The sequence below is a fragment of the Syngnathus floridae genome, chromosome 11 (assembly GCF_059516105.1).
Source record: "Syngnathus floridae isolate MCC-2025c chromosome 11, RoL_Sflo_1.0, whole genome shotgun sequence".
Classification (NCBI taxonomy): domain Eukaryota; kingdom Metazoa; phylum Chordata; class Actinopteri; order Syngnathiformes; family Syngnathidae; genus Syngnathus; species Syngnathus floridae.
The window spans coordinates 2,408,165-2,477,566 of NC_142423.1; the positions used below are offsets into that span (position 1 = coordinate 2,408,165).

The window sequence follows — 69,402 nt, forward strand, 5'->3', positions numbered from 1 at the left end:
TTAGAATATTAGATTGCTGGTTTGAGATGTACTTTTATTATTATTATTATTGTTATTATTATTATTATTATTATTATTATTATTATTATTATTATTATTATTATTATTATTATTATAAACATTTATGTTATAACTTGTCTAGTGTTTTATTCCTTGTTTTTATATTCGCCAATCAAAACATAAGTCAGACATTTGGTTAACTGCTTTATATGACAATATACATATGTGTTTTACGTTGTTATATGAGTTGGTGTCCCCAAAATTAACAAATGTACGCATAACGGGTTTTGGCATAGCGGCAATGCTGTCTGTCACTCATTCATGAAGCTTCACGAACGACCAATCAGCAGCGAGTGATAATTGGAGGAGGGACTTTACGAGTCAGTGACGTACTTTCCCGGTCACGAACGAGTCAGTGACGCAACTTCCCGTTCGCGACCGGGTGAGAGACTGTTGGCAACGGATCAAAGTCAAAGTCAAAGTCAAAAGTCAAAGTCAAAGTCAGCTTTATTGTCAATTTCTCCACATGCCAAAGACACACAAAGAAACCGAAATTTCGTTCCCCCCTATCCCACGGTGACATGACATGGCCCACAACAGACAAACAAGTAAACAAATATAACAGCGTGCTGAATAAATAATGAATAAATAACACAACAAATAAATAAATAAGAGGAGCAAAAAAAGGAGCAAGTGAGCTTACAGCAGACATTCCAGAAAATAGCGCAACAGTGCCGCACGCTACGCAGAAGGGGGTAGCGAGTTCAGGGTCCTAACAGCCTGGAGAAAGAAGCTGTTGGCGAGTCTGGTGGTGCGGGAGCGCAGGCTCCTGTACCTCTTCCCAGAGGGCAGAAGGTCAAACAAAGAGTGAGCCGGGTGACTCACATCTCTCGCAATCGAGGTTGCCTTGCGGGCGAGATGGGAGGTGTAAATGTCCTTCAGGGAGGGGAGCGAAGCACCAATAATCTTACCAGCCGTATTCACTATGCGCTGCAGGGCCTTCAAGTTCTGTTCAGTGCAGTTACCACCCCAGACAGCGATGCAACTGGTGAGGACGCTCTCAATGTTGCCACGGTAGAATGTAGACAGGACTGCCTGAGGAGCACATGCACGCCTGAGCTTCCGCAGGAAGTACAGGCGGCGCTGAGCTTCCTTTGCCAGTGACGAGGTGTTTGCGGACCAGGAGAGGTCCTCACTGATGTGCACCCCCAGGAACTTGGTGCAGCTCACCCTCTCCACCACAGCACCGTCGATGATCAGCGGCAGGTGTTTTGTGTGACCCTTCCGGAAGTCAACAACGATTTCCTTGGTCTTGTTGACGTTCAGCAGGAGGTTGTTAATTACCCGAGCCAATTATTATTATATATAATTTGTGTGTGTGTGTGTGTGGGGGGGGGGGTTGTGTAGTTGTATTGTTTGATGTGTATGGGTTGTTTCCACGGGATGTTGTAATATAGGGGGGGGAACGATTCGTTTGAACGAAGCTTTTGAGTGAATTGATTCTAAAGATTCAGTTCATCTAAAAGAACTGGAATGCACATCACGAGTGTTGGCTTGTGAGTGAACAATTCGTTCAAAAGAACAGATTATTTCAGTGAACGAGAGTGAACGAATCACTTCCTAAAGTGATTCGTTCTTTTTTCAGTTCATATGGCTTCAACCAGTAGGTGTCCGTAATGCGCATTGAAGCTGGTGCCACCTCGCTGTAAAACAAAACGAAGAAGAAAATGACGTAACTTCCCGTTCACGAACGAGTAGTGAATTGCATTTCCCGTTCACCAACGAACGGATCTGTGAGTGAACGAGTCAGTGAATGAGTGAGTGATTTACAATCCCAGTTCATCGCGAGAACGGATCAGTGAGGGAACGAATCCTGACTTTCCCGATCGCGAACGAGTCAATGAGTGAACTGCCTTCCCGTGCATCAACGGATCAGGGAATATGTTGCATCTCCTGGCGTGAAGAATGTACTTTACTTTACTTAAGTAAAGTAGATTTACTTATAGTAGTTTTCAGTGACGTGTAGTGAGGTTCATGACTGAGGCACTGGCGTCACCCACCACGCCACTCCCCCGGTAAAATTTGTCCGACACTAAAGGGAAATGTGCTTTTGGGAGTTTGCAAACATATTTTAAGGTTGTGTTAAACTTATAATCATATTAATATCTAGTATTGGATTGATCGTGTGGATTGGTGGGGGCCGAGGAATGTGCAGGCAAACTGCATGAACTTGTTTTCTTCGAAGGGTTGTGGAATAGGCCCGGATAGGGAGTACCGGAGGAGACCATCTCAAGGTCGGTGAGGAACGAGAACAACAGCACGTCTATGAGACTGGCCTTCGAGGGGAAAACCCAACCGTCTGACCTCAGCGACACCTGGACTGGGGAGGAGATGGCCATCGACCAATCATCTCACAATATTTTGCATGCTTTAATATTCATATTGCGTTTCTTTAAAACTGGGCAACCCGGAAGAATGTGTCGTCTTTGGTGGTCACAAAAACGCACGAGTTTTAGTGTGAGGGACCCGGGACCCAGGCGCTTTGTCAGGAATAAATAATTGGTAAATTTGGTCTAATTGATCTACTGGTCTTCTCTTTGACAGAACGAACTCGCAAAATTGTTAGGTGCGCCAGTGTGTGGATTAGGACATAGCAATTTATGTGTTAAGTGTTGATCGCAATTTGGAGTCAGATCAATAACTAGAATCCGTAACCTAACAATTTCTTGGTGACCCCGACGTGATGTCAAGAGAAGGGTAATTGACAACTCGTGGTCTTCATCCAGGACACCGGACAGTGTCAGGGACATTGTCTCTCGGTCGGCGAACCGTTGGGAATAAGCGCACAATGTTGAGCTGGTACGACGTCTCCTCAACCCTGAGCTCATCACCGATAAGGTAAGCAGAATACCTGTTACTATAAGTCGAAATTCTGCAAATTGAAAGAGGAAATTTAAGAGGAGACTGTCGTTCAGATCAAATAAGGTGTGCATGAAGTGAAGATACATACGGTGAATAAGTTTGGAACTTACGTGTGTAACGTGTACGGTAAAGTCAGGGACTTACGCGTACTACGGATAGGTCAGGGACCTAGTGCTTCGTCGTGGCGGACAAGGGTGCGGTGACGATCGTATTCAGATAGCTGGGGTTAATAAAGAGATCCCCGAGGGGAAGTGAGGCCTCCTCAAAAAATATCCGGTGGTAACAGTTCCTTCTGTGAGAGATCAGACCACTAAAATATCCAAAATGAACAACCAAATTGGGGGGAGTTTGTGTGATGAGGGGAGTGTGTGTGCTGAGAGGAATGAGTGGAGTGAGATTGAAAGAATGTATGCTGATGTGGAAGCGCAAATTGTGAGTGGCATTGACCGAAAGAGAGTGGCGAAGGAGCGAATGAGACACCGAAAAGTCTTCGCGAAATTGGAAGGTGACAAATTGTTTAGGGGCTTCCCAACAGCTTGGGACATGGAACGCCTGGCACGGCAGTTGCAGCAAAAAGAGACTGGTGTGCTGAAAAGAAAGCTCGCCTTAGAGGACGAGAAAAAGGGCGCCGGCTGGCGTAAGCGGAAGGTGCTCGAGAAGCACATTAGGGAGAATGAGGAAGAGCGACGCTCCTTGCACAATTTTGCGACAGCTGCAACAGCCATTTTTGCCACTCAGAAGAAACTGCCCGTAGAAAGTGTTGTTAATGTGAGAAAAGCAGAGGAGGTAGAGAAAGCGGTGAAAATAGACGAGGAAAGAAATGAATACAAGGGCATTTATCCATCTTTGCATGATGTGACACACCCGAGTGCCCCCATCCTCGGAGTGAGCTATGTTGGACCGCCGCCGTACGGCGACCCCGGAGTAATGGCTCCGGTGGTGACGCTGGGTGGCAGGATGGTAGTGGATGTCGAGGGCGAAGGCGAAAGGGCGGATCAGAGTATTGTACAGTTGATTGAACAAGCAGTAAATAAAGAGAGGCGACGTGCCCGGGAGGGGGACACATCCCGCGTGGACACCTCCACCCCCGGTCCTAGCCCTCAACCGTCCAATGTGACGAAAGGAGAAAGCTGGCATAGACTTACGGCCGAGAATGAGGCGCTAAAAAAGAAAATTGATCAAGCCGATGAGCAGCGTAGACAGGAAACGCAGATGTTAAAATGGGCAATGGAGAAAGGGAGACGAGAAGACGCGAAGAGCGCGCGAAGACAGCAAGAGCGTCCACAGTGGGAAAGCAGCGAGGGTGAGGAAGAAGATGATGTTATGATGCAACAGAGAAAAATGTTGGAGTGCGCGAATCAGGACAGTAGAAAGAAGTGCAGACAGGGAGAGAGAGAGACACGGAGAAAATATAATTTGAGGAGTGGTCAGGGACAGATGACACAGGCCGAGGTGCAGAAAAATGAACTGATGTGTCCGCTGGTGACCACATCGGGCGGTCAACACTACGAGCCCATGGTGCTCCGTGATGTGACCGCGATGATGGAAAAGATGCCCCCACTTCACAGAGGAGGCAAGGTGTGGCTGAACAAATTTTTGGCTCTGATGAGTGGGCAGAGCTGTACACTCGGTGACATGCGCCAGATGTTGGCAGGAGCATGCTCTCTAGTGCAACTGCAGGCAATTGAGGAAGCAGCAGGCACAGCGAGACTGGGGAGGGAGGTGCCTGTCACGCCCGTGCCACAGCGCGCTCGGCCTGCACTTCACTCGGCCACACCCCTTTCGTTATCGTAATGTCTGTCACCTGCTTCCTCTTGTTACCCTGTGTATTTAAGCCCTGCCCGTGTGTTTCTCCCTGTCTGTGTCTACTGTTGTGTCCATTCCTGTTCGTGCCCAGTGTTCCTGTTCGTGTCATCTGGTTTTCCCTCGGTCTGTCTGAAGGCTCATGGTCAGAATTTTAACCCTGTCCAAGGGGACTTCATGTCGGTCAGTCTGTCTGTTTTGCTGGCCGTGAGTCTTCCTCCCGTCTGTGTCGTCGGTTCCCCACCTGCCTCCCTTCCAACTCCTTTTCCCTGCAATAAATCCTGGTTCAAGCTGCATTTGGTCGCCCTGGCTCAACTCCTTCCTGACAGAAGACACCGACCATCACAGCGACCAGCGCTTGGACCAACCGTTGCCGGCTCCCGCAACTGCTGCATGGTCGCCAAGGAGATGAGTTCAAGCGATGCAAGATGCACGGTTGCCCCCCCCAAAACAGATCCGACGGCGCGGATGTTGCGGCCGCCACTTGTTCCGGCGGCGCGGATCCAGCGGCTGTCACCCAGTCGGCTTCAACGGCGCATGACGCACGGCCGCCCCCCGATCCAGTCCCGACGGCGCGGATGCTGCGGCCGCCACCAGTTCCGGCGGCGTGGATCCAGCGGCTGTCACCCAGTCGGCCTTCGGCGGTGTGTGACGTGCGGCCACCTCCCCATTTCCTCCCGGCCCATGTTGGACAGTCTTGGATTTTTTCTTTTTTGGGACGTCGGGAGCCATCCCTTGTGGGGGGGGGTACTGTCACGCCCGTGCCACAGCGCGCTCGGCCTGCACTTCACTCGGCCACACCCCTTTCGTTATCGTAATGTCTGTCACCTGCTTCCTCTTGTTACCCTGTGTATTTAAGCCCTGCCCGTGTGTTTCTCCCTGTCGGTGTCTACTGTTGTGTCCATTCCTGTTCGTGCCCAGTGTTCCTGTTCGTGTCATCTGGTTTTCCCTCGGTCTGTCTGAAGGCTCACGGTCAGAATTTTAACCTTGTCCAAGGGGACTTCATGTCGGTCAGTCTGTCTGTTTTGCTGGCCGTGAGTCTTCCTCCCGTCTGTGTCGTCGGTTCCCCACCTGCCTCCCTTCCAGCTCCTTTTCCCTGCAATAAAACCTGGTTCAAGCTGCATTTGGTCGCCCTGGCTCAACTCCTTCCTGACAGTGCCCTTGCCACAAGTAGCAGCGCCCCTGTTTGAAAACATCAAATTGACTTTCCCACAACCCACCGATCTGGCCCCCACTATGTTTCCTTATGATGTGAAAATGTCACCTGCACAACATTATGTAACATGTGTGGAGAGTTGGATTGAAACCACAGGTCGACATCCGGCTCTCACGCACGAGGCAGAGGTGCTCTTCCGAACGGCGCTGCTGGATGGACTTCCGCCAGATGTGAAGAAGCAGCTAATGTCAGATCCTGACACTCTGGTTTGTGCCGAAGAACGATTTAAACGTCATCTTTTGCATCACTGCAGAATGTTCACTGAGTCACAAGCTAAAGTTGAAAACGAGACAGACGCATTATCTAAACAGTTGTTGAAATTACAGTTGGCAAAAATGCATGGTGAAGCTAAACAGTCTAAATCACAGAAAAAGGAAATGCAAATGTCACAGGCTCCTCAGGTGGTGGGGCGCGGAAGGGGCCAGTTCCGGGGCGGATACAGAGGCCGGGGAGGGAGTGCACCTGCTTACCCGGGGAGGGCAACATACAAGCCCCATTCAACAAACGCATGTTTCATCTGCGGCGAAACCGATCACTGGGCAAAAGCATGTCCACAGTATCGACCGCGCGGAGCCACCCGCCCAGTCGGAGGCCCGCCATACCAACCCGGGGCGCCGATGCAACAGGCAGGAACAGCTCCATCCGGTGGACGGCCCTGGCAACAGCCACAAACGCACGGAGGTCAGTATTACCAACATGATGATCTCTGGTGTGGACAATTTGAATAGGGCTGCCCGGGGAGCCAGGAAAGCAGTGGCCCGGCGGAGCCAATGCTTCATGTGACAGTGGAAGGAAAACCTGTGAAGATGCTGGTGGACACGGGAGCAACTTATTCATCAATAAACACTGCCCTTCCTGTATCCTCACTGTCAAAGAAAACAACGACTTTAGTCGGCTTCTCGGGACAACCACGTACTCTGCCTTTCACCAAACCACTTGAAACTGTGATCACCCGGACAGGGTGTAGACTGTGGCACAAATACATCCATTCCACAGACACTCCGATCAATTTGATGGGAAGGGACTTGCTGTCAGCCGTTCAAGCCAGAATTCTGTGTGGGCCAGAGGGAGTGATTATTCAATTTCCAGATGGCGTCAGCATCCAGTGCTCACAGCAGCTACAACAACATGGTCAGTGGCTGATGGCGCCCCTACCGGCAGAAGCAGAAACTGCAACCATCTACTGGGCCAGGCTGGAGCCAGAGACCCCTGCTGGTGGCGGCGTGTTCTCGACCTACCTACTGTGGAAGCCCTGGATCTGCTCACTGGCGCCATACCACCCACCTGTTGATCCTTTGCATTGCACTCTATATCATGACCGAAAAAGTGATGATGTATATCGGGATTTGTTTGAAGAAATTGAAGGGCACATGTGGGATTTAACTTCATCATCCATTTTGATTGGTAAAGAGGGAGTCGCAGCGGCAACTGAATTGACATATGAACAAATGCAGTGGTTCAAAATGACAGAGAAAGGGGTGCCACACATTTCGCTGGCTCTTGCCCCAGGACACGAGGCCAGACAATTGGGCTGCTCCCAAAGTTTGTGTTTTCGCCCCAGCCCAGTTTTTTTAGTTTTTCCTTGCCCTCCTGGAAGTTTAAGATAAGGGGATGTTCGAAAATAATTCTTAATTTTTTGTACATGTTAAGCCCTTTGAGACTTTCCTGTGATGTAGGGCTGTATAAATAAACTTGACTTGGCTTGACTACTAATGGGCGGATCAAACCTGTGATATCGAAACACTGATACTCTTTTTCGAATAGGCCTCTTTGGCACAGGTGATTCGCTCGGTACCTTGAGCTATGACGAAATAAAAAAAAGCATTGCAAAGAGAAAATAAGCTGCTGAAAGCAAAGAAAGAGCGAATGGGGAAAAAAAGAAGGAAATACAGTAAAGGTAAAAAAAAGAGTGGAACGTAAAGAAAGAAGGTAAAGGAAGAAGAAAATTAGGTCAGGCGGACACTTCTATTGGCGATGTGGACTTTTGTTGCCGATCGGACGCAATTGCTAGCGGACACTCGACTGGTTAAGTTGACATTGACTACAAGCGTCGCCGGCCGGTAGAGACGCTGAGCAGTTTGTAGCCTTCGAAGGTTCGGTTTGCCTCTACTGGGGCTTCTTGCGGGTCATGTGGGTCCTGTGGCTCGCGTCCCGGCGGCCGCTACAGTCTGCCGCCAGAACCGTCGGAACCGACCTCCTGTGCCACAAGGTTAGCCTAGCTGAGCTTCGCTTTTCCACGTAACACGCGGCTGGAACTTTTATCGCCACGATTCCCTTGATTTTCCATCAAAGCAATCCGGGTCAGGTCGTTGCCACAATTGGCGTCAACGCGGGTGTAATTGAAATAATCAGAGATGTTGAAGTGAGGCAGTGGCACTATGTAGCTCAATATAAAAGATGTAGACGTTCATGCGCGTCGAATTTCAAAGGTCAGTCCGCTCATATCCAAGACGACTCATCTAACACAAATATCGTTTTCCTAGGACAAAGGTTCACAAAGTGACGACCCCTGAAACGCTGTGAAAATGCGGCATCCCTGACCCGTTTTGTTGTTGCTAGAAATCAATTTCAAGCTCTCGTAAATGACTTCATCTTTATTCTCTTGTCAGCAAACAGTTTTCATTTAAAAGCGTACTAAACTTTGATCTCGGCAACAATGTGCCCCCCGCCCCGCCTCGCCTCAATTACTGTAGTTAAGTCATTCTGGCCACTATTCGAAACAATAGGTAACCAAAAATCATGATTCGAAAACTACTTTGAATATTTAATACGAAAGCAATATAATGCACAAACGTTAAGTCATATTTTATGAATGTAGTAATAAACAGCAATAAAGGGGAAGAAATCTAATTTGTGCCGTGATTGGGGCAAAAGCAGGTAGTGTTGCAGATGAACAAAACACTTCGTAGCTTGTGAGCTGTTCCAAGGAGAAGTCGGGTCCTTGTTTCTGCGCTCCAGACGAAATTTGACGAGTCGCAATGAAGCAGCGCAACGCAACCATTGGAATGCCGCTTCTTCGCCGGCGACTGAAAAGAACATCGCAATGCCATCACGGCTCACCGGTTCCTGAGTGCTTAGGTACCGTGATGTCATCCTCGGTTGGTGGCAAAAAGATGGATGAGAAAGGGGTGCATTTGGCTGCTTCACTCCAATGCGAGAGCATTCAAATCACGGATTTACCTGATTGGTGGGGGTCGCCAGGCATGCTATTGTCCTTTGACTTGACTTCACGTCGATGACGTCAGCAATGTCAAACGCGAGCTGCTGTCGTGCCAGGTTGGAGTCGCGTCACAAGTCTCCTCCTTTATGTATGTGCATGTTACTCCGGTTTGCCGACAGGCAGCGTCCATCAGCAGGCCTCGTGTGGTCCCCTTGATGACGACGCGACGGCGCCCGCTGTACCTGAGCGCACAGGTATCGTCATCACAAGCATGCATGAGTTGAATGGCGGCAGGAAAGTTGGGACGCCACTTCAGATGGCAAACAGAGGTGCTCGCTAGGTGGTGACTGCATTTCATCCGCTTCTGGAAGCACAATAGTGTGACGGGTTCCTGCCGTGTGCTGCCCGACTGGCTCGCGTGCTTCAATTTGTTGCGATTGGCAGCCAATGCTTGTGTGTCTGCTCTGTGTGTGTGTTCAAATGAGATTCAGTCAAAAGTGAACAATGCAGTTGTCATAGGGCAATCATCAGAAACAGTGAGTGCGAGCATGCTGGCCAGGTCCCAGTCCCAAAATGGATGGCTGGGCAAAAAATAAATCCAGTAACGATATCAATGTGGAAAAAAAGTTGCCTTGTGTGTGCGCGTGTCAGACGTGCAGCGTGAAGGAGACGCTGGCACCCAGTCGGGAGGAAGTGGGCGGCTTCACCAAGCTGATTGAGGCCATGGGCTTCACAGGACCCCTCAAGTACAACAAATGGGTGAGTGAGTGTGTGTGTGGGGGTACCCGCTGTGGTTGACCAAGGCGAGATGTCGTCATGTCCTTTGTGTTGTGTGCAGAAAATCAAGATCGCGGCCTTGCGCATGTACACGTGCTGCGTGGAGAGGGTCAACTACGACGATTTCTTGGACAGTGCGTACAAAGCGCCGCTGCGCTCATTGACGTGAGCCGCACTAAGGCTGACGCTTTTGTCTCAGGGTGCTTGCTGCCCGACACACTCAACTCCTGGTTCCTGGTGGCGCAGCTGCATGTGTGGTGAGGCAGGCCGCTTGTGTCACAAACAGTCGACATGTCAACGCAGCCATCTATACGCTTGTGCACGCGTGTCACAAGCTAGCGATGTACAGCGACGTCTTGAAGTGCTCACTTTGACGGAGAGGCCACATCCTTGCTACCTGGCAGGATGTGTCTGGTGCGGATGCGTCAGGAGGGCCGGGCGGGCAAGTACATGTGTCGCTACGTGGTCCACTCCATGTGGGAGGACGTGGAGCAGCGCAGCAAGATCATGGGGGTGAGTGAGCGACGATAGCTGTTGAAGGCCACAGTCGTCCACGCTGCCTCGAATGTTTTGCAACGGTCTTGTGCGTCACAGCCCCATACCTCAGTTGGCCACTGCAATTTGTTTTCGTCGGCACAAGTGCAAAGTCGATGGGAAGGCATCAAGGACATCCCATAATATTAGAACAAGGCACAAGAATGCTGCGATATGGCGTTCAACTTTTTTCTTTTCAAGTCAAGTCAAGTCAAGTTTATTTGTATAGCCCTAAATCACAAACAGTCTCAAAGGGCTTCGCATAGCCAAAATTGACAATTATTCTCAAAGCATCCCCTGATCTTAAGCTCCCAAAAGGGCAAGGAAAAACAAAAAAAAAACCCTGCCATGGGGAAAATGAGAAACCTTGAGAAGGGACCACAGATGGAAGGATCCCCCTTTCAGGATCACCAGGTTGTAATGGATGCAGCGAGGGCACAAGTAATACATAATATGAAAATCAATGAAAAAAATGGATGATGTCGGAGGTGCCCTCGATTGTCCTGGCAGTGTCTTCAAGGAGGTTGAGCTGCAGTTTCTTCATCTTGAATTGGTCCCCGAGAATCCAGCTAGCCGCTATCAGCTTTTGAGCCACCTAAACCCCTCCCCAGCCGGGGAGGGGGTGGGCAGAGAGAACAAAACAAACAAATCGGCCACTACAAGTTAGTTAAAGGCCATCTCATAGAAATGTGTCTTTAAACGCGTCTTAAATGTTTCTACTGAGGTAGTAGTTCTAATATCCATTGGTAGGGCATTCCAAAGCTCTGGAGCCCGAATAGAGAATGCTCTAAACCCTGCAGACATTTTCTTGGCCCTCGGTGTAACTAAAAGACTAGCGTTTTGCGAACGAAGGTTACGAGACGGAACATAAGGAACGACTAGGTCGACGAGATATGAAGGCGCTAAGCCATGCAGTGATTTATAGGTTAGTAGAAGAACCTTGAAGTCACATCTTAAATGGACCGGGAGCCAATGTAATTTGGCTAATATTGGGGTAATGTGATAAAATTTTCTTGACCGTGAGAGCAGCCTCGCAGCGGCATTTTGCACTAACTGTAGACTTTTGATACTGGACTTAGGAAGACCAGAGAATAATACATTACAGTAGTCCAGGCGCGACGTGACGAACGCATGTATAAGAGTTTCCGCATCCCCGGTCGAGAGGATAGGACGAATCTTAGCAATATTACGAAGGTGAAAAAACGCAATCCTGGTTATATTCTTAATGTGTTTTTGAAAGGAGAGCGTTTGCTCAAATATTACCCCGAGATTAGTTACTGTATCACTCTGAGTGATAGTACGGTTATCTATAGTTATAGTGGTTTCCTTAAATAAGTGTTGATAACGAGTAGGACCAATTATCAACATCTCAGTTTTATCTGGGTTAAGACGAAGGAAGTTGAGAGACATCCATTGCTTGATCTCCGCAAGGCACGTCTGGAGATTACAACAGTCCCGCGGATCTGTCATCGATAACGGCATATATAATTGGGTGTCATCCGCGTAGCATTGAAAGCTAATATTATATTTACGTATTATGTCCCCAAGCGGAATCATATAAATATTAAATAAAATCGGTCCGAGTACCGATCCCTGTGGGACACCACACGTAACATTATAGAGCTCAGAGGACGTATTGCCATGGACCACTCGGTGCATCCTGTCTGATAGATAGGAATTGAACCAGCTTAGTGCTGACCCTGAGATACCAACACAACTTTTAAGACGCCCTAATAAAATATCGAAGTCTACAATGTCAAAGGCAGCACTAAGATCGAGTAGTAACAATACAGACGACGTATTTGTATCCATAGCTATGAGGAGATCATTAGTCACTTTAGCAAGTGCTGTCTCTGTGGAATGATTAGCTCTAAAACCAGACTGAAAAGAGTCATATCGATTATTAGCGACCATGTAATCAATAAGCTGCTGCGCTACTACTTTTTCAAGAAGTTTTGCTATGAATGGGAGGTTTGAAACTGGCCTATAATTACTGAGACAGTCCGGGTCAAGATTTGCTCGCTTAAGTAGCAGTTTAATAATAGCGGTTTTAAAGGCTGTTGGCACTATCCCAGAGGAAACAGACAGATTGATTATATTTAAGACGGACGGTCCTAAAATTGGAAATAATTCTTTAAGTAGTTTGGCTGGAAGCGGGTCGAGTAAACATGTTGTTTGTTTAGCCGCACTAACCAATTTTGTAAGCATTTCAAGGGACACGCTTTTAAAATTTGAGAGGGTTATTGCATGATCCCCAGCGCTAGTAACCGGCCGAGCGATTGGAATGGTATTCTTGATCTCGTCCCTAATGTACTCAATCTTTTGAGCAAAAAATTTCATAAACTCGTCAGCTGAGTGGAAGGAGCTATCGGGGGTCGGCTGGCGCAGAGTTAGCTTTGCCACTGTATCAAATAGGTATTTAGGATTGTTTTTATTAAGATTAATGACTTGCGAAAAATAACGAGTTTTTGCTAAAATAAGCGCATCTTTATATTTCAGGAGGCTGTCCTTCCATGCCTAATGGAAAACCTCAAGTTTGGTTAAACGCCATCTGCGCTCATGCTTTCTACATAATTGTTTAAACGTACGTGTTTCATCTGTGAACCACGGAGTTGGCCATCTACGGCGAGTTTTAAGACGTAGCGGTGCCACAGAGTCGATGGCTTTTAATAATGTCGCATTGAATTCATTTGTAAGATTATCAATGGAGCCGCTGTATGCGGGAAACATGGCGGTTGCCGGCGACAGTAACTCAAATAGCGCAGTTGCAGTCATGGAGTTAAAATTACGGCTGCTATAATTCTGATTGCTCTCTTGTCTTTGACAAGGAACTAAAATTTCAAATTTTATTAAGAAATGATCAGACAGAACAGTAGTGTATGGCAGTACTGCTATATTTGAGGTTGCTAGTCCCCGGGATAATACCAGATCTAAGGTATTTCCATTCTTATGCGTTGCTGCCTGTACAGCTTGCGTAAAACCAAACGTATCAAAGTTGCCGAAGTCAGTGGTTCTGACGGTGAATTCATGTGGATGTTGAAATCACCCATGATAACTATATTATCTGCATTTGTCACTAGATCAGCCACAAATTCTGAAAATTCATCCAGGAAGCCAGAGTAAGCCCCAGGTGGGCGGTAATTAACAAGATAGAATGACGGTCACACAGTGGATCGCACAATGAGAACTTCAAATGTTTTAAATACGTGAATTGAGCGAGGCCTAAATCTAAGCTCAGAATTTGAGATGAGGGCGACACCCCCACCCTTTTTTCGAGGACGTGCCACATGCGAGCTCACAAAATTTGGAGGCGAGGCCTCGTTAAGTGGCAGCAGTTCATTAGGTTTTAACCAGGTCTCGCAAAGACCAAAAACGTTTAGATTATGTTCCGTGATAAGGTCATTGACGAGAACTGCTTTCGTATGAAGTGATCTAATATTCATAAAACCGAATTTAAGTGTAATCGGTTGATCAGGGTGTGTATCTATCGAAAGATTTTTAAACGGGATGCGAGTAAAATTGTGTTCTCTAGGCCTAATATCACCTCTCAGAAGTTTATTAGGGCGGTGGGATGAAACGACCGTGGGAATTTGATGATGAATATTTGTTACACATGTGAAGTTATCTAAAACAGGCACCGTTTCATCAGCAAGACCGGTTGGGACGGAGTGATTGGATTTGTCTACTACCCCAGTAGAAAGTGTGTTTATGTGTACTGCAGCACTATTTAAACTGTCGCGCTCTAGTCTACACGAGGAGCTATGTGTATGCTGAAAGTCTAGCCTAGCGCTAGTTAACTTTAACTTAACAGACTCCAAACCCATCCTCACAGGTGGTCTAATCACCTGTGCCCTGGCCTCCTCTAGAGTGACCTGTCATGAGTGGCTCAAACAGTAATCTACATTCCTAGAAAGAGTGAAGGCGCCTTCACGGTTAGGGTGAAAGCCGTCCTTCCTCAGCAGGCCGGGGCGGCCCCAGAAGGATGACCAGTTATCTATAAAATACAGTTCCTGCTTTTTACAGAACCCAGCCATCCATCGATTAAGGGAGACTAATCTACTAAACCTCTCATCAGTGCCTCTCCCAGGCAGGGGGCCAGAGACAAATACTCGATGCCGACTCATCTTTCTGGCAAGATCACAAGTCCTCACTATGTTTTTCTTTGTGATCTCTGATTGTCTCATCCTAACATCATTGGAGCCGACGTGTATCACTATGTCCGAGTAGCTAGTGTTGGTGGAACTACGCTGTTGACTAGGCTTATTGCGAGTCAGCTCCCTAAGATTAGCTTCTATGTCGGGTGCTCTGCCCCCAGGAATACACATTACCGTGGCTGGATTTTTAAGCGTAATGTTTCGGGTAATGGAGTCGCCTATGACCAAAGTGCGAGGGCCAGTAGACCGAGATGACTTTGGACGGCTACGCGTCTTACCTGGCTCATCGCAATTAGCAAGCCGCTTGGGGCTAATGCTAACCGGGCTAGCGGGCTGACTACAGCCCGCGTCTGTGTCCGCCGCAACTACTGTTATCGCACTATTCTGCTCTAACTGGCGGACACGTCCCTCTAGCAGAGACAACCTCTCTAAGAGAAGGGTGCAGTTGGTGCACGAAGCCGTACATACCTCTTGGTCCGCTGCCATACTTTGTGTCCGAAGAGCGACGATTTGTCAGAACAACCCGGAAGTCCGGAAGCGACTTTGCACATAACGATGAAGCATGTATGAAGAGGAATGAAGGCCAAGGTGATTATGTGGGGTTGTAGTAAAGACAACGAGAAGCTCGTGAGAGCCTGCCTGGCTCCCGTCTGACTGGACTTTATAGTTATTTTAAAACTGAAGTCGATTCGCTCGGAGGAGCCAACGTCCTGTCTAGCCTCCTCTGAGGATTGTGTAATCACACGGCTGCCTATGTTGACAGGCTATGCAGTTAGACCATATGCCCTTTGCATAAAGGGCAAATGACAAGTTCTACTCATTGCTGTTTGTTCCCCCTGCGGGGTTTTTTGTTCTCATCCCAAACAAGCTTTTAAACTATTTTTTTGACAGATTAATATAAAATATATAGCAAAGTGATGCTGATGTTTGTATGGCAGATTGACGCCATTCATCGTAAGGAAGCCCTCAAAGCCATGACTGAGACCTTCTATGCTGCTTTGTTTGGATACGACGAGGTTGGTTGGACACGCAGGGTAGCTTGCTGGCTGTGCGTGCGCTTGGGTATTCACGTTGGTACGTGTGCGCAGGGCATCCTGTCCGACGACCACGTCCTTGCCGCCGCTCTGTGGAGAAATCTGTTCAACTGTCAGTGTGAGGACTCTGCCCAGCTGGAGCTCATGGTAGAGTACGTGCGCAAGCAGGTGTGTCATTTAGCCGTTGTGTCATTTCACAGGCTTGTTTCAGTCAACTTGCAGACGTTTTCATCCAACTCTCAGCCATCTTGCCGATGCTTACGCAAGCAGTGTTCTCAGATTTTTCTAAATAGTGATGCAAATGGCACTCAATGCCATTCATCGTCTGTGAATCAAACTTCACAGTGGTGACAGAATTATTTTCCTTCTTAAAGATTTTTTTGTTGTTGTTGTTTTTAATGAAGCAGATGCACAACCGTGTTTCAAGACTGGCAGTGGGCAAGGCCATTGGCCATTCCGGAACAGGGCAATATTATTTCTGAAGCGCATTTCATACAAAGGTGCTTGTAGGTCATAATTAAGTGTGTTGACGTTGAAGCGTGCAGCTTGGCGAGTCTTGCATCCGTTCAATTTGCCTTAAACCGTAATCTCCCTCACCCTCGCTGTGTCAGCTTGACATACGGCACTGAGGCTAACCCAGTGAGCGTGCTTGTTTTTCAGATGCAGTTCATTGACTCTCTGGACGGCGAAGACTTGCTTCTGACTGGAGAAGTCCAGTGGCGCCCCCTGCTGGAGGAGAATGCTCAGAGCATCCTGAAAGCGTCCACGCCCACATACAATGATGCTGGACTGTGACTTCCTGTCTGACAGAAACAAAAGAAACATCAACACTTGTTGGTTTTCACGCTGTAGACAAGCTTCTGTGTCTACGCCCTCGAACTTACGGAAGTGATGTCATTGCTCCTATGTCTAATGCAGCCAACTTGTTTTGACCCAGTGGCCCTGAGGATTTTTTTCAACGTTTTGGCTGATGCTTTCTGAAGTTCGCGTGTGTGCGTGAGTCTAGTGAAAAAGTTCTATCAATGACAGTGCCCTGTCTACTTCCGCATTCTGCAAATATTATGCAATTTGTCCTCGCCATGTGAATGGCAAAGACAACCATCGCATAGCTTTGGAAACTAAACATCGGCAATGCCCCTCTTTTGAATCACATTACTGGTGTCAGTATGAAACCTCATAGGCTGGCAAATTCCATATTTTTCCTCATATGTATAGTATTGCTCAGTCCAAAAGTGTTGTGTTAAGTTTGGGGGCGTCTTTCATTCGGTTCTTTTGTCTTGAACGCTCACTATGCTATAAGTAAATACCCGAAGCCTGCATTTACTCTCAATTGAAGTATTTCAGGGATGCCAGAAAGATTGAGACACGGCCGTGGAGCCGCCTCTGCTGGGTTGCAGAAGAAGGTCCAAGCCCACATCCAGGATTACTACTCTTTATAGTATGAAGAGATTCAAGAATTTGTATTTGCCATGTTTGAGTGTGCCAAACAAGAAATTTGACTTCGGTACATCACAGCCTCTGTTCAACATTTAGGTGACTAAAAACACTCAGGACGTGTGAAAAATGACAAATATTCTCAAACATCCCCTGATCTTAAACTCCCAGGAGGGCAAGGAAAACTCAAAATTCCAACTAGGGTAAATGAGAAACCTTGAGAAGAGACCACAGATGGGAGGATCTCTCTTCCAGCATGACCAGGCTGCAATGGATGCAGAGAGGACACAGTACAAATAGTGTAGACAATTAAAAAAATGGTGTGTGGAGAGCAGGATGTTATTGCACAGCAATGACTCTGAGACTCTTAAGAGTGGTGTGAGTTCATCAGAGCGACAGCCTGGGGGAAGAAGCTGTCTCTGTGTCTGCTGGTTTTGGCATAAAGAGCTCTATAATGCCGTCCGGAGGGGAGCACCGTAATTGCCGGACTATAAGCCGCACCAGCTAAAATTCAGGAATATTTCAGTTTTTTTCTTACATAAGCCGCACGTGCACACGAGTTTTTTACAAAGAAAGACAGTACATAGAAAGCCTTTTTAACGTTTTAATAACATACTTGAACATGTCTTTCTAAACATTGCCTGTGACGCAGCAGTCGTACCGCAGCAACGCGGAAGTGTGCACGCGAGTTATTAGCAAAGAAAGACTGGACACAAAGTTTTTTTAAAGCTTTAATAACATACCTTAACATTTCTTTCCAAACACTGCCTGTGACGCGGCAGTAATACCGCAGCAACACGGAAGTAACACAGCAAAGTCACTGAGACGTGGCGGTAACACAGCAGCAACACGGTAGCACAGCACTAACAGGGCTGGTTAAAAAAAAACATACCGGTAAAAGTAAAAAAAAGAGCCGTCTTCATCTTCCTCCTGTGCACTGAAACCATCGAAGTCTTCCTCCTTAGTGTCCGATTGGAATAGCGTTAGATATCCTTCGCCTCACACTTTCTCAGTCTCTCGTCGGTTTTATGCATTTCTTCGAGCGTGAAGAGGGTCTGTTCATGCTAATCTTATTCATGCACGAAGCGCTAAATTACATTAAACTAGCGAGCGACACATATAGCTTAAAAGCGGCGGTTTGTCCCCCATAATGACGGTTTGTGTATAAAAGCTTCCTGTCTTTGAGTGAATGCGGGTGTGTGCGTGATGCGCGAGACGATCGCGTCTTCTTCGGCGCATTATCTCTTCTTCGTCTCGCTCTTGCTTCCTGCTAGAGCGCCCCCTGGAGACCGAAGGCCGTAAAAATCCATAAGCACGCTCCAGAGTAGACACAAGATAATGTTGATTCCAATTATCTTTTCTGCAGTCCTGATTGTCCGTTGCAGTCTGTGCTTGTCTTGTTTGGAGGCTGATCCAAACCAGACAGCGATGGAGGTGCAGAGGACAGACTGGATGATGGCAGTGTAGAAGGTCTTCAGCAGCTCCCACGGCAGGTTGAACTTCTTGAGCTGTCTCAGGAAGTACAGCCTTTGCTGGGCCTTCTTCCGGACAGAGTCTATGTGGCCGGTCCATTTCAGGTCCCGAGAGATTGTGGTTCCCAGGAGCTTGAAGGTGTCTGTGGAGGGAATATTATTACTGCGGATAGTGAAGGGTGAAAGTGGTGAAGGGTCTCGCCTGAAGTCCACTGTCATCTCCACGGTCTTGAGCAGGTTCAGCTCCAGGTAGTTTTGGCTGCACCAGTGGACCAGCCGCTCGACCTCCTGTCTGTACGCAGTCTCGTCACCGTCCCGGATCAGTCTGATGAGAGTGGTGTCGTCTGCATACTCCAGGAGCTTCACAGGAGAGTCACCTGAGGAGAAATTGTTGGTGTAGAGAGAAGAGCAGTGGGGAAAGGATGCATCCCTGATGGGCACCAGTATTGGTGGTCCGGGTGTCAGATATGATGGTCCCCAGCCTCACACGCTGTCTCTTGTTGGTCAGAAAGCTGGTGATCCACTGACAGGTGGAGGCAAGCACCGTGAGCTGGATGAGCTTCTGTTGGAGGATGTCAGGAGTGATGGTGTTGAACGCCGAGCTGAAGTACACAGACAGGATCCTGGCGTACGTTCTTGGGGTGTCCAGGCGGTGCAGGATATAGTACAGTCTCATGTTGACCACATCATCCACCGACTGGAGGGGGTTAAGCAGGGGGCCCGTGACATCCTTCAGGTGGTTCAACACTCACCTCTCGAAAGATTTCATGACCACAGATGTCAGAGCGACAGGTCTATAGTCATTCAAATTGTCTCCGGAACATCTGGCGAACTTCCTCCGCGCAGATCTGGAATGTGGGCGCGGCTTCTGCAAGAGAGAGAGTAGGTGACAACGGTGATGGAGGTGTGGACAGAGCGGTTGTCGGGGGAGGTGAGTATGTTGATTGTGCCGCAGGAGGTCCTGTTGTGTGGGAGGACCTCAAACCTGCAATGAAACCTGTTTAGCTGGTTTGCAAGCCTTGGGCTCTCCACAGGACGGAGGGTTTGTTTCTTGAGGCCCATGATGCTCCGCAGACCTTTCCACACTGTTGAGGGATCAGGATTGGCAGAGAGGTGTCTCTCCAGGCTCTCCCCGTAACACCTCCTGGCTTTCCTGACCTCTTGGTTCAGTGTGTTTCTGGTCTGCTTGAACAGGTCCCGGTCGCCGCTCCTGTAGTACTCCTCCTTGACTTTGCACAGCCTCCTGAGGTTCGGTGTAAACCAAGGTTTGTCGTTGTTGTACGTGCAGAAGGTCTTAGTCTGCACACACAGATCCTCACAAAAACTCATATATGATGTGACAGTGTCAGTGAGTTCATGCAGGTCTGAAGTTGCAGCTTCAAAAACTCCCCAATCAGTGCAGTCATAGCAGGCTAAAGAGGGGTGTCAAACTCATTTTTTTCTCGGGCCGCATTGTAGTCATAGTTTCCCTAGGAGGGCCATTATGACTGTCAACGTCTTCTATATACATACAGTATCTCTCTCTTCTTCAGCTTGTCCCGCTGTAGGACGTTGCCTCTTGAACCTTCCTGCGAAACAGCACTCTGTCTTCTGCTATTCTGCCAGCTTCTGTTGTTGTCGTCCCCAACCAGTCCTGTATGTCTTGCTCCCATTTTCTTGTTGGTCTTCCTCTTCCTCTTTTACTCTCCATCTTTGTTTCCAGAATGTGTTTTTCAAGTGACTCATGGCGTTTGATATGCCCAAAATATTGCAGTTTCAATTTTTTCACAGTCTGCAGCAGTACTGGTGATGCAACTCCCATTCGTGTCAACACCTCGCCATTTGAGATCCTATCAATCCACGATATCCGCAGAATCCTGCTGTAGCATTTCATTTCGAAGGCGGTGATCTTTTTGCTGTCAGTACTTTTGATGGTCCACGCCTCACAACCGTAAGTTGCAATTGGAAATATTGTACTTTTTAGAATTCTCATTTTTGTGTCTATACACTGTCCTTTCCAGAGCTTCTCCATCTTTTTCACTTTGGCAAATGCCATTGCCAGTATTCTCCGTATTTCTGGGGTAGTTTTTCCCTTTGCTTCTATTCTGGCTCCAAGATACTCAAAATGACTGACCCTTTCTATTTCTTCATCATCAATCGTTATTACCGCCTTCTCTTCACACTTGTCCGTGTCCATAATTTTCGTTTTCTTCACATTCAGATATAGGTCTTTCTCTTCGCTGTGTTGTTTGACCGCCCTGATGAGATTTTCCAGCCCTCTTGGAGTAGTGGCCAGCAGTGCAGTGTCGTCGGCATACCTTAGGTCTCTGATGGTCAGCCCCTGCATTCTTGCTTCGTTGTATTCACATCTCCTATGGTCGTGTTCCACTTCCCTCATGATTCCTTCAGTGTAAAGATAGGTGTGGTGAAAGTATGCACCCTTGTCTCACTCCCTTTTTTACTGGGAACCATTCTGTTGTTCTACATTCGAGTTGTACAGCTGATTGTTGGCCCTTGTAGAGTGATTTAATCAAGTTAATCAGATGTGGCTGGAAGCTTTTTAGGATTGACACAGTCAAAGGCTTTTGAGTAGTCTATGAAGCATGTATGAAGATTTACATTCACTTCCCGATGTTTCTGAATCATCATTCGTAGATTGAAAATGTGGTCTCTCGTTCCTCTGTTTTTTCTAAATCCTGCTTGTGTTTTGCTAACTTCCTCTTCCAGTTTACTTTCCAGTCTTTTCATGATAACTTTGAGTAGTATTTTACTTGCATGGCTGATAAGCGATATTGTTCAATTGTAAGTCTCCCTTTTTTGGTAAAGTTATGAAAATTGCCCTTTTCCAGTCAGTCGGCCACAGTTTTTTTTTGCCATATCTTTGTGCACAATTTATGGTATACCTCTACTCCTTCTTCTCCACTTGCTTTCAACATTTCTGCTTGTATGTTGTCGCATCCAGGACTTTTTCCTTCTTTAAGGGATTTGATAGCCTATTCGATTTCTGATCTGAGTGGTGGTAATTGTGGTTCTGTTTCTGGTTCTATCTGGTCCAATACTTCTTCTGCATCATTTTGTGCGTACATCCCCTCATAGTACCTCCTCCATCTGTCCACAATTGCCTGATTCTCGGTTTTCATCCTTAATTACCCCAAGACCGGGTTGAAAATTTTTTGTGAGACTCTTTATTTCTTCATACATTTCTCTGCTTTTGTTTTTTCTCATATGGTCCTCAATTTTCTGGCACTTTTTAACCAGGTATGTCTTCTTATCCTCCTTGCACATTTGCTTCACAACTTTTGCTATTGCTTTGTACTGTTTGCTCTGTAGTCCATAGGATTTCTTTGCTTCTTTTCTTTCGTCGATCTTGTTTAGTGTCTCTTCTGTCATCCAAGGTTGTTTTTTGCCTTGTTTTTTCTTTAGATGTTTTTTAGCTGTTTCCATTAATATGTTTTTTGCCTCATTTTCAATGTCGTCCGGTTCTTTTTCTTCAATGTCAATCAGCAGTGCTTGGAAATGGTTTCTTGTATCTATGGTGAAGTTCTGATCTGTGTCTCGTACATCGTAACGGACAGGTCTTGTTGTTGTCTTCTTACACTTTAATTTCAGTTTCATTGTTCCTATGAGAAGTTCATGGTCTGTGTCACAGTCAGCACTTGGTTTTGTCGTGACATCTTGTATTATAGATGACCATCGCTTTTCAACCATGATGTAGTCAATTTGATTTTTTGTTTTTCGATCTGGTGATGTCCATGTATGCAGCCTTCTTGGATGTTTCTCAAACATTGTGTTTTTAATTGCCAATTGATTTGAGAGTGCAAATTCAACAAGTCTAGAGCCTCTCTCATTTCTTTCTCCTAGCCCTGACATTCCGATCAGTCCATCTTCCTCACTGTTTTTTTTTGCTTCCGACTTTGGCATGTAAATCTCCTGAAATGATTAAGATGTCCTGCCGTTCTTTGTTGTCTACTTCTTTTTGTAAATTCTCGTAGAATTCTTCGAATTCTTCATCTGTTGCTTCAGACGTTGGTGCATATACTTGTATCAATGTAATATCTTTTGCCTGGCCCTTCAATCTAACTGTTATAATTCTGTCGTTAACTGGTTTGTAGCCTATGAGACCTTGAGCTGCTGCTCTTGACAAATATATTGCCACTCCTCCCTGGCCTGCCTTTTCCCTGCCTGAATATACCATGCGACCACCGCAATCTGTTGTAAAATGTCCGCTTCCTGGCCAGCGATGCTCGACCAGCCCTAGGATGTCTACTCCGATTCTAACTGCTTCCTTTGTGATGGTGTTCAGTTTACCAGCTGGCATACTTCTTACGTTCCATGTTCCCAGTTTGTGTCTCCGTTTAAGCCATTTATTCCGGTTGTTTCTCATTCTAGCACAATCAGGCGTTCTTCCTTCATCAGCTTGGGTGGTACTCCTCCCGGTGTCAGGCTCTTCCCCAATACACAGGAGAGACTCATCTCGCTTGGGGGTCTCACCACTGAGTCCCATATCGTTCTTCGCGTTATTTGCATTCATGGTTCAAGCTTCCATGGCATCGTTTACTGGTAGTAGTTTGCCATTGCTTTCTACCAGAGCAGTGACCATACTGGACAGGAGTCCCAGCCATTGTACCTACATTAGTATCTTCTGCCCGGCACAAAGAAATGCGAGACCAGTTCTGGCGCTCCCCCAGCTGCTCCCCCACTTCATCCGTCGCCTGCCTGCCATGACTTTACGTAACCCAGATGGGGAGGCTAAGCGGGTACTCGGCCTTGCCCAAGGGCCTCCCGCAGACTAGTGGAGGGAAGGAGGCGTCTTACTTCTCCTGTTGACAGGTGTTGACAGGTGTTACCTTCCAACTACCTGTCCCACTACATACAGTATAGTTTACACAAAAACCTGATGAATAACTAATTTTGAAGTCAGAGACTAGTAAAAACTTCAAATCGTTCAAAAAGATGAATGGTAATACAAATTGCTAGTGAAGGAATGGAGTCGAAATAGAAAAAATCCTGCCTAGCTACAAAAACAGATATGCTCAAACCTCATTGAATAAAGTACATAAGCAGACAAGTATATTCACATATTAAATAAATAAAAGAAACATTTTAAGCATATAATTATACCTACACACCAAATCATTAAAGAAGACATAACTAGACATTTTTATATAAGTGGTGATGAGAAAGGTTTTTATAACTTTATGATCTGATATATTTCTGAGCACTTTGAAATAACAAATGACTTTTGATATATTGCCTAAATAGCTTAATGACCCTTAAGGAACTGTGTAATGCATGCCTGATGTTTTTTCTCTGAATCATGGACACGGCCAGAGTCGTCTTGACCGTTCAGTACTTGATTGTATCTTGTGTTTTGACTAATGCTAGACGCCAGTTTTTGATTACTACTGAACACTCTGCACAGAGGGAAATAGTTTGCCTAACAAAGAAAAGATACGGTTGGAAGCATGATTAAACTAAGAATAAGCAAAGACATGATGTATCAAAAGAACAGCAATAGATTAATGATGTCACAGCCAAAAGCTAACATAATTTCGTACAAAATGACAAAATTGAAAGAATGAGGTACGACAGTGTATGTCCAAGATTGGAGAAGAATGTTCACAGGAAGGTCACGTGGAGATAAAACCAGCAGGTGCCAGAGGGAGCCAGCCAAGGACTCGGCCAAAGATGATCGCCAAGGCCGAAAGACGGGATGGAAGACAACAGCCCCCACACACATCGAATCGCCCATAACCAGCACCCACTCCCATGGCGAACTTGCCCCACCCCAAAGACTCATCACCCATCAAAGCTAACCAAAGAACCTTGAACGTTGCCTTTCTGAATGGAGACTTTCCGCTCTTGAAGGGCCCAGCGCTGTATTGTACTTTCCTGAAAACAGAGTTTTTTGAACAAGAATTGTGATTGAACTCAACCAACCTGTGTAAATCTAATTTCTGCTTCAGTGTCTTAGCATTTTCCTAAATCTGAAGAAATCAAACAAGCACGCAGTGAGTAAATTGGATAACAGGTGATTGGCAATGGCTTTTGCTGTGAGGCGCAGATAACGCGCTCCCTAAATTGTGGACAAAAATCCAACAAAGTGTGTGTATTTAAAATTGTAAGGCTTGCACGTATGTGTTGATGTTTTGCTAGCTCGTTTCGGAAACTATATCGCCTAATATGGAGCCAGGCGGTCAAAATGTTATAATGAAGCATTCGTGTGATGGATTATAGATGCCGTTCATTTTTGTAATTGAGATTGTTTACTCAGACTTTTGTCATCATAAATTATTCATATTGTTAACGTGTCATTGTAATTGAATTTGAATTATTTTTATTGATTTTCACCACATACAGTGATACCTCTACTTACAAATTTAATTGGTTTTGTGATCGGGTTTGTAAGTAGAAACATTTGTAAGTAGAAGCAACATTTCCCATAGAAATCAATGTAAAAGTAAATAATGCATGCCGGACAATCCCAAAAGTCACACTTTTTGCTCTATTACCTTGTGTAAAACACACAGAAAACCAAAATAACAGTTTTGTTTTTGCTTTTTCTAACTTTTATAACAAAAAATAAATACCAATTTATTTTTGGCCTCTTAACTTTGCTTGGGGAGGGGGGAACCTGTTCTAAATTCCTACACTTGCTAAAAATACATCCGAGAAGACACAGAAAAAGTCAGGTTTATATTTTATTGTATGCTTCCACGTACGCCTTGCAATGTGCTCACGTACTTGTATTACTTTTTGGTGTAATTTTGAGTTTTCCGACTGTAGGGGTGGGGTCGACTGTGGGGTGTAGGGGTCGATCACGATCGACGTATTGGGCACTCCTGTCCTTGACGGAGGCATCATTGAGCAGGTGTGCGCATCGCTGTGGATCTCCAACCTTATGGTGGCGCAGAAGAAGACAGGTGGCCTATGTCTCTGCATCAATCTCAGGCAGGTGAACAAAGCGGTGATTCCGGATAAGTACGCGCTGCCCACAACAGAGGGGCTCTCAGCCAAGTTTCACAGCTCAGCGGTCTTCTCAAAGCTTGGTCTCCGCCAGGGCTACCTGCAGGTTCCCCTGCACCCAGAGAGTTGCAACTTCCCCGCTTTTTTTACGCCCATATGGGTCTTCAGGTACACGCGCATGCCTTTCGGACTTAGCTCCACCCCCACCTGTTTCCAGAAGATCATAGCCACTATCTTCGCTGGCATTCCAGGCGTGGTTGTGTACCTGGATGATAATGTGGTTCATGGAGTGACGTCAGCCTTACACGGCGACCGCCTTTCCAAGGTGCTCGATGTTCTCTCCCGCCACAACCTCACGTTGAACGCTGAGAAATGCATCTTTTCTGCGTCCACCATCGAGTCGGATCTGTCTTGTGGCTTGGCCCCTCTTCATGCAAACTTTGGCAAAATGATTTGCAGTCCCACAGCTCCTACAGTTTTTTCCAAACGCTGGGCAAAAATCACGCCCACGCCTGTGCGTGTTGCCGCAGAATCTGCACGTAGCGCTGTCATATGTGTTCGGGGTCTGATTTCGAATTCTGTCCGGACGCTCCTGCCTGGGCAGGGGACGTGGTCGCGGGCCATCTATTGTATGCACTGTCTCTGGAGTCCTGTCCTGCGTGATTGCTTGTATCCTCGTGTCTGTCATCTCTGCCGTTCTGCATATATCTATGGCCGATATGCTAGTGTGAGATCTTTTTGTCTGAGCAGCCGGCGGCGCACATTTTCATCACTCACACCCAGCACCAGTCAGTCTCCGATCCAGTCCTCTTTGAGTTGTCCGTAGTCACATGAAGCATCTTTCTTCCTCAGTTTTGTTACGAACGCATCAATCGGCTCCCATTCCTCTTGCTTGCAGTTTCCAAAAACAAATCTCTCGAATATGACGTTTCTAGCTGGTTTGAAGTACTCCTCCAAAGCATCAAGAATAACTTTTACATCCTTCCCTTGGTCTGCCGTGAGTCCCAAGTTATGCTTGTATATGTGACGACATTCATTACCCATTACTCTCTGTAGGGTTGCTGCTTGTACTGGTGACTCTTTCTCTGATAATCCCGTTGCCAGTAAATAGTCTTCAAATTCCGCTCTGAAATTGTCCCAATTGCTTGCGAGGTCGCCGCACATCTTCATCTCCTCCGGTGGCGGTATATTCGATGCCATGGTGGGTGCTGTCGCTAGCCTAGCTGGTTGCTAACTGCCGTTTCGCTCGTCCTTGCTTGCTGTCCCGCTTCTCCTCCTTTCACTGGCCTCGCAGTGAAGCACAGCGCTGTCCAGCTAAACTGTGGTCGGGTCCAGTCGCTTCTGACACCATGTTTGTGTGTATATACCGTATTTTTCTGACTGTAAGTCGCGTTTTTTCTCATAGTTTGGGTGGGGGGGGGGGGGGTGACTTATACTGAGGAGTGACTTATATGTGAATTTTTTCACGAATTTTTACAATTAAAAAAAAAAGCTCCTTCCACTCAGCTGACGAGTTCATGAAAAGTGAAACCGCGATAAACGAACCGCAATGTAGCAAGGGATTACTGCAATTTGAATTTCAAGTGACGTCAGCAGTGCGGCGGTTGTTTACATACAGGACAAAGATTCGATCGCGGGATGACGAAGATGACGAAGGGCCCCGCATACTACCGGCATCATTAGCGGCTTTGTTTGTAAGTGACATGGAGGACGAAGTGTTTGAATGATTTAATGATTTGAAGTGACACAGAAGGTTTGAAAAGCTATTATGGCTTTTACGCACAACACTGTTGACATAAAGGACGATCGATGGATTTAATGATTTGGAGTGACACAGATGGTTTGATAATATTATTGCTTATATAATAGTTATTTGATATATAATTTATATATATCGTTATATGGGCCCGTGGAATATTTTGAAGTGCAAGCGCCATCAGCGGCACACACGCGGCCGGCATTGTTGACATAAAGGATGATCGATGGATTTAATGAATTGGAGTGACACAGATGGTTTAATAAACGCGTTGTTTATGTAATAGTTATTTGAATGACTCTGAATGTTACGTCAGGCCCGTTCTCAGCTTTTTGTTTGTGTTTATGTCACGTTAGCATACCTATTGTTTGGCCTGTTGTTGCTCGTTCATGTCTGTTCTTGGTGTTGGATTTTGTCGAATAAATTCCCCCCAAAATGCGACTTATACTCCAGAGCGACTTATGTATGTTTTTTTTTCACGTTATTGTGCATTTTAAAGGCATTCACTTGCAAGATTACCTCCCACTTCAAAGACAGCAGAAATGCACGGAGCCTATGGCAAGGCATTCAGGCCATCACCGACTACTAGCCCGCGCCGCAGAGCTGTGAGGGCAACATCTCTCTGCTCAACGATCTGAACCGCTTCTTTGCTCGCTTTGACGCTCAGAACAGCACTTACTCGCTGAAGACCCCTCCCCCTCCACACGAGCAGCCCCTGTGCCTCTCTGCCGATAGCGTGAGGAGGACGCTTGCTGCTATCAACACCCGTAAGGCGGCAGGCCCCGGCAACATCCCAGGTCGAGCGCTGAAGGACTGCACTGAGGAGCTTAAGGGTGTCGTCACGGACATCTTTAACATTTCCCTACAGCAAGCCATCGTCCCATCATGTTTCAAGGCTGCCACCATCATACCTGTGCTGAAGAAAACTGCCCCATCCTGCTTCAATGACTACCGCCCCGTGGCACTGACACCCATCATCATGAAGTGCTTTGAGCGGCTTGTCATGACACACATCAGATCCATTCTCCCCCCCACCCTTGACCCCTTCCAGTTTGCATACCGAGCCAAACGGTCCTCTGAGGATGCAATCTGCTCTGCCCTCCACTCAGCCCTCACCCACCTGGAAAAAAAGAGACTCGTATGTGAGATTGCTGTTTGTGGACTTCAGTTCTGCATTCAACACCATTGTATCACAGCGACTCATCTGCAAACTCGACGAACTGGGACTCAGTACCTACCTCTGCAACTGGCTACTAGACTTCCTCTGTCAGAGGCCTCAAGTAGTACGTGTTGGCGACAATATCTCAAGCAGCATCACGCTGAGCACGGGAGCCCCCCAAGGCTCCATTCTCCGTCCGCTGCTCTTCACCCTGCTGACGCATGACTGCACTGCAACCTACAGCAACAACCGCATAGTGAAATTTGCTGACGACATGACTCTGGCGGGTCTCATTACCAAGGGCGACGAGACTCAATACAGGTCGGAGGTCGACCTTCTGACCACATGGTGCAGGGACGACAACCTCCTGCTGAACGTCAGCAAGACCAAGGAGATTGTTGTTGACTTCCGGAAGGGTTACACCCAACACCTGCCACTGACCATCGACGGTGCTGTGGTGGAGAGAGTGAGCAGCACCAGATTCCTGGGGGTGCACATCAGTGAAGACCTCTCCTGGACCACCAACACTGCATCACCGGCGAAGAAAGTTCAGCGCCGCCTGTACTTCCTGCGGAAACTCAGGCGAGCAAGTGCTCCACCAGCTATCATGACCACATTCTACCGTGGCACCATTGAAAGCGTCCTCTCCAGTTGTATCACTGTGTGGGGTGGAAGCTGCACTGACTGCAACATGAAGGCCCTGCAGCGCATAGTGAACACAGCTGGTAGGATTATTGGTGCTTCACTCTCCTCCCTGAACGACATTTACACCTCCTATCTCACACGCAAGGCGACCACGATTGTGAGTAATGTAAGTCACCCCGCTCACACTTTGTTTGATTTACTGCCCTCTGGGAAGAGGTACAGAAGCCTGCGCTCCCGCACCAGCAGACTCACCAACAGCTTCATACTCCAGGCTGTTAGGATCCTGAACTCTCTCCCCCCTCCACCCTCGGCTGCATGACGTCCTGGCCTTTTGGGCCATGTTGGCTGCCTTGCACTAGTCCTCCTGTACTTTTGCGCTATATTCTGACTGTCTGCTGTATGCACAATTGCTCCATTTTAACCATGTTGCTCTTATTTATTTATTTATTTATTTATTTATTTATTTATTTATTTATTTATTTATTATTTATTCATTGCTCTTATTATTCATTGTATGTGCCTTCATGTTTTTACTTTTTGTATTGTTTACTTCAATGTTTTGTTGTCCGTGGACTTATATAATATAATATAGATATATATAATATGTGATATGTCTTGTCACTGTGAGATAGTGGGAAGCGCAATTTCGATCTCTTTGTGTGTCTTGACATGAAGAAACTGACAATAAAGCAGACTTTGACTTTGATTTTATGGCTAATGCGACCTATATTCCGGGGCGACTTTTAGTCCGAAAAATACAGTACGTATTGATAAGAGTGAGACCGAGGAGTATAGCTGGTGCTCAAGTCTGTGTCTGTATTCAACTGTCGCCTGTGCGTCATGACATCACACAACACAGCATAACATCTTTAACAATAGTACTTCTATGATGTGTTCCATGGTTTGCTCCTCTCCACAAACACACAGTGGGGTGGGGCTAGTGCCCCATTTGTGAAGGCTGGCCAAGCAGGGGTCATGTCCAGTCCTGAAACGATTGAGTGTGGACCACTGTCTTCTTGAGAGGTTGGTGCCAGGGACCTGATGGTTGGGTTCTGGCACCAAGTGTTTATTTGGGACCTTCTTGGACTCCCATTCCATTTTCCAAGCCAACTGGATGGTGAAGTCGGTTGGTGGGGTGTTCTTCCAAATTGGTCATCTGGACGGGAGTCGAACAGTGGGTGGGTTGTAGATGTCTGTATAGATCGGTCTTTGATCTTTTGAAACATCTTATGAGTGGCTGCTTCTCGCCGGATATGTGTGTGGGGGGATGTTTGATAGGACAGGAAGCCAGGGGAGTGGTGTTGAGCCGACAGTCCCAGTTATGGACCTCATGGTTGTGTTGAGCTGGGTGTCCACATAGTGAGTGTGGGGGGGACCTTGACCAGACAGGGGCACAATATTCAGCTGCAGAGTATGCAAGGGCCAGTCCCGAGGTGTGCAGTGTGGACGCCGCTGCCCCCCATTTCACACCAGCAAGTTTGCAGAGCTGGTTGTTCCTTGATTTAACTTTGGCTGCCATCCCCTTTAGGTGTTCCTTAAAAGATAGGGTCCGGTCAAGGGTCACTTCAAGGTAGGTTGGGTTAGAGGCGTGCTTCAGCTTGAGTCCACCCAGGTAGATGTTTAGTTCTCTGGCAGCTTCTGCGTTATGGAGATGGAATACGCTGGATACAGTTTTCGCTGGGCTTGGCTTTAGGCGCTAGGTTTTACAGAACTGGTCTAGTTTGACAAGATCTTCTGTGAGCACCCGTTCCAGGTGGTTGAAGTCTGGTGCTTGAAATGCCAGACAGATGTCATCTGCATAGATGAATTTCCGGGATTTGGTGGTGGGTAGGTCATTTAGGTTGAACAATGTTGGAGCTAGGACTGAGCCTTGTGGTAGCCCGCTTGTCTGCCTTCTCCATGCACTCGTGTTCTGACCAAGGTGAACTCTGAACCTTCTGTTTGTCAGCAGAGTTTGTATTATTGCCGTTGCCAAGGCAAGGAGCGCATTTGTGAGTTTGAGTAGGAGGCCTTTGTGCCAGACATTATCATAGGCAGTTGTGAGATCAAGGAACACAGTCCCTGTCTTCAGTCTGCTCTCGAAACCATTTTCGATGAAGGTGGATAGGGCCAGTACTTGTTCTCCTGTGCTGCGGTCCTTGCGGAAACCTGCGTGATCCACACAAAGAAGTTCCTCTACTCCTGGCGAAATACGTTGTAAAAGTAGTTGTTCCAAGATTTTGAAAGGAACGCTGAGTAGGGAGATTGGGCGGTAGCTGGCTGGCAGTTTGTGGTCTTTGCCAGGTTTTGGTATGGCAATAACTTTTGCTGTCCGCCATTTCTTCGGGATCGAGTTTGTTTTTACAGTCCTAGTGTCACCCAGGTTTGGGTTCGGGAGCCGAGGTGTTTCATGAACTCTAGAGAGATGTTGTCATATCTTGCTGCCTTTCCACATTTCAGGCCCTGCAGGACTTTCTCCAGTTCAGCAACTTCAAAAGGCTCTGGAATTCTACCCTCTCTGAGCACTTGTTGGTGTTTCTTTAGCTCAGATGAAACTACTCTTCTGGTGGGTTTATCTTGAGTTACTTTTGCAATAGCCAGTAGGTGTGATGCAACTTGATTGGGTGTGACGGATGCTCGGTTTTGGCTGGGGGGATTTTGTGCAGCTCCTAGACGGCGGATGAGGCTCCAGCATTTCCTGCTAGATTTCTTTCGCCGAGCTGTAGTTAGTGATTCAATGAGATGGTCTGCTATCTCAGGGTCCCCTGATGTTTTGTAGGCTTGTAGGAATGCAGTGCTTTCTTCGTCCAGGCATGGGACGTACAGGGGTCGGTAGCCTCGTGGGATGGCTCTCTCTCTCTCGTGTAACGTCAGAGCTCCAACTTGGTGTCGTGGAGCCACGCCAGCATCTCTGGTCCCAGGTCAAAGAGGCCGGCCTCCGAGGGTGGTCTATATAGGGGGCAGGTGTTGATGATGTGGTCGGCTGTCTGCTCGGGGTCTCCACACTCACATGCCGCACTGTCCGTTAGTCCCCACTGCCGCATAGACGTGTTGAAGCGCCCAACACCAGTTCTTAAGCGGTTCAGTGTGGTCCACTGCTGGCGAGGTAGTTCGTCTCCTCCTATGGTGCCGTCTCCTGGTTCCCAGATATAACGGTGCATGAGGGAGGGGACAGCTGCCTCCCACTCCTGCTTCCAAGCTGCTGCCAGCCAGGCATCTCTGGAGATGTCTTCAGGGATGGAATTGAGCATCTCTTGTGCTGCCATGTTGTAGGGGTGGCGTGCTTTGAGTCTGCTTGGTGGAGCTGGAGTTGTTGTAATGTTGTGCAGGATGTGCCAGTTGTTATTTTTTGCCTTCCTGTTGAGAACGAGGGTGGCAGCCTCTCGCCGAAGGTTGGCCGGCGCTATTCCCGCGAGGACAGGCAGGAGGGACACAGGGGTGGGTTTCAGGCATCCTGTTATAGTTCGGAGGGCGTTGTTAATTGCCACATCCACCTTTTTGGCATGGGGGCTTCTGTTCCAAACTGGAGCACAGTACTCTGCTGCAGAGAAGACCAGTGCTTGGGTTGATATCCGCAAGATCTTAGCAGAGGCTCCCCATGTTGTTCCAGCAAGGCGGCGGATCAGTCCAACCCTGGATGTCACCTTTGCCTTCAGATCTTCGAGGTGTTGTTTGAAGGATAGGGTCCAATCCAGACGCACGCCAAAGTACTTCGGGGCTTGTTGAACCTCCAGGCATTTGCCCTCAATGCTCACTGCCAGTTCTCTCCTTGCTTCCCTGGTGCTGAGATGGTATGATGCACCAACAGTCTTTCCAATGCTGAGCTGGAGACGCCACTTTTGAAAGTATGCTGCCATGGTGCGCATGTCTTCATTCAGGCCGTCTTCCGTCGCCTTCCACGTTGGTTGACTCAGCATGATGGCAAGGTCGTCTGCATAGCCATACTTTCTGGATGCTGTGTCCGGTAGGTCGTATATATAGATGTTAAATAGTGTTGGTGAGAGAACTGACCCTTGCGGTACCGCGCTCCTCAGTCTACGGAGCCTACTGCACTGCCCACTGCTGGTTTGGAGAGTAAAGCTGCGGTTGGAAAGCGTCTCCATAATGAACTGCACCATGTGCCGGTCCGGTACGGTTCTCAGCAGCTTCAGGTGGAGTCCCCAGTGCCACACGGTGTCATATGCGGCAGTTAAGTCCAGGTATGCCACTCCAGCTTTCTCCTTATCCTGGAAGCTGTTCTCGATGTCTTGGGAGAGTAGGGTAATCTGGTCTGCTGTTGACCTTCCGTGACGAAAACCAGCTTGTTCCCGTGGGAGTTGTGAGTCCACCACTGGCTCTATGCAGCTGTGTATCATTCTTTCCAAGATCTTAAATGGGACACTCAGCAGTGAGATGGGCCTGTATGACTTGGGGTCCTCTGCATCTTTGTTTGGCTTCAGCAGAGCTATCACGGAGGCCCTACGCCAGATCTTCGGTAGCTTTAATCTCCGATAGCATGATGTGAAGAAATCTTTAAGCCATCTAGATGTTGTTGGGCCCTGGTGGATGACGAACTCCGGGTGAATGTTATTCACGGCCCGGGGATTTGCCCGGCTTTAGCTTGCTAATGGCCTCACTGAGTTCCTCTGCTGTAAAGGCTCCCGAGAGATTGAAATCGACATTGGCCGCTCTTGAGATGCAAGACACCTCACGCGATATCAGTCGTGCAAAGTCTTTGTCTGCATCCAGGAAGCGGCCATTCTTCAGGAGTTGGGAGGCAATGGAGTCTGCAGTGACTGGGCATCTGTGGGCTGGTGTATTTCTGCCTGTGAGCCGGTTGATGGTCTGCCACGCCTTGCGGCTGGAATTGGTGAAGTAGATTCATTCAATGACTTCTGTCTATCTCGCCTTGCGGTGGTGTCCAGCTTTTCGAGCAGTGCTGCTGCCGTTGCGTCCTCCTCTTCTCTGGAGCTGGCTCTCTGGTGTTCCCTCAGGAGGCGGCTACACTCCCCATCCCAGCCTGGGATGTAGTTCCTGTTGTACCCACGTGGGATGGTCTTCTTTGCCGCACGCAGGAGGACCTGGCAGTAGGCTGCATAGGCTGCTTCCACATCTGTGGACTCTGGGTCTGGCAGGCCGGCAGACCTCCTTTCCGTCTCCTCAGTATACGACTCAAATTGTCTTTTCGGAAGTTCCATCTCTTCACAGGCTTCCCTGGCACTGGTTCCACCAGTGATGGAACTTTGATGATGAAAGGTCGGTGGTGTGAGCGGGGAAACCTGTCAAGAACACGCCTCTCCGGTCTTGGGTCGTTGCTGCGGCAGATGGCGAAGGCCAGGTTGGTGGTGGTGTTCCAGCGTGCAGAGAAGAAGGTTGGGGGTTCCTTGGGGTCGTACAGTAGCAAGGCATCAGTGTTGGAGGCCCATTCGCACAGCGCCACTCCGCTAGGAGTTGAATGGTTGTACCCCCATCTGTGGGCTGGCAGTTGAAATCGCCTGCATAGATTGCGGGTGCAGTTACAGATGGGAGTGACGTTGTGGTTAGCTCAGATGGTGGGGGCTTGTAGACGTTGATGACTGAGGTTTTAGTAACCAGCCACTCGATGTTGGAGCCTGGTGGGGATTGGCTACAGGCCGACCAGCTTATTCCAGTAAGGACGAAGGTTGCCACAACGTGTTGCTTGGTATTGATGGACCCGGCGAAATGAAACCCAGGAATTTTGAGGATGTTGTTGGTCGTGCAGTGCGTCTCTTAAATACAAAAGCGTAAAAAAAAAAAAAAAAATCCCACGCTGCTTCGGCCACGCAAATATCTACGGTTCCTTCATCACAGTTCTTGCAGTGCAAGAGTTTTTTGCGGGATGTTGCGCCAGTGACAACCGGCCAGCGTCAGAGAGCAAAAAGCGGAGCAGCTAGGTCTCCTCCATGGAAAGATTTAAATCTCATGTAGACCGCGGCCCCATTGGAGTCGGCCAGGTGCCGAAGGACTTCGAGTTTGGCGGTGGTAAGGCCCTCGACATTAAGTTGAAGCACCGACAGGCCTCGGTTTTCGACGGTCGGGATGACTGCCCGTCCACCGTTCCTCAGTCTGCCGGCTCTGCGTTTGTTTGGCGACATTAGTTTCGCAAGCGGGACTTGTGCCCTGACCTTGCTACTCACAGGGAAGACCGCGTGTAGGTTGTCGTCCATCTTCCCCGTGGGATGGCTGAGTGGGCAGCTTTGTACATGGCGCTGTAGAAGCGGTTGTAGGCTTCATCTACAGTGATGGTGTGGAGTAGGATGGTGACAACACTCCTATCCAGAGTTTCACTGTATTTCTTCCAGTTGGCTTTGCAGAAGTTCCAGCGCATCTTCCTTAGGCTGTTTATGACTGGGAGCTGTAGGCCAATGTGTACAAGCAAGGGGCGGTGTTGACTGTGTAGAAAATCATCAAGGATGAGGATCTGAGCAGGATAGGGCGTTCCATTCAAAGAGCTGACCCAACACAGGTCAGGAGAATAGTCTTTCTTCCACCTGGCGGAGTGGAAGGTTCCTCTTTGTTTAGGATCGTGTATCAGGGCATGGTCATTTCTGGATGCCCAGTCTGAAAGTGCCTCTCCATCGCTATCCGCTGCTGGGTATCCCCAGTCAGGGTGGTGGCTGTTAAAATCTCCCACGTAGATGGCAGGGTGGGGTAGTGGGGTAGGACCTGCAGATCCCAGTTGGCACTAGGGGGCTTGTACACATTGACAATATGGAAAGCATCGATAGTTATGGTGTCAGAGAAATATGTTGTTGTCAAGTGGTTTGCTTCAACTATGTCAGAGCGCACATAGGTGGCCCGTCCATGTTTGGCATGTGGGGTGTGGCACAGGAGGTCAAAGCCTTGATGGTGAAGCGGCCTGCTTCCTCTGTGCCAATGTGAGTCTCTTGGAGGCAGATAACGTCAATCGAGTGTTGGAAGGTGAGGACATCAATAAGGCTTCACTTGGCTGCGGAAAGGCCTTCGACATTTAGTTGTAGTATCCGAAGGGCAGGTCCCACCGCGAGGTGATCTTGAAGCTGTTTGCTATTGGATTTGGGACTGTGACCAGGATTCTTTGACTTGGCTCTCAGGCGTCTCTCGAAATTTAGTCTGCTGGTAGGATCATTTGCTTCCCTGGGCAAGCCTGGGTACTGACAGGGGGCGCGACGAGAACGCTGAGCCATTGCCCCCACATTATGGTGCCCAATGGGCTCTAACAACACTATATGAAAGGTTTTTTTTTTTTTTTTTTTACATGTTTTACTACATCTGGGTCTTACAGTTACAAAAAGAAAAAGAAACTAGCTTTTAAAGATGGAAATTGACAAACACTTTGTGTGTTCGGCATGTTTTAAATGAAAACATGCTGGTACTGCCTGCCTCACGGAAACGGCTTACTGGGGTACCTACTTTGCAGGGATGTGCAGTCTGAGCCACGCCTCCCCTGCCATCATGAAAAGGGGAAAAAACAAATTCATTGTTTTTATAATGAAGTCATTTTCCTTTTAATTTCAGTAGTTTTGTATCATTATGAATCAAAATCGCTGAAATTTTATAGTTATTTTAAAACCGAAGACGATTTGCTCGAAGGAACCAACTTCCTGCCAAGCCTCCTCTGAGGATTGCGTAATCACACGGCTGCCTATGCTGACAGGCTATGCAGTTAGACTGAACTGCTCTCTGTCTCTATGTCGCTGTTTAAGTGTTCAAATAGTGTTTGTGTCTGTTTGAACAGAGACCTTTCGGAGGCAACGAAAAAAAGGTTCTCCAGCCTTATGGCAGGGGGTGCTAGTGATTCCGGGATGCTTCATGCTCCCACCTGTAGAATAAGTGATCTCCGGTTTAAAGTTACAGTGAACAACTGAGGAGCAGTCGTCCATTTATTTCGTTTTACATTACTTTATTTTTTCTTTTTCTTTTTTCCTCGTTTTTACATTTCGTTTACAATGGAGGATTTCATATCCAAACGATTTTCTACTATGGATTTTCGGTTAAAGTAGGAGGTCATCACTAAAGGAAGACCAACTCCGGAGTTAAAAGGTTTGATTCGGACAACGGGACTTCGGAGCATGTATTTTCAAACGGAGTGGTACGCACGATCGAAAACAAGTTTTTGATTCCATGTGCTTTATTGAGTGTTTTTATGTGTGAAGACTGCTGATATGAAATTTTAATTAAAATAGTTCAAATTAAATAATGAATAACCCACTCTAGAGCAGCGTTCCCCTACCTTTTTTGTGACACGGTTAGGTGTTGGACAAATTTTACGGGGGGGGGGACGTCAGGAGCCTCACGTCACTGCTACTTTGGCACATCACCAGCTATACTCCGTCGCGAACTTGACGCTACGCATGAATTTTCCATGATTTATAGCAAATTTTTGATTTAAGATTAGGAGACATACTGGACTACACTACTTGTTTTTTTCATTACTAACGCGCCGAGACAAACAGGAAATGTCAGAGCAAAGGAGAAATGGGGTGCAATGGGGGATTGGCTGGGGGCGTCGGTTCGGAATTTGAAAATTGGTTTGGAAGTAGATGCAAAAAAATCGCGAGGCTCTGGTTCGTATCTCGAAACGTTTGGAAGTATAGGCCTTCGTAAGTAGTGGTACAACTGTATATACAACCATGTGCGCCAACTAACACGGTGAAAATAAAAATATATGCACAAAGTCTTTGTAACGACACCAAATATTGCAAAGGTCAAGAAGTGCGAGCAAGGTCAATGGCACAAACAAATGGTTAGTTAACGATCTATGGAGCAAGGATTTGACATCTCTAGAAAATAAATTAATATTAAATAAATGAGAAATTGAATGATTCACTGAGCACAAACTAAATTTTTTGCGGCACAAACAATCGGTACCATTTGGGGTCCATTTGGAGTTAAATGGGGGCTGAGTGACGTCATCGCTATAAATTAAGTGTATAATACACAAACTTTTTGCAGCACAAACCAGTACAAATCAGCACAAACGAAGGGTACCATTTTGGGTCCATTTGGAGGAAAATGGGGGACTGGGTGACGTCATCGCTATAAAATAAATATCTACGAAATCGTAGCAGCACAAACGAAGGTTTTTGCGGCATAAACCAGCACAAACCAACGGTACCATTTTGGGTTCATTTGGAGCAGATTGGGGGCTGCGTGAACTCTGGATGACCTATAAAATAATCTTTTATAACTAGAAATCCGTTACTTTCCAAACAAAAAGTTTTACGGCACAAACCAGCACAAACGAAACAGACTATTTTCCTTAAATTTTGCGTGGGGTGGGGGGCCAGCTTCACGCAGGTGCCTGACCGGAGCTTGATCGCAGGTCGGAATGAGCGGAGAGGGCGTGACCAAAAGGTTGGCGTGACAGAATTACGGGAAATGAAGGCGGTGACGTTAGCAGCTTATTGGCGGAGAGCCGCGAGGGCACAAGCGATACGCGAGGCATCAGACAACAGAGTCGGTATTAGTTGTCCGTCAAAGTTGACAGAGGACAACAACAACAAGAACAAGAAGAATAACAACAAGAACAAAGAGAACAACAAGAACAAGGGTTCCCTTTGGAGAAAGTTGAACCCTGAGACTCTGAGTCGAGGTCCCGCAACCGTTGCTTCCTTTTTGACTCGCCGTTGATAAAATTGAAAGGCATCCTAAATGTCACCTTTTGGAACGTCGGCCAACCTTTTGGCTTTCGGCCTCTTGATCCTTTTCCCCACTTGGTTCACGAGCGTCGCCCCTGAGTCGGTAAGTCGAGGTCGCTCTCCGCGCGCCTTCTTGTTTCTTGCCTTTTGTCCGCACTTGTTTCCCCCCTCGCGTCCTTTGCCTGGGAACGTTGAAAAAGCAAAACAAAGTTTACTGGTCGAAGCCAGGTGCTAAGCTTCCTTGTGGCTGACGGCGACCCCGAAAGCTCATCGACTCACGAGCGAACTGAGCAAACGCTGCGACTCTTTTTCGCGGCCCCCCTTTGACTTTTCAACAACTTTAACTGTGTTTGTGAGCTGGTTGTTTGGACGTGCGCGTGTATGCTACCATTCCGTAAGGAGTCCGTGGGAGGTCTCCGACGTGCGTCTGAGAAGTCAACTTTGACAAACTTCAAATCAAGCAGCGAATATGCGTGCGAGTTTGAGTGACTAGTCACTAGTTAACCGGGGGTGCTCGGGGTGCGAGGATACTCTGGGGTAAATTTAAAATTTTACGGGGATAATGGTCGGGTAACCGAAAAAAATGAAATATTCTGGAAATCAAGAAGTCATTGTGTTAATTGGCATTAGGGATAATGCTAATTAAGCCTTATAGCTGTAAAGTAAACCAATTATTATTATAATAATGATTTAGGGTTAGGGGTGCGAGAACTGGTTGGTGAATTGAATGGGGTGCAAACAAGGAAAAAGAACCACTGGACTAGATATTGTCTGTGTGCACGCGCACTGCAAATTTTGAGAAGTTGAGAAGTGCAGTGAAGCCTAAGCCTAACCCCCAAACGCCAAGCGGGATGCCACCCACACCCATACTCCAAGAGGCCCCCGCCCCACCCCACCCCCCAACTCCAGGTAGCCAGTTAGCTTAGTACTGGCGATTAAAGAGTTGCAGCACATTCTTTGCTGGGCTGTTCTTCCTTGTGCTTTCCTCCTTTTGAGTTCCCTCCTCGCTTCTTGTTCCTTCCGCGTGGAATGTGACCTCAGCTGACCCCGAGCAGCCCTTCGGAGGATTTTGCACACTTGAAAGTGTCTCAATGGAGCCCGTACTGAGGCTCTCAGTGGACATGGATCCCTGTCTGTCTCTCACATGGCTGGAACGCGGACACCATTTCGTTGCCAGTCAAGTCAAGTTTATTTGTATAGCCCCAAATCACAAACAGTCTCAAAGGGCTTCACATAGACAAAAATTGACAATTATTCTCAACTTGCGACTTCCCGGGCCCACCTTGACCGACTGATAAACTTTTCCTGCGACTGCCTCGTCACAACAGTGTGAACGGTGACGTTCCGGAAACTTCCCGTTCTCCATTGTGGTGTCGCACTTATCACATCTGCGCACGAATCAGATGGTTTTGAATTGCGTTTGTGGCGCAGGCCAAAGTCACCAATCCGGCAAATGTGCGTTCGTGTGTCCGTAGCAGATAGCTGGCGGCCAGACAGGCCCTCACCGCCAGACCTTGTCTGCCTCTTCCGTTGTCACCGTGCACGTTTGCCATCCGGGGGCACCCCAAAATGAGCGCACCGCGTTTCGAGGGTATTGAGCTGCCCTGCTTGTGAAGACGAGCGTATTCACGGTTGCTGCTGGAGAACCTCGGCAAGCCGTGTTTCATGTCGACGAAGAGCAGATGTCGGAGCAATAGCAACAAAAAGTGTCCGTTTTCCCCGAGAGCTCCAAATTCATGTTCACAAAGGAAAGCGGTACTTGGACAGAATTGCCAAGAGAGCCTCCAAAACTCTCCTAGGGCTCCCATCGACGCTCTTATCCGCTTAAGCAAAGTCCCTGAAGCATTTGATTATGGAAAGCAACGCTGCATTCCCATGTGCCAGCAGGCGAGGGAGACGGAGACGTGGATGCCTCCCATGGCCGTGGAGAGCCTCCAGAACCACCCGGGGGATTCGTCAGGAGACTTTGGCTTCACAGACGACGACCAGGAAGACCAAGACCAGACGGAGGAAGACTACTACGAAGACTACTTCGAAGACTTATACGATGACGAGGAAGATGAAGACTACGAGGATGAGGCATCGGGGTCGGGCGACGCCAACGGTTTGTGCGCTTTGTGGCGGCCACGCTCAAAGCTACAAGCACAATCCTAACGATGTTTTTGTCCACAGAGAGCGAGAGCGGACGTGACTGGTTGCCGCCCACTGAGGTAAGGTGCCCGTGCCGCCACCGGGCGCGCAATTGTCATGGGCCTGAATCGGGGCGGCTTGAAATGGTCTCGAAGCCCCTTGGACGTCCAAAGTCAACATCGTTTCTCTTTTCTCATTTTCCTTTTTTGGTTGGTGTTTTACTGACGCCATGGCAACCAGGAGGCAAAAAACACCAGGCAAATGTGCACTTTGAAAGCAAACGGCGCACATTTGTTGAAGGCGGTGTTGAGCAAACCAAAACGCAACTGAAAATGCCATCTTGAAACGCATCGGGGTTGTCAAGAATGCAGAAAAAGAGACACGTAGGGCAATGGGTGGCTTTTCCCACCTCCGTTCTCTCCAATGATGCAAATCTTCAGAATGGCCAACTTTAATCGAACGCGAACGCTTCATCGGGGGGGGATTGGCCCATCGGGCCTCTCTGTGCTCAAGTCGGCTGGGTTCATTTGTAATGTTGACATTTGGAAGGAAAAGCCCCAACAAAGTGAGACCAGCATTCTTCGGCGGTGACTTCAGGCTGGCGTCTGTTGAGTCGATTGCTCGGATTGCTGAGAGATCGGGATGCTGCCTAGACTCATGCCGGTCCTTTTGCCATTTGCCAGCGTCCAGAGGCAGACAACGGGATTCCGGAACTGTCTGGCCCTGCCGTCCACCGCGACCCAGAGTCGGAGACAGCGCCGGATGACAATGAGATCCGTTCGGTGCGGAACGGTCCCCGTCCGGGCAGCCGGCTTGCGTCCAATGTGCTGATGTCACACGCCGCTGAAGGCGTCTTCACCAGGATGGAGGTCCTCGCAGGTGAGGCTTTCTCATGTGCCGCCGTTCCCCATATTGTCTGATGTGAGACGCTTGTATTTAGAAAAAATGCCGGCCAGCCGTACAAAGCATTGTTTAAAACTGCATTTCCTCTTTATGCTCCACTTTTTGACACTTTCATTGGTTAAGTATTATCTGTTAAAATATCTTTCCGATCAATATCCACCAATATTTCTATGCTGCTATACTTTTCAGACATATCGCCCAGCCCTACCTGCACCTCACACCCATACAGTTCCGAGGTATTAGGCTATCTTCTGGCATGGGCTGGAGAATAGTCAGTTCTGAACATAAGCCACTGGGAAGTGCTAATATAAGTTTTAGAAAGACAAATAGTGATGTTTTGCTTGTGCTTTTGCTCGCAGCACTAATCTGCAGCAGTGGGGTGGCCTTGACGGTAGCAGTTTTGCTTGTGGTGCTGCTGCTTCACCGCATGAAGAAGAAAGACGAGGGTAGCTACGAGCTGGCCAGGAAGCCCATCTACACCAAGGCCCCCACCGCGGAGATCTACGCCTAGCCCCTCGACACACCTCGTCCCTTATTTATTCGCTGCACACTCGCTAAGTTAACGTCAGGGCCGTGACGCTCAGCTGAATTTTTTTGTTTGTTTTTATCGCCGACACAGCCTTTGGGTCGATGATATCGTTTCTTCCTTTCAAATATTCCAGTTTATTGTCATCAGTTTTTTTGGGTTTTTTTTACACTTGGCACCTTTTTAGAAAAACAGATTTTTATCTTTGTATACACACTACACATACTTTGTAATGAAAAGCAATTTGGTTTGGAACAAATTTTACACTGCTGCTGATTACACAGTTCCGCCAACGGTACAAGTTCACTATGCTAATGCTAAAGGCAAGGTAGTTAACAAGCAGCTTGGTCAACTGCTGCTGCGTAACAACCCGCGTAACAACCTACCGAATGTGATTCAGTTTAAGATTTATCACCACCCTGTCTCTCTTTACTGGTTTGTGATTGGACAAATTGAAGTGCGTGCATGGAGTGAAAATGTGAGGTACCCTATTTATTCTAATTATCGCCCATATTTTAATAATCGCCCAGTGTGTGTTAGCGATGACATAAATAAAAAACATTGATACCTCTAATTATCGCCCATGCTACGATGTACACCGGTCATCTGGCGCTTCAGCCTGCTTTCTTTCTTTTGAAGGCTGATGCGACTTGGATTTTGTTCTCTTCATCTCTATTATGATACAATCACACTCGTCACTCCGCTACAATAGCCTCACACAATTACGTTATCGGGGCGTGCGCTCGAACAAGACGATCGCGATGACATGACTTGCGCAACATGTGATGTGCGACGGTAACGTGTCAATTGACGCACCCCGCTGTTAGAGGTAGATCAAAACAGCCGCTGTTCTAGTGTTAAGAACACCAGTGAGATGCAGGTATTGCATAATACATAAGGAAAATATACACATTATCGCCCATTTCAGTACCCCTTGGCGATCGGTCAAAAAGTGTTCTCTAATAATCGCCCACCCCCCCTGTTGGACATAAACCTTCTCTAATTATTGCCCTGGGCGATAATTACAATAAATACGGTAACTGCTCGTTAGCGTAGCAAAAACTGGAAAGCTGCCAAGTGAACATTTCATCTCGCCCCTTCACTGTTTTGTTTGTGAGGGGCGAACGTGTGAGGCAGCGGCTCGTTGTGCCTCGCAACTTCTTTGTCCCTCATTTGTGCCTGCATCAAGTTAGGCGTTACCTTTTTTGTCAATCACCTAGTATTTTTATTTTATTACGAGCTGAATGTGCGCGTGTGATGTCCACCAAATATTTCAACCAAACGACTTGTTTTTCTTAATAGATGGAAAAGTTGCAACTTGCTCATTTTCGATTTATGTTGGCTTTTTAGTCTTTGAAATTCGACCGCGCATGTCTAGCGTTCGTTTGTTAGCACGCAAGGTCAGTTGGGTTTGCCTGTCCGTGAAAATAAAAGTGATGCTAAAAAATAAGTTGTCCCGATTGGCACACAAATTCTTTCTACCACTTTTGTCTTTTGGAAGTGTTTTAACTAAATATGCTGTTTATATAATTTCAGCCAATATACATTGTATCATCCTTCCTTACCTCACCTTTAAAACGCCAAGAAATGTAGGCATTGTGGCGGACCTCAGTAGCAGGCCTCTCACCCAGCAGGCCAACAGTTAGCTCTCCCCTCAAAAAAAGGCTACCTCAAATGCTATTCTGTTACCTTGGAGGAAAGGGTTACAGTTTGTGTGCGCGCCCATTCTTTTCGTGGTTAACAAAGAGGTCTCTGTGTGGTTCGACGGGACTTGGGTGCTGCGATCGTCTGCATTTCCTCAAACTGTCCCTGACAACGGCCGTCAAGAGCGACACATTCTTCTCCTCTGATTGGAGCAGCATAACTCAGTGTGTGACACAATATTCAACAGTTGTATGCAGCGATGTACTCCAGTATCTGTTACTTTAGAATACGACTCGAGTAGTCTGTCGTTTGTTTCCTGTGCAGTGTGCACTTGAGATTGGGTTTGCACCACACGGTTGAACCTCGATCCAACAATTGATCCCATGTTAGCAGGTGGGAGCTTCTTCTCGAACATATGTACATATCTGCAATGCAATTTCAAGTAGCCCCAGTCGCACGCTAAGAATAGTGTGCCTTCCTATTAAATGTGCATTGCATGGCATCTAAAGAAAGTCCAAGGGTTCCAAGAAAGAAAGAAAAGAAGGCACTTAGCAGGTTGAGTGAATGACAGAAAAGCCATTCATTATTAAGTGGTAGCGGGGAGTGATGGCCACAAGTTGAACATCATGTTGGTCCTATTACAAAATACAAACAGATGGAATGCTTACAGCCCTATTAAGTTCCTACTTGCCTTTTTCCATCATAACTGCAAACTCGTTTCTTCCTTTGCCATTGTGCAGTCGTATGCAAACGTTTGTGCACCCCTGATCATTTTCATGATTTTCCTTTATAAATCATTGATTGTTCGAATCAGCAATTTCAGTTGAATATATCATAGTGGACAAACAGTGATATTTGAGAAGTGAAATGAAGTTTATAGGATTTACAGAAAGTGTGCAATCATTACTTGAACAAAAGTAGGGAGGTGCATAAATTTGGGCACCCCAACAGAAAAATCCTCCTTTTGCAGAAATAACAGCCTCTAAACGCTTCCTAAAGCTTCCAATGAGAGTCTGGATTCTGGTTGAAGGCATTTTGACCATTCTTCTTTACAAAACATCTCCAGTTACGGGTATTTAAGGTGGCCAGTTGCAAGTTGTGCATCTTCTCTGAAGAGTCCAACATGGGAGCCTCAAAACAACTGACAAATGACCTGAAAACAAAGATTGTTCAATGTCATAGTTGGGAAGGATACAAAATGCTAGCTCAGACATTTTAGCTATCAGTTTGCACTGTGAGGAACATAGTGAGGAAATGGAAGACCACAGGCACAGTTCTTGTTAAGGCCTGGAGTGGGAGGCCAAGAAAAATCTCAGATAGGCAGAGGCGAAGGATGGTGAGAACAGTCAAAATCAACCCGCAGAGTAGCTCCAAAGACCTACAACATGATCTTCATGCAGATGGTGACACTGTGCATAGTTCAACTATGTACAACTTTGTACAAGATGTTGTATGGGAGGATAATGCGGCAGAAGCGTTTTCTGCGCACATGCCACAATCAATCACTTGAGGTATTGCTAAAGCACATTTGGACAAGCCAGCTTCACTTTGGAATAAGGTGCTGTGAAACTAGAATTAAGTTATTTGGACATAAGAAGGGGTGTTATGCATGGAGGAAGAAGAACACAGCATTCCACGACAAACACTTGCTACCCACAGTCAAATTTGGTGGAGGTTCCATCATGCTGTGGGGCCAGTGCAGGTACTGGCATTCATCCAGAGGAACAAGTACAACATTTTGGAATGGCCATCTCAGTCCCCAGACCTGAATATTATTGAAAATCTGTGGTGTGATTTAAACCGGGCTGTCCATGCTGGGAAACCATCAAACCTGACTGAACTGGAGATATTTTGTCAAGAAGAATGGTAAAAAATACCTACAACCAGAATCCAGACTTTCATTGGAAGCTATAGCAAGTGTTTGGAGGCTGTTATATCTTCAAAAGGAGGATCTACTAAATATTGATGTCATTTTACTGTTGCGGTGCCCAGATTTATACACCTTTTGTTTAGGTAATGATTGCACACTTTCTGTAAATCATATAAACTTCATTTCACTTTTCAAATATCACAGCTTTTGTCTGCTATATGATATATTTAACTGAAATTTCTGATCCCAACAACCATTGATTTATAAAAGAAAATCTTGAAAATGATCAGGGGTGCCCAAACTTTTGCATACGACTATATATGTGATTAACTGTCAACCACTGCATTGCTTGTCTCTAAGCAGCCATCTGGCAAAGTCAAAGTTTCTTGGTGTCAGTTTTCTATTCAAAGAGAACAACTTCCAAACGCTGAACTTTATTGAAGCAGGATGAGTCTGCATACATCATCAGACAGGTCACATTGGCACGCGGGTGCACGCTCATGTGTACATCATCTCGGCCATGTGCGACATCTTCCTGGGGATGTAGAGGTAGAACTCCACATAACCGGCCAGGTCCTCCATGGTGACGTCATCAACCGAGACCAGCGCCTGCGAAGAACACGTGCGAGGGGAGGCCGGGGAGAGGGTGGGGTCGGTGCTCCGGAGGGCCGGGGCTCCGCCGCGCCGCTCGCAATCCGAGATGACGTCACGCAGTCCCGTGAAGGAGTATGCACGCACAGCAGCCCAAGCGCCCGCTTTGGATGTGCAGCGACACGGGGCGGTGCCGTCGCTCACTTCCTCCCGAGCCTTCAGGCCGTCGCCTGCAGGCAAGCAAGCGCACAGGCCACCGTCAACGCGCCGCTTGGACAAAAGTCCAAAGTCGGACGCATGGGTGTTGTCCTTTTCCCGGGCGCTTCCTGAGCCGTGCCGGTCCTTCTCCGCAAGCTCAGAAGGGAGAATGGCTGCACTGGGGGGTCGAGAGGCGGCCCCGCTGAAGCCGACGGGGGAAATGGGGCCGAGCTTGGTGTGCTGTTTGAGGCCTCCCGCAGGCGTTGTCGTGACAGAGTAGGTGAATCTCGGGGGGTGCAGAATGGGTGACTCCGAGCGCCGTCGCCGCGGCGTCCTACTGGCTCCCCGCGATGCTTTCCTTGCACAGCTGACGAGACAAAAAGTGCGTCAGCCAACCCAAAACACTTTTTCAAAGTCCCAATCGCAATCAGCGATCAAAGGCTCTGGCTGTCACTCATCCTTGTTGGAAGCCCTAAAAAATAATCAGTTGTGTTCAATCAATATATATATATATATATATATATATATATATATATATATTTTTTTTTTTTTTTTTATTAATCCTACAATTAATTTGATCATAATTTGTTCCTGCTGAACCTGGCCATTGGGCTCAAACGACCCACACTATACGGGTGTATAATGAGCGGCCAATTTGTGGTGTCAATTCAAGGCGGTGATTTGATGTCCACAGGATGAAAAAGCCTCCGCAGTGGCAAGTGACTGCAAATGCCTTTCACTCACCCATGCCAGTTGTCCTTGGACGCACCACCATGTTTGGCCACGGACACCACTCGAGGAGATTCGGGCACGCCGGCTGCCACGAGCGCCCTGCACACACGCGCGCGCGCACACACACGCGCACACACACACACAAGTAAGAAAGGGCCAGACGCCGGGTCAGTGTGCGCTCATACTTGTTGGCATCCACTCGCAGCTTCTTAAAGGCCGTCTGCAGGGTTTCTTCCTTGTGCTCCGGACCACCTGCAGCCATGTCGAGGGTTTCTGCGCCCACCCCTTGGCTGAAACACAAACACACAGCTCTCCTTTTTTGGACTCGACTCACGCACCATGGATAGACAAAAGCCCTGTGTGGACCGAGCGGAGGTGGCCCAGAAAGTGAAAAGGCTGCCGCGGTTGCCCGACAGTGAAGTAGAAGCACCTGCTGAGGATCAAGCCAAACTCTGGCGGGCTTTTGACATTCCAGACCTGGCTTTGCCACTTCCGATGTGGATAGAGCACACTATTGGAATTTCCCATACCAACAACGCTCCGCGCCAATTTTGTCCACCGGTTGACACCACGTGAAATTGGCTGCTTTGCAGGATTTGATGTGTCATCATGAGGCACTTAAAAAGGCGAAATGTTGCCAGGTTTGATTAGCAAAAGACACCGACCTCACGGAACAGGCCGCACTGTCCATGTGGGGAAACCGTCATCTCTGCCAAACCGTTTCAAGAGACATGGCAAAAGAATACGGCAAAATGGATGTCAGTCAAGCGTTTGAGTTAAAAAGAGGTGAGGTCGCTTTTGCTGGTGGCTTTTTTCATGCACCGCTTTAACTTGCCACTTTTGGATCAATATGGTGCTCGGTTGAGCTCCAACTGGGACGACGGTGGCCCCAGCTTCAGAAGCGAAGGCACTTGTGTACACTGGACTGGCATTGACGAGCCACTGACGTCACGTGGTTCCGTGACGACGAGCAAGGTTGCAAAAGCTCTGCTCTGCATGAAAGACAGCTGTTGGATTGTGTGGTCAACCTTGAAAAATGCAACCCGTTTTGTCTTGGACAAGCAGACAGCGACAAAAGCACAACAAAATGCCGGCTAATTGCCGCCTACTACCACCGCTTTGGCCAGGGGTCGGGAACTTATGGTTCGCGAGCCAGATATGTCTCTTTTGGTGACTGTGTCTGGCTCGTGGACAAATCTGACATTTGTTTACACAGTTGAAGTCGTAAATAATTTTGTTCTATTATCAAAGTAAAAAATAGACCTACTGAAATCAGAATGGTAAATTAGCTTTGAAAACATAAAATATGATCACGTTAGCAATACATTCCATTTGTTTTCTACCGCTGAAATTCACGGTTGCCTCATATCAGCCAATCCTAACTGCCCTCCGGTGTACAGAAGGGTGACGCCAGGTCGGACAAAAGAACGCGCGATTTTTATTGGACAATACGGTGCCTACGGGGTCGTGAGAGGTAAAATTCCATCCGCTTTATTTAAAGTTTCAGCTAGCTAGCTGGTGTGTGCCATGCAAGCAAAAAAGATGGTGGAGAAAAAAAAAAGACGATTACCGAACATTTCAGAGTGAGTGGACCGAAGAATTTGCATTTGTGGAGAGAGGAGGCTCTGCTACGTGCCACAAATGCAATGACAAAATTGCATCCATGAAACGCTCCAATATTAAGCGCAACTTTGAGACACGACATGCTACATTTGCAACCAAATACCCAGCTGGGGACAGCATTAAGAAAGTGTGTTAAGAGCTCCAGAGGAAGGTCCAAGCTAGTCAACAGCAACTCCGTGTATGGACCAGACAAGGTGACTTTAATTCAGCTAGTTTTGATGGTGCATTAGCAATTGTGAGGAACGGAAAGCCATTCACTGATGTCTAGTATTTCAACATTTATGCTTGATGTGGCTAATGAACTTTTTGACGACTTCACGGATAAAGAAAAGACACTCAAACGGATAAAAGATGCCTCTGTCAGCAAGAATCGTTCATTATGACTGATGAGAACCTCAACGCCTGCATGAAGCTCAACCTCACCACATATCAACCGGACTTCAACGCCATCAACAAAACGATGCAGCCCCAGAAGTCTCATTAATAGGCTTCAATATAAAAACGTTATTAAAAATAATACAGTACACTTAGTACATTCAAAAAATCGTTGGTCTTAATCAAAATGCATGCATTTAATTGCATTTAGCCTATTGTTTTTTAGATGGTATGGCTCTCACGGGATTTTCTTTTTTTTTTAAGGCATTTATGGCTCTGTCCGCCAAAAAGGGTCCGACCCCTGGCCTTGGCTAATGTTAGCCGCTAATCGGTTAAAGAAAGAGCGACAAGGAAGAAAGCAAACCCTGACTTACGCCTCGTCACAAAGTCCACGCGGTGCCGAGCGCCTTCACAAAGTCCACGCGGTGCCGGGCGGCTGAAGAGCGCGCATAGAGGCCGCTGAGGACGGCGGCCGCCCGGTCGCTCACGCTCCGCTGATGACGCGGCTAGCGAGGCGAACGACGCCGCTTCGTGCCGTGCTTCCACGGTGAAGACACTAAAGTACGTCGCTTGTCCACTGACGTCAATTGAATGCGACAAAAAACTGCAGAAAACGAAGAAGAAAAAAATAATAAGAAAAATGATCAAAAAGAAGGCCCTAGCCGTCGCCTGTCGTGACTGCGCTCGTTCAAGGCAACAGTGCCGCTGATGTCACACATAACGAACTGAACGCTGACGTCACCAGCCGCGAGCGACCACGTGACATATCAAGCTTCACAATGTTTGTCACAAACGCAGTTACAACGCGCTACGCTCGCCATTACTGAAATGTGACAACAAAATGATAATGCTTCTTCTTTGTCCCATGTTACTATGAAGAGATTTATTAAAGGTGTGTAATTGTTGTCATTACGTTAACGAAGAAAGTTGTTACAAAGCGGGCCAACATTTCGGGAACTTGCCTGTGGTTGTGGCGCGTGCGTACTTGTACCCAGCAGTATCCGCGTGGTTCTTAACGGACAAAGAGAATTTTAAGTCGAGATGAGCTGGGGGAACGACTATGCGCGTGCCATAAAAGCAAGGGCGTAGGTTTGGTAGGGACATTACAAATTACTAACCCATAACTTGATCATACAGCTCAGTGGGCTAGTGGTAGAGTGTCCGCCCTGAGACTGGAAGGTTGTGGATTCAAACCCCCGCCGGGTCATACCAAAGACTATAAAAATGGGAACCATTGCCTCCCTGCTTGGCACTCGATATTAAGGGTTGTAACATGATTCCCGAGCGCGGCATCGCTGCTGCTCACCGCTCCCCTCTCCCCCAGGCGATAGCTCAAAATCACACGGGGATGGGTTAAATGCAGAGGACAAATTTCACCACAACCAGATGTGTGTGTGTGTGACGACGCTCATTGGGACTTTGACTTTATACATCACGTGTATACACAACCAGACACATTCATACGCCACAGAAGAATTTAAGAACATTTTAATTATTGCTTTTCCAAATTCAGCATACATTTTTGCATTTTGTCCTCTTATGCAGTGAAGAGAGAAACATTCCAGGTAAGATCAAAATAAATAAGTAAATAAAGAAAAAAAAAAATCTTGCACCATATAAAAAATAAGTCTCTATTATTGCTGTGTTTGTTGCATGCTTGCTTTTGAGAAAACAAAGGCTTTAGCTTCCCTTTTATAACTTTTCCTGTGACAAATGTACACTTCATTTTTATGGTAAGTGTTCGGTTTGTCCCCTCCATGAGTCGTCACCGTGGTGGAGTGGTTTGCGTGTCCCAATGATCCTAGGAGCCATGTTGTCTGGGGCTTTATGCCCCTGGTAGGGTCACCCATGGCAGAAGGGTCCTAGGTGAGGGGCGAGACAATGCACGGCTCAAAAAGCCTTATGAAGAAAAACATATATGGACTCAGATTTCCCTCGCCCGGACGCGGGTCACCGGGGCCCCCCTCTGGAGCCAGGCCTGTAGGTGGGGCTCGAAGGCGAGCGTCTGGTGGCCGGGCCTTCGCCCATGGGGCCCGGCTGGGCACAGCCCGAAAAGGAAACGTGGGTCCCCCTTTCCATGGGCTCACCACCTGTGGGAGGGGCCAAAGGGGTCGGGTGCATTGTGAGCTGGGCGGCGGCCAAAGGCAGGGACCTTGCGATCCGATCCCCGGCTGCAGAAGCTGGCTCTTGGGACATGGAATGTCACCTCTCTGGCTGGAAAGGAGCCCAAACTGGTGTGCGAGGCAGAAAAGTTCCGACTAGATATAGTCGCACTTGCCTCCACACACAGTTTAGGTTCCGGTACTAGCACTCTCGAGAGGGGCTGGACTCTCTTCCACTCTGGAGTTGCCCACGGTGAGAGGCGTCGAGCAGGTGTGGGTATACTTATTGCCCCCCAGCTGGGCGCCTGCACATTGGGGTTCACCCCGGTGAACGAGAGGGTAGCCTCCCTCCGCCTTCGGGTGGGGGGACGGGTCCTGACTGTTGTTTGTGTCTATGCACCAAACAGCAGCTCAGAGTACCCACCCTTCTTGGGGTCCCTGGAGGAAGTGCTGGAGAGCGCTCCTTCTGGGGACTCTACTGGGTGACTTCAATGCTCACGTAGGCAATGACAGTGAGACCTGGAAGGGCGTGATTGGGAGGAACGGCCCCCCCGATCTGAACCCGAGCGGTGTTCTATTATTGGACTTCTGTGCTCGACACGGATTTTCTATAATGAACACCATGTTCAAACATAAGGGTGTCCATGTGTGCACTTGGCACCAGGACACCCAAGGCCGCAGTTCGATGATCGACTTTGTAGTCGTGTCATCGGATTTGCGGCCGCTCGGGTGAAGAGAGGGCCGGCGCTGTCAACTGATCACCACCTGGTGGTGGGTTGGCTCCGATGGTGGGGGAAGATGCCGGTCCGACCTGGCAGACCCAAACGCTCTCTGTGCTCTGCTGGGAACGTCTGGCAGAATCCCCTGTCAGGAAGAGCTTCAACTCCCACATCCGGCAGAGCTTTTCCCACGTCCCGGGGGAGGCGGGGAACATTGAGTCCAAGTGGACCATGTTCCGCGCCTCCATTGTTGAGGCGGCCGACCGGAGCTGTGGCCGTAATGTTGTTGGTGCCTGTCGTGGCGACAATCCCCGAACCCGCTGGTGGACACCGGCGGTAAGGGATGCTGTCAAGCTGAAAAAGGAGTCCTATGGGGCCGTTCTAGCTTGCGGAACTCCGGAGGCAGCTGACAGGTACCGGATGGCCAAGCGGAACACGGCTTCAGCGGTTGCTGAGGCAAACACCCGGGCGTGGGAGGAGTTTGGCGAGGCCATGGAGAATGACTTCCAGACGGCTTCGAGGAAATTCTGGTCCACCATCTGGCGTCTCCGGAGGGGGAAGCAGTGCAATGTCAACACTGTTTATAGTGGGGATTACGTGCTGCTGACCTCGACTTGGGACGTTGTGAGTCGGTGGGGAGAATACTTCGAAGACCTCCTCAATTCCAACTACACGCCTTCTATTGTGGAAGCAGGGCCTAGGGACTCTGAGGCGGACTCTCCAATCTCTGGGGTCGAAGTCACTGAGGTAGTTAAAAACTCCTCGGTGGCAAGGCCCTGGGGGTGGATGAGATCCACCCGGAGTTCTTAAGGGCTCTGGATGTTGTGGGGCTGTCATGGCTGACACGCCTCTACAACATTGCGTGGACATCGGGGACAGTGCCTCTGGATTGGCAGACTGGGGTGGTGGTTCCCCTCTTTAAGAAGGCTGACCAGATGTGGGTGTGTTCCAATTACAGGGGAATCACACTCCTCAGCCTCCCTGGTAAGGTCTATTCAGGGGTCCTGGAAAGGAGGGTCCGTCGGGAGGTCGAACCTCGGATTCAGGAGGAGCAGTGTGGCTTTCGTCCTGGCCGTGGAACAGTGGACCAGCTCTACACCCTCAGCAGGATCCTCGAGGGTGCATGGGAGTTCGCCCAACCAGTCCACATGTGTTTTGTGGACTTGGAGAAGGCGTTCGACCGTGTCCCACGGGAGGTTCTGTGGAGGGTGCTTCGGGAGTACGGGGTGCCGAGCCAACTGATAAGGGCGGTTCGGTCCCTGTATCACCGATGCCAGAGTTTGGTCCACATTTCCGGCAGTAACTCGGATTCGTTCCCAGTGAGGGTTGGACTCCGCCAAGGCTGCCCTTTGTCACAGATTCTGTTCATAATTTTTATGGACAGAACTTCTATGTGCAGCCGAGGCGTTGAGGGGATCCGGTTTGGGGACCTCAGCATCGCGTCTCTGCTTTTTCCAGACGACGTGGTGCTGTTGGCTTCTTCAAACCGTGATCTCCAGCTCTCACTGGAGCGGTTCGCAACAGAGTGTGACGCGGTCGGGATGAGGGTCAGCACCTCCAAATCCGAGTCCATGGTCCTCGGTCGGAAAAGGGTGGAATGCCCTCTCCGGATCGGGGTTGGGATCCTGCCCCAAGTGGAGGAGTTCAAGTATCTTGGGGTCTTGTTCACGTGTGAGGGGAGGATGGAGCGCGACATTGACAGGCGGATCGGTGCAGCATCGGCAGTAATGCGGACTCTGTACCGGTCCGTCGTGGTAAAGAGAGAGCTGAGCCAAAAGGCAAAGCTCTCAATTTTTCGGTCGATTTACGCTCCTACCCTCACCTATGGTCACGAGCTATGGGTCGTGACCGAAAGAACGAGATCCCGGATACAAGCGGCCGAAATGAGGATGTCCGGGCTCTCCCTTAGAGATAGGGTGAGAAGCTCGGTCATCCGGGAGGGACTCGGAATAGAGTCGCTACTCCTCTACGTTGAGAGGAGCCAGATGAGGTGGCTCGGGCATCTCATCAGGATGCCTCCTGAACGCCTCCCTGGGGAGGTGTTCCGGGCATGTCCCACCGGTAGGAGACCCCGGGGACGATCCAGGGCGCGCTGGAGAGACTATGTCTCTCAGCTGGCCTGGGAACGTTTTGGGATCCCCCGGGATGAGCTGGATGAAGTGGCTGGGGAGAGGGAAGTCTGGGAGTCACTCCTGAAGCTGCTGCCCCCGCAACCCGACCCCGGATAAGCAAAAGAAGATGGGTGGATGGATGGATGTTCGGTTTGTGCATATTATTCTTCGTGTTTCTTTCATTCCTCAAAGTGCTTTATCGTTGCAGCGGCAGGGCAGGGCGAAAGTTGATGCCAGTTCATCCCGCTCACTGCTGTACGAGTGTTGGAGCAACTTCTAAAGGGCAAAGACCGGTTACGTTTCGCCACAAATGAGTTCAGATGCATTGCAACTGTGAGCACCAACATGAACCTCTGCATGAGGGTACCTGACCGGCACTACTAAATGTGACTAAATTACTCTGTTGCAGCCAATGAAATAGCGGCATCTGTCGTCATCGTCATAGCTCCAAATAAATCTCTTAACCTCTCATAAAAACAACTGATTTAAAACAATTTTTAAATGAATGCTACCACTGCTTGGTATACTGAGATATTGCATTAATAAACACAGATTTTCGCTGTCTTGAAATAAAATGGTAAATATTGGTAGAGACAATTTTGTATTCCCCAAATATTGGATGCGATATGTACCTACCATCACCATATAAATCTACGCCCATGCATAAAAGCTGTTTCTGCAGTGGGACGTCTGCATGTTGTTTGTTTCGCTACCGGAGATTCCACAAGACGCCTAAGGATGGCGAGCTTATCCACGTTTTATGGCTATGGTACGCACGCACGTTCGTAAATGTGAGCTGATGTGATAGATGGAGGAGCCAGCAACAACGTGCGCTCGGTGCCCAGCTTGAATTTTTGAGGCTTTGTGTAAACACGCTTCATGTCGCTCTATGTCATACAACTGTTGTGGTGGACCTCAGGACCAGGCCTCTCACCCAGCAGGCCGACAGTTAGGGGTGGGGTGATATGTTTGTCCTTTGTGATGTCATGCTGTAGTTGTTGCTTTGATGACTTGTATCTAGCCACATTTGTTGGCAGACAGTCATGGAATAAAGACATGTTCCACACTTTTGTCACTGCAATCATTCGTGAACGTTCACGTGAACATCTTGTTAGATCTTGTCCGAATTCTTTATCTTTAATCTTGCTATGCTAATAGTAATTACCAGAAGGCTGCTTTCCCAGTTTAACTATTTAATGTATGCCAGAAAGATCGATACACTGCTGTGAAGCCTTCTCTGCCAGATTGCAGAAAGGACGGTCTCTTACTACTCTGCCTAGCCTGTGTGATAATGTGTAACCTTGTAGTCTTAACTGAGATCAACGCTTACGTATGTGCACAGAGTGTCATAGAGGAGGGGTCCCCAACCCCCGGTCCGTGGGTCACTTGGTACCGGGCCGCCAAGCTGCACGGAATTTTTATTTTTTTTTTTAATCCAATTAATTCAGGTCAAGACGCTCGTCCTGGTCATGTGACATGTTTCCCCAGTCGAGCTCGCAAAGCTAGCAAAAATGAGTAAAAATTTATTTTGAAAAATATAAAACCATTTGTAATTCTCTCCCAATTACATCCGTCGGTTCAGGTCAAGACGCTCGTCTCGGTCACGAGACATACCACCTCAGTCAAGCCCACGAAGCAAGCAAATATGAACACGAAACAGAGATGTTTGGAAAGCTTCTTCGGAAAGGGAAAAAAGCCCAATGAGGAGACGGAAGAAGAAGAGGCTACAACTACGAGAAAAGGAAAGCTGCATTTAAAAGAAAATTTCTGGAATCCTACTTAAAATATGGATTTATCGCCACAGGTGACTCTGACGCGCCAAGCCCACTCTGCATAATATGTGGCAACAGGCTAGATAACGAGGCAATGAAGCCTTCAAAACTGCTTCGGCACATGGAGACCAAGCATCCTGTATTAAAAGACAAACTTTAACCACTTCGGGTGTCATTGTCTCCGATTACGCTTAGGTGGGACCGGCTGGTTTCTGAGAAACAAGCTCAGTGCTCTCACTAATTCAACATAATTGTGAGTTTTATTTTTATGTCGTTTATCATTATTTTTATGCCAGTCATATTTCATTGTATTTATATATTTATTATAAATGTATTATTCATTTATATATATGTATTATTTATTATTTATTTATTGTTATTTATATAAAGGCCGGTTCGCAAAAATATTTCTGACACGTAACCGGTCCGTGGCGCAAAAAAGGTTGGGGACCACTGTCATAGAGAAGGGAAAGCCAGTAAAAGCAAGAGAAAGGTCGCAGTGATATAGCGGCATAGCTCAAGCTACCTAGCTAATCACATGTGCTAAAGAGTCTATTCTATCCATCCATTTTCTGTACCACTTGTCCCCATGGGGGTCGCGGGCGTGCTGGAGCCTATCCCAGCAGTAGGCGGGGGACACCCTGAACCGGTTGCCAGCCAATCGCAGGGCACACAGAGATGAACAACCATCCGCACTCGCACTCAGATCTACGGGCAATTTGGAGTGCTCAGTCAGCCTACTATACATGTTTTTGGGATGTGGGTGGAAACCGGAGTGCCTGAGGAGAACCCGTGCAGGCACAAGGAGAACATCCAAACTCCAGACAGGGAGGGTCGGATGTGGAATCGAATCCGCACCCTTCTTACTGTGAGGTGAACGTGCGAACCAGTGCACTGAGGTCTATTCTAACAATCTCAATTTATGTCAACTTCAGACACCTGCTGCCAATGTTATATAAGGGTATTTTAGGAGCAAAACGTCATCTTCGCCAAACGCCAACCTGACAAGATTGGCAAATACTGTCTTTGTGGTTGTGCCATTGCTATATACTGTATTTATTCTAATTATAAGATCCAAGGCGGGAGAAGACAGGGGGACTTCTTTTTTGGCTAGAGAGAGACACTTTAATTCTGACATCGGTTGAATAAAATCTTTCCCCAATCGGTCGTGTGTCACTGAAGTTTTCCTTCCCTGAGCCAGCCACCTATCCACCGTTTGATCTTGGAGACCAGCAGAACATCGAAGAGAATTCACCACACACGCTAAACACATTTGTATTGTATTGCGAGCATTTTACCAGAAATTTTGAACCTATTTGTTGTCCCATGAGAGCCCTCAGGAATAAGGGGGATACTCTATCTATTGGACTTTTTTATCCTTTGTATATAGCCCCATCCACACACACACACACACACACACGCACACGCGCGCACACACACACACGCGCAAACGTGCACACACACTCACACACACACACGTTTTGTTAATTTGTTTAAGTTGTATTACATGTCTTAGATACAGAGAATTCATTTTTGTCTACATGTTTTGTATTCTGTTTGTAACACCTTTTTGTTTTTGACAGTGCTTACAGTAATTTGGATAATGGACCAGTTCTAAGTTCGGCTATATTTGTAGTGGTGATAGAATAAGCAAATAAATGACCACAGACCAAGGTTTGAATTGAACTGCCGGCTTATTTTAGTAGAGAAAATAGTTGCCCTACAATTTACAAACAATAGACATACAATTTACATTTAAACTAAACGTTAGTTGAAGAAAATAATTTCCCTTTCAGTTAAACTTTTCAGTTTAAGGAATTTTAGTTTCAACCCGGGTTGTTTTATTAATTCTAAGGTTCAATCTGTTTAGTTACCTCACTTTGTGTTGTTTGAATAACATTCAATACAGGTAAGTAATTCGAAAGTAATAGGAAATCTAATTTGAGTTCAGTTAAAGCCACTTTTAAATTCCCACCATTTCACTGATTTTGTTCAAACTAATCAATATTTCAATAACACCATTACAGCATCATCACATATATAGTTCACAAAAATAAAAGTGACAAAATGTACAAAACTCAAAACAATTCAGGAAAAGACTGAACGACTTTCAATATCCAAATGTCTCTATATCCCTTCAGTTGGCTTCTCCTGATTTTCCTGAACAGTCAGTCAATCCTTTCCGAATCCACTTCGGTGTAGCAGAGGAAAAAATGGATAGATCCTACCAGGTTCGATGAACAACGTCCAGTGAGTGCTCTCCGCTCCTGCGTGAGAGACAATTCAAAGGCCTCTTTGGTGGCTCGCCATCTTGCGACTCGCACAAGAAATCAGCTTCGTTATTAGTTCAGATGTTTCTGAACCAACTCTCATGAATCAAGTCCCGTTCCACACTTAGTGCATTACCAAGGTGAAAAGAAAGTTTGAAAACAGAAAAATAAGTCCATCAAATACAAAAAACCCTTTATATAATCCTGTTTTACTCTCTCTCTTCCCTTTAGTTTAACGTACTTACGCCCATATTTAGTGCACCTTCGTCGTCATCCGGAAAAGAACGGCGGGAAAAAAAAAAAAGAAGAGTTCGCATTTTTGGTCACATGGGTGTTTTCATTACGTCATCATGTCTCCTTCAAAATAAAAGTGAATGTTCACGCTTTTATCATTTTAACAAATACAAAACATCCATCCATCCATCCATCCATCCATCCATCCATCCATCCATCCATCCATCCATCCATCCATCCATCCATCCATCCATCCATTTCCTGAACTGCTTCGTCCCCACAGGGGTCGCAGGTGTGCTGGAGCCCATCCCAGCCGTCAACAGGCAGTAGGCGGGGGACACCCTCAATCGGTTGCCAGCCAATCGCAGGGCACACAGAGACAAACAACCATTTGCACTCGCACTCACATCTAGGGACAATTTGGAGTGCTCAATCGGCCTACCAAGCATGTCTTTGGGATGTGGGAGGAAACCAGAGTGCCCGGAGAAAACCCACGCGGGCCCGGGGAGAACATGCAAACTCCACACAAAACATTAATAAAATAATAAATTTGTATTGTTTTAATAATTTACCGTAATTGCCGGACTATAAGCCGCGACTTTTTTCCAAAATTTTGGACCCTGCGGCTTATAGTCAGGTGCGGCTTATATAAGATATTTTTCATGATTTTTGTGATGACTTGATCACTTTTACTCTTAACACTATTATATACAGTAAAAGCTACAAAACAAACTGACAAATAACTCGTTTTCAAATCAGACGAGTAAAAACTGGTCAAATATTTCTAAAAAAAGCTATTATTAAAAGTGAAGACAATTTGCAATTCTAGTAATGACACACGAATTTGATGCACAATTTGTCTTCGCGGGCCACATAGAATGATGTGGTGGGCCGTATCTGGCCCCCGGGCCTTGAGTTTGACACCTGTGCTCTAAACCCTTTCTCTTACTCTGCCATATCACTCAGAGATTACACAAAGCAGTGGCGCTGTTTGGACAATCTGCATTGTAATTGTACTAAGTTCATCTTGTTTTTCCTTTTTTTTAATCACTTCACTGGTTTCTTTAAAATCAAACAAGTTGTTTGATAATAACTTGTTTGATATAAAAGAAACCAGTGAAGTAATCTGCATTGTATTAAAACCCAATCAATCAGCATTTAAATTCAATTCTTCTGACATTTTGCTCACCAAAAACAGGTTGTAATGAATGTGAACTTTTAATGCATTTTATTCAGAAGGTTACTTTGAACCTTAAACGGCGGCGCGGCGTACTTATGGATTTTTACGGCCTCCGGCCTCCAGGAGGCGCTCTAGCAAGAAGCAAGAACGAGACAGGCGAAGAAGAGATAATGCGCCGAAGAAGACGTGCTAGTTTTTGTTTACATTTCGCGCATCACGCGATCAAGACGGACATTACTGAAAGGAAGCCTTTATACACAAACCGTCATCATGGGGGACAAAATAAATGCATATGATGCAGCTTTTAAGCCAAAGGCAGTCGATGTTGATGACATTATCTTGTGTCTACTCTGGAGCGTACTTATGGATTTTTACGGCCTCCGCTCTCCAGGGGGCGCTCTAGCAGGAAGCAAGAGTGAGACAGACGAAGAAGAGATAATGCGCCGAAGAAGACGTGATCGTCTCGCGCATCACGCACACACCCACGTTAACACAAAGACAGGAAGCTTTTATACATAAACCGTCATTATGGGGGATAAAATAAATGAATATGATGCCGCTTTTAAGCTATACGTGTCGCTCGCTAGTTTAATATAATGTAGCACTTCGTGCATGAATAAGATTAGCATGAACAGAACCTCTTCACACTCGAAGAAATGCATAAAACCGACGACGAAAGAGACTGAGAAAGTGTGAGGCGAAGGATATCTAACGCCATTCCAATCGGACACTAAGGAGGAAGACTTGGTTTCAGTGCACAGGAGGAAGATGAAGACGGCTCTTTTTGTACTTTTACTGGTATGTTTTTTTTAACCAGCCCTGTTCGTGCTGTGCTACCGTGTTGCTGCTGTGTAACCGCCGCCATTACCACCGCGTCTCAGTGACTTTGCTGTGTTAATTCCGTGTTGTTGTGGTATTACTGCCGCGTCGCAGGCAGTGTTTGGAAAGAAATGTTAAGGTATGTTATTAAAGCTTTAAAAAAAACTTTCTGTGTCCAGTCTTTCTTTGCTAATAACTCGCGTGCACACTTCCGCGTTGCTGCGGTACTACTGCTGCGTCACAGGCAATGTTTAGAAAGACATGTTCAAGTATGTTATTAAAACGTTAAAAAGGCTTTCTATGTACTGTCTTTCTTTGTAAAAAACTCGTGTGCAAGTGCGGCTTATAGTCCGGTGCGGCTTATGTAAGAAAAAAAAAGAAATATTCCTGAATTTTAGCTAGTGCGGCTTATAATCCGGTGCGGTTTATAGTCCGGCAATTACGGTATATGCTTTTAATCTGTGTTGGTCTGTTTAGAAGATATTTACAATGTACTTTCTTTATGACTGTTTTTATAACAGGCTCTTATTTTACAAGGCTATGTTAACCTGGGTTACATGTTAATTGTTGAAATAAAGTAAAAGATCAAACACGTCGAGCAAGTTGGAGCGTGTCAGTAGTTTCTGGACCAGGGGTCACCTACACGGTGCCCGCGGGCACCAGGTCACCCGTGAGGACCGCATGAGTCGCCCGCAGGGCTGTTCTAAAATTAGCTCAAATAGCGGCACTTGTCAGTGAGCTGCATCTATTTATTTTACAGTCAAACCTCGGTTTTCGAACGTCCTGGTTCTCGAACAAATCGGAATTCGAACAAAAAATTCAATATTTTTTGCTTCGGTTGTCGAACAAAATTCGGAGGTCGAACCTCGCGAGAGGAGCCGAGAAGACCCGAGAAAACCTGACCGTGCGGCCCGGATGCCGACTGACTCCGTTGCTATTGTATTTTCGTTACTTTGAGGATTGTATAAACCCCTAATCATGCCTCCAAAGAAAGCAAGTGGGAGCAGTAAAGCCATCCTAAAACACAAATACGCTCTTAAAGCAATGCGACAGTGAGCGCCCGGCCTGACAAATATGCGCAAATGAAGAAATGCTTAAAAATGGGGGGTTTGTTTTTTCTTGAAAGCGATTAAAATATTTTTCATTATTTGTAATGGGAAAAACAGATTCGGAATTCGACCGATTCGCTTCTCGAACCGCCTTCTGGAACGGATTGTGGTCAAAAACCAAGGTTTGACTGTATTTTTGCTATTCTTGTTAAAATCACACTTACATGTGAGCTGGAAATGACAATAATAACACATACTGAAAGCCAAATTGAGCAAATTGGCTATTTCAGAAGTGTGTGTCAAACTGGTAGCCCTTTGCCTTAATCCAGGGGTGGGCAATTAATTTTACAAGGGGCCACATGAAAAACCTCAGTTGTGTCAGAGGGCCACACCAACAATAACTTAAACCTGCTCAATTGTCTTCCATTGTAAAATGCTCTAAATTATTTATTTTAAATAGCTGGTACTGGTAATTAGAAGAATACAATTATTCTGTTTATATTTATATTAAGCTGTTTGAAATTGTGGTGTATAGGTCAAATAAAAACACAATCATTAATCAGTACAATTTATTCTTAACTTCTTTAACTTTTCCTCAAATGACAAAGCCGCTGCATCTCTGGGTGTGAAGTTTGATAAAAAGTCCTTGTTGGGCTTGCAGTTTTGCTTTTTTGTAGGTCTGATGCGCGCTGTTTATCAGACAGATGTATTTTTTCTCATGCTTGGTCGTGTAGTGGCGACTCAAATTATATTCTTTAAACACAGCGACCTGTGTACCACAAATCAGGCACAAGGCTTTACCTTTCATTTCTGTAAATAAATACTTGGCAGTCCATGTCTTGTTGAAAACACGGCGCTCCTTGTCAACTTTTCTTTTCTGAGGGTCAGCACACATTTATTTCTCGGGGAGCATTACTTCGCATTGTTCACCTTCACGCGCAGCTCACATACACGTACGCTACACGGAAGTGCGAAGCCTTTCGAAATAAAACCAAAGCAGTTGTATTGCACGCACGACACTGATTTGTATTTTTTTTAATTAAGTTGTAATCAAATATAATTTACGGTTGGCCTCATGCGGGCCGGACAGGGAAGCACAAAGGGCCGGATGTGGCCCGCGGGCCGTATTTTGCCTAGGTCTGCCTTAATCAGTACCCAGGAAGTTGCTCTCGGTTTAAGAAAGGTTGGTGATCCCTGTTCTTGACAGTGTGCCGATCCAATCACATGACGACAACTGGACGTTGTCCCCGTGCCGTTTCGTCTTTGTCCAATCGACGCAAAGCGCGGAGAGGGAAGTTTTGCTTGGCGCCGCTCTCAGCCAATGAAAAGCCGAGGCTTTCTCTGACGTCCACCCAGACTCGCGTGTTGGTTACCGGCGAGTGATTGTGAGTGTTGCGCTAGGCTAGGTCTGGGCAGACTCAGCAAACTCAGTGAAGGCAAAGGGCTCAAGTTGGCTCCGCGGCGACGAGCGTGAAATTGTCATTTTTGGTTTGCACGTCCGAGAGGCGCCAATGTTGAGTTCAAGCGGCCTGTTGGTGGCTGTGCTGCTCGCTGCGGTGCTGGCGACTTGCGAGGCGCTCAAAGAAGGAGAATGTGAAGGTAATGAAGAAGCCCGGCCGGCGGTCGGCTAACCTTAGCCCAGGCAAGTCCTTTCCGAAAAATCCAGAGATCTCCTCGAAAAAAATTACAAGCAGCCCTGTTCCGTTACCGAATGAGTATGAACAACCCAACGTTATAATTCTACCGAGTATCATGATAATTTCCGTGTTGAAATGGAAGCGTCAAAGAAATGTAGCCCAGTGGTAATGGCCGTGAATTTCGTGATAGCTACAAGTACATATTCCGCGCCGGACGGCAAAAGTGTGCCACCCCGCTGTGTAGACGTCATTTTAGAGCACGAGTGCGTCAAAGTCAAAGCTAGGGCGCCTAATCGGCGATGGGCACTTTTGCCAATTTTCTGGGAACTGCACCGCCATCGTCACTTTGCTTTCTCTGCCTGGCCACTTTGGAATGAGAAGCAAATCAAAGAGAGCCAATAAAAGCACAGGTTGAGTTCTTCATCAGCACCAACAAGTGATGAATGAATGATTGGAGCAAGCGGCTGATGACCTGTGTTGTGGGTTGTGTTTTTGTTGCAGTGTGTGTGACTTTTTTGGGCAAGTTCTACGAGTCGCTTCAGGAGCACAAAGCGGACATGAAGAGTGACGATGTGGAAAAGGCGCTCCTCAAGAGCTGCGGAACAGCCAAAGGCAAAGAAAATCGATTTGTACGTCTTGGCGCAAAGGTGCCCACCTCGTTGTCGGTGCCGCTGCCCTCCAATGTGCATGTGCTTGCGTGCAGTGTTACTACATTGGGGCGACCAGCGACGCAGCCACCAAGATGATCAACGAGGTGTCCAAGCCGCTCAGCTACCACGTCCCTGTCGACAAAATCTGCGAGAAGCTCAAAAAGAAAGACGGCCAAATCTGCGAATTGAGATACGGTACCTGCTGCTCGAACTTTTTCACTCGGGAGACTTTGAGATTCATTGCCAGTTGGCCTTTGTCTTGTGCCTTTTGCTTCCTTCTAATTATTTCTGGGGAAAATGCTTTGGCTCGGGGGTGGGGGTTAGGGTTAGGGGGATCTTGCAGCGTCCCAATGGCCTCGCAAAATTAATTAAGCCGGAAAAGGATTGAATTGCGATGTTTCCGACCGATATTGCCGTTTCCGTTCAATGAAAGCAAAAGTGCTCGGCGGACTTTGTGCCATCGCCTCAACACCTTGCTGGTACACTACAAATATTTTACATTGAGCAGAAATCATTGAGTACAGCCTTTACATACTAATTTGATTAGGTGCGGGACCTACTTTGTATGTTGAAATAGTTGTATGCTGAATCAAACAGTCCCGTAAGAATACATTGTAATTCATTTAACTCGTTCTACAGCCAAAAAACAACGATAACATCTTAATAAATTCTGCAGATAATCACACACAGCAATAAAACAAATGCATTATATCAGACATGTAAAAATAAATAAATTACAAAGAAACGTTCTATAAAAAGGGGGTTTTATTGACACTATACCTTATAGACACAGAGATACATACGTTCCGTAACTTACAATATGGGAACTTCAAACTAATTTAGCTTATTTAGTTTTGTATTTTACATATGTTTTTTCTATTTTTCAGTGTTTTTATCCAATTTACATAATCTTAATTTAAAGCTTAATTAGTGTTTTATTTTTTTTATTTTAAATATTATTGTACGCTTTCTTTTTTACTTTCAGCTTAACCCTTTCACTTCCACTCAGTTCAGGCATACTTTTCTTTGCTTCACTTTCCTCCTCACCATCACCAGACCGTTTTGCAGATTTTTTTAAAGAATTTCTCCAAAGATGTTTGCTTGTAACGGCTTTTTAAAATGTTCCTGTAATGAGTCAAGCAGATGTCATTGATTTGTGAAGCCGTACGGCAAACTAGATGTTTGTGTGGGTGATGCTTCTCAACGAAGTCAACGACCTGTTCATAGCCTAAGATCCACTTCATCTCAACCGCACATATGACATCCTCTATCTTCGACGTCCTCCGTCTCACTCAACTGTGCGTGGATCTCAGCATTCTGCATCGCCTTGGATATCTTGACCGCTTTGTTGACATGTTCTGGCAATATCACAATCAGCTATATTGACCAAGTTTGTGCATGCCAAACAGTGAATTTGGCTCTGGCTCAGTCTCTGTACAACATTTAAGTGACGAACAACATTCAGGTAACTAACAACGTTTAAGTGACGAGAACAGGATGTTATTACACAGTGATAACTCTGAGTCTCAATGAGGGGTGAGAGTTCATCACAGCGACAGCCTGGGGGAAGAAGCTGTGTCTGTGTCTGCTGGTTTTGGCGTACAACACTCTAATGCTGTCCGGAGGAAATGAGTTTGAACAGACTGTGTCCTGAGTGAGAAGGGTCTGCGGAGATGTAACTTGGACGTTTCTTGGTCCTGGACAGGTACAAGTCTTGGGTAGATTGGCGGTTGGTCCCGATTATACTTTCTGCAAACCTAATTTTCCGTTGCGGTCTGTGCTTGACTTGTTTGGTGGCCGATCCAAACTAGACAGTGATGGAGGTGCAGAGGATATTACATGGCAAGATCACGCACTTCGTGCTCATGTTTTCATGTGTTTTGTTTTAATCGTAAGGAAATCATCTCCCTATTGCTTTTTTCACCACTACTACTATTTACGTTTGCCGCCTTAGGACCGATGATATCATAACGTGACGTTGACTGACGTCATTCTGATGTGCCACCGTTTTGCGGGACAACCATGATAAAGTATGTTGGGAATTACTTGATTTTGAGTCGCTTGGATTTCACATCGATTGTTGAAAATTTGGTATGTTTAAGCAATTGTATATCGAGGTTTGACTGTAGGCCTGCTGCTATTGGAAGGCCTTAATATGGAAAAAACCGTTTTGTTTCTTGCAATGCCTTTTTTTTCTTTTTGTCACTGGTGAGAGGAGGCAAATGTGCTAGTCAAAGGTGACGGAAATGTGGGCAGCAACTGTCGAGAACGTGTATACGACAGCGTATTAGTGGGCTGTCCGCTGGTGAGCCATCCCAAAGATGAAGAGACAAATTGAATCTTTTGCGTGTGATTGTGCAGACAAGCAAGTGGACCTGAGCTCTGTGGACCTGAAGAAGCTGAAGGTCAAGGACCTGAAGAAGATTCTGGAAGAGTGGGGTGAGTCGTGCAAAGGCTGTGCCGAAAAGGCGGACTTCATCCGCAAGATCGTCGAGCTGATGCCCAAGTACGCGCCCGGCGCCGGCGCACGGACTGACCTCTGAGCAGCGAGGAGCGGCTCCCTCCTCCCCCTTATCTTTTTTTCCTTCTTCTACCCACTCAGGATGCCGGAAGGCAGACAGCACCCCCTGTTTGTGACTTGATGTTTGTGTTTGTATGAAAATCGTGTTTCCTGAAGGCGCACGTGCACAAGCAAACCAGTCACATACTGCCATTGAGGCAGGCGATCGATTGCAAGCCGCATGTCTAAACATGCTGTTGGCCTTTTTGGACAGCAAAAGCGACACATTTCCGCAGCCGGTGCTTTTGCTGGTTTATTTTTAGACTATTTACAGCCCTGTTTTTTTTTTTTTTTTTTTTTTAAATCCAGAGACAATCGAGTTGCGTTGTATGGTATGTCTGATTGTGCCCTTGTTAATCATTTTACAGCTTTGTCTCCGAGACATGCAGGGCTCGATTGACATGGTATTGCAGTGTTTCTGGAAAAATATTGAATGTTGAATTGGCAAGTTTGCTTTATAAAAAGTTGTTGGCGCAATAGTTGCTTTTGTACCTTCTGTGTTTTGACCAACATGGCGACACCTGCATTGTCACGATGCGAGCGGTCGTCCCAAGGTTTGTCGTCATCGCTATCGAAATGTTCCTCATCCATCCATGTTTTCGACAGAGATGGCTTGTGCCCAAAAACATTTTGAGGCACTCTGTAAATCTTTGTTTTAGCATTGAATGGATTGTTTCACAGATGAACCTGCTCAACTTCCTGGAAAAGGACAGCCAACTTCCATCACTTCCTCTTCAGGTCATTAAGATTTGTAAAATATCAAATTGAATTTGATGAAGGTGAAACGTCTGAGACGAACTGGAATCGTCCGCTTGCCTCAATTCTGCCAAGTTCCTTAACTCGAATGACAGCTGGTGATGAGAAATAAACTTAAATGCTCTTTTACTAAATGGCAGAAAATACAATTAACTTTGCCATTGCCAACCCGAATCCCCTTAACCTGGCCGTTCATGCATCTGAATCACTGCACTAACCGGGACCGCATTCGTATATCGTTTGGTGGCATGATGGGTTTTCTCATGTCAACGGGTGCCTTGGAAGAAACAGTATTCTATTCTGCTTTTCAATTTACTTGGCTGCCCCCTCTTTTCCCCCATTTTGTACAATGTACAAATGGCAATCATTGCAGTTTAGGTAATCACATGAATTGCTGTTGATAACTTGGAAAGAAATCAGAAAAACAAAAGGGTACTTTAAAACTTAGTGATGCTTATTTGCAACTCCTGAACGAAACCAAGTTTTACGATTGAGGATTATTTTATTTCCCATGAATTTGTACGATTGTATGACGAGTCCTGGCTCTTCTTGATCACAACGGCCGCCCGTCTCCGCCCCCGATTACGTCGGAGGCGTACATTCCTTTGTCCAAGATGGCGGCGGCACTGTCGTTACAGCTCACCCGTCGCTGACTGGCGGACATGTTTTGCTTTTCAACCTGCTCTTGGCTTCTTCGTCAAGGGGCAAACGCACGTCGCCGCGGCGGGGTGCAAGTGGCGCTTTAGCCAAAGCTGCTCTACACCGCCGGTCATCGAGGATATTGTGCAGGCTCGTCGCCGTCTTCCCGCCGACATGAAGCGGCAGGCCACCAGTTCGCCGCCTCCTCCACCGCCGCCGCTCTCGTCGTCGGCCAGGGCGGCCGCCAAGAGGCACCGAGAGAGCGGCCGACGGGAGGATCTGGCCCCACCGCCGCTGGCCCTGCTACTGGCCAACAGCCGTGGCGGACACCGCAGGAGGAGCCGCAGCCGAGAGCGGGACAAGACGGGGGCCGGGCCGCGGCCTCCCGCCAGGGACTACAAAACGTTGCTCATCAGCAACGTAAGCCCGCAGGTCCCAGACGACGACCTGGAGGATGCCCTCTTCCACGAGTTTAAGAGGTTCGGCGACGTAAGCGTCAAACTCTCACATACGCCAGAACTGGGCCGCATTGCCTACGTTAACTTCCGGCATGCGGAGGACGCCAAAGAAGCGCGCCACGCAAAAACGTCGCGGCTACTGCTGGCGGAGAGGCCCCTCAAGATCGAGCCCGTGTACGTGCGCAGGAGGAGCGTCACGCCGCCCGACGTCACCTACCTGGCTGCCATGCGTGCCCACGCCACGCACGCCTCCTACCCGCCCTACCGCCAGAGGTCACTGTCGCCACCCGGACCCTCGCTCAGCCTTCGCGAGTTACGCGCACGTACCTATGCCCTGGAGAGCCTGAGCCGTGAGCGCCTGCTGGACTATTATGGGATGCTGGACGACAGGGGGCGTCCCTACGGTCTGGCGCCGGCCTTACAGCCGCTCCCACTGCATGACGACCTGAAGCCCGAAGACGACCAGCGTGCGACAAGCAACCTTTTCATCGGCAACCTGGACGGTGGCGTCACCGAGGCTGAGCTGAGGCATGGCTTTGAAAAATACGGCGCCATCGAGGACGTGGTCATCAAGAGGCCGTCGCGAGGCCAAGGCGGCGCCTACGCCTTTGTCAAGTTTCAGAATTTGGACATGGCCCACCGCGCCAAGGTTGCCATGCAGGGACGCCTGGTGGGCGGCCATCCCGTTAAGATCGGCTATGGGAAAGCCAACCCCACCACGCGCTTGTGGGTGGGCGGCCTGGGACCCACCAACTCACTGGCTGCCCTCGCCCGCGAGTTTGACCGCTTTGGGAGCATCCGCAACATTGACTACGTCAAGGGTGACAGTTTTGCGTACGTACAGTACGAAAGTCTGGATGCGGCGCAGGCGGCGTGCACGCAGATGAGGGGCTTCCCTCTGGGCGGGGCTGAGCGGCGCCTGCGCGTGGACTTCGCCAAGGTGGAAGAGACTACCACCCGCCCGTTTGTGCCCGTACAGTTGCTGCCCCACTATGATGCGCCTGGCGACGTCTATGGCCACCACCGCAGCCTAGAGCGCGGAGCCAGGGAGCGTGCGTCCCCCCCCTCGCAGAAGGAGCGTGAGTTGGCACCCAGTCCCCCGCGGGGCCTGGACAGGAGGGCAAGCCTGGCGGTGGCAGCGGACGCCTTCGGAAGGAGCGGCAGGGGGCGGAGTCGCAGCAGGGAGCGCTGGCCAAAGGACCGCGAGGAGAGACGGGTTCGGAGGCGAAGCCGCAGTCTGTCGG

General features: G+C 47.4%; 5 protein-coding genes across 10 annotated transcripts in view; 4 read left to right on the forward strand and 1 right to left on the reverse strand.

The window, feature by feature from the left end:
• Positions 1-7,915: 7,915 nt before the first annotated feature.
• Positions 7,916-16,919, forward strand: uqcc1 (ubiquinol-cytochrome c reductase complex assembly factor 1). 2 transcript variants are annotated; one of them, XM_088390781.1, is made up of 9 exons: positions 7,919-8,150; positions 9,281-9,355; positions 9,753-9,860; positions 9,940-10,012; positions 10,078-10,135; positions 10,283-10,391; positions 15,505-15,582; positions 15,655-15,768; positions 16,261-16,919. In XM_088390781.1, exons 1-9 carry the CDS (start codon positions 8,070-8,072, stop codon positions 16,393-16,395), a joined length of 831 nt encoding a protein of 276 aa, XP_088246907.1. In that variant the 5' UTR covers positions 7,919-8,069; the 3' UTR covers positions 16,396-16,919. The 2 variants fall into 2 exon arrangements, with proteins under 2 accessions (XP_088246908.1, XP_088246907.1); XM_088390782.1 differs by lacking the exon at positions 9,281-9,355 and having other exon boundaries at positions 7,916-8,150.
• Positions 16,920-38,355: 21,436 nt separating this feature from the next.
• Positions 38,356-43,619, forward strand: sdc4 (syndecan 4). Of its 2 annotated transcripts, none has more exons than XM_088390785.1 (5): positions 38,356-38,713; positions 40,495-40,714; positions 40,783-40,820; positions 41,424-41,619; positions 42,003-43,619. In XM_088390785.1, the coding sequence occupies exons 1-5, from the start codon at positions 38,624-38,626 to the stop codon at positions 42,152-42,154; spliced, it is 696 nt and encodes a 231-aa protein (XP_088246911.1). In that variant the 5' UTR covers positions 38,356-38,623; the 3' UTR covers positions 42,155-43,619. The 2 variants fall into 2 exon arrangements, with proteins under 2 accessions (XP_088246911.1, XP_088246912.1); XM_088390786.1 differs by having other exon boundaries at positions 38,358-38,713; positions 40,498-40,714.
• A 2,482-nt stretch (positions 43,620-46,101) lies between these two features.
• oser1 (oxidative stress responsive serine-rich 1) lies at positions 46,102-58,415 on the reverse strand. Of its 2 annotated transcripts, none has more exons than XM_088390784.1 (4): positions 58,135-58,415; positions 47,390-47,494; positions 47,217-47,303; positions 46,102-46,839 (listed from the first exon to the last, which is right to left on the reverse strand). In XM_088390784.1, the coding sequence occupies exons 2-4, from the start codon at positions 47,464-47,466 to the stop codon at positions 46,182-46,184; spliced, it is 822 nt and encodes a 273-aa protein (XP_088246910.1). In that variant the 5' UTR covers positions 47,467-47,494; positions 58,135-58,415; the 3' UTR covers positions 46,102-46,181. The 2 variants fall into 2 exon arrangements, with proteins under 2 accessions (XP_088246910.1, XP_088246909.1); XM_088390783.1 differs by lacking the exon at positions 58,135-58,415 and adding an exon at positions 49,577-50,048.
• Positions 58,416-62,811: 4,396 nt separating this feature from the next.
• On the forward strand, positions 62,812-66,784 carry manf (mesencephalic astrocyte-derived neurotrophic factor). Of its 3 annotated transcripts, none has more exons than XM_088388518.1 (4): positions 62,812-63,057; positions 63,597-63,724; positions 63,799-63,940; positions 66,107-66,784. In XM_088388518.1, the coding sequence occupies exons 1-4, from the start codon at positions 62,970-62,972 to the stop codon at positions 66,286-66,288; spliced, it is 540 nt and encodes a 179-aa protein (XP_088244644.1). In that variant the 5' UTR covers positions 62,812-62,969; the 3' UTR covers positions 66,289-66,784. The 3 variants fall into 3 exon arrangements, with proteins under 3 accessions (XP_088244644.1, XP_088244645.1, XP_088244646.1); XM_088388519.1 differs by having other exon boundaries at positions 62,954-63,100; XM_088388520.1 differs by lacking the exon at positions 62,812-63,057 and adding an exon at positions 63,226-63,505.
• An 833-nt stretch (positions 66,785-67,617) lies between these two features.
• rbm15b (RNA binding motif protein 15B) overlaps positions 67,618-69,402 on the forward strand; it is a 2,798-nt gene continuing 1,013 nt past the window's right edge. The window contains exon 1 of the mRNA XM_088388517.1: positions 67,618-69,402. This exon is cut by the window's right edge and continues 1,013 nt beyond it. Within this exon, the coding sequence (XP_088244643.1) occupies positions 67,875-69,402 (1,528 nt within the window). The 5' untranslated portion in view covers positions 67,618-67,874.

Coding starts and splice junctions, on each gene's coding strand:
- uqcc1 (XM_088390781.1), top strand. CDS start 8,070: ATGTGGGTCCTGTGGCTCGCGTCCCGGCGGCCGCTACAGTCTGCCGCC. Junction 9,861..9,939: donor CCCTCAAGTACAACAAATGG/GTGAGTGAGTGT, acceptor TGTTGTGTGCAG/AAAATCAAGATCGCGGCCTT. Junction 15,769..16,260: donor TAGAGTACGTGCGCAAGCAG/GTGTGTCATTTA, acceptor CTTGTTTTTCAG/ATGCAGTTCATTGACTCTCT.
- sdc4 (XM_088390785.1), top strand. CDS start 38,624: ATGTCACCTTTTGGAACGTCGGCCAACCTTTTGGCTTTCGGCCTCTTG. Junction 38,714..40,494: donor CGAGCGTCGCCCCTGAGTCG/GTAAGTCGAGGT, acceptor CCCATGTGCCAG/CAGGCGAGGGAGACGGAGAC. Junction 40,821..41,423: donor ACTGGTTGCCGCCCACTGAG/GTAAGGTGCCCG, acceptor GCCATTTGCCAG/CGTCCAGAGGCAGACAACGG.
- oser1 (XM_088390784.1), bottom strand. CDS start 47,466: ATGGCTGCAGGTGGTCCGGAGCACAAGGAAGAAACCCTGCAGACGGCC. Junction 47,304..47,389: donor CTGCGAGTGGATGCCAACAA/GTATGAGCGCAC, acceptor GCGTGTGTGCAG/GGCGCTCGTGGCAGCCGGCG. Junction 46,840..47,216: donor TCCAAGGACAACTGGCATGG/GTGAGTGAAAGG, acceptor TTGTCTCGTCAG/CTGTGCAAGGAAAGCATCGC.
- manf (XM_088388518.1), top strand. CDS start 62,970: ATGTTGAGTTCAAGCGGCCTGTTGGTGGCTGTGCTGCTCGCTGCGGTG. Junction 63,058..63,596: donor CAAAGAAGGAGAATGTGAAG/GTAATGAAGAAG, acceptor TTTTTGTTGCAG/TGTGTGTGACTTTTTTGGGC. Junction 63,941..66,106: donor AATCTGCGAATTGAGATACG/GTACCTGCTGCT, acceptor GTGATTGTGCAG/ACAAGCAAGTGGACCTGAGC.